This window comes from Hyalella azteca, unplaced genomic scaffold (assembly GCF_000764305.2).
Source record: "Hyalella azteca isolate HAZT.00-mixed unplaced genomic scaffold, Hazt_2.0.2 contig5529, whole genome shotgun sequence".
Taxonomy (NCBI): Eukaryota; Metazoa; Arthropoda; class Malacostraca; order Amphipoda; family Hyalellidae; genus Hyalella; species Hyalella azteca.
In genome coordinates, this window is record NW_025935717.1 from 470,862 (window position 1) to 530,665 (window position 59,804).

General features: G+C 34.4%; 5 protein-coding genes across 5 annotated transcripts; 1 reads left to right on the top strand and 4 right to left on the bottom strand.

Moving 5' to 3' along the window:
• The first annotated feature begins 5,246 nt into the window (after window positions 1-5,246).
• Window positions 5,247-9,847, top strand: LOC108677587. The gene is made up of 5 exons (XM_018165833.2): window positions 5,247-5,738; window positions 5,991-7,068; window positions 7,571-7,704; window positions 8,462-8,605; window positions 9,118-9,847. The coding sequence occupies exons 1-5, from the start codon at window positions 5,727-5,729 to the stop codon at window positions 9,268-9,270; spliced, it is 1,521 nt and encodes a 506-aa protein (XP_018021322.1). The 5' UTR covers window positions 5,247-5,726; the 3' UTR covers window positions 9,271-9,847.
• Window positions 9,848-9,890: 43 nt separating this feature from the next.
• Window positions 9,891-15,184, bottom strand: LOC108677588 (dentin sialophosphoprotein). The gene is made up of 6 exons (XM_018165834.2): window positions 14,974-15,184; window positions 13,755-14,427; window positions 13,037-13,302; window positions 12,368-12,511; window positions 11,539-11,691; window positions 9,891-11,089 (listed from the first exon to the last, which is right to left on the bottom strand). The coding sequence occupies exons 1-6, from the start codon at window positions 14,977-14,979 to the stop codon at window positions 10,595-10,597; spliced, it is 1,737 nt and encodes a 578-aa protein (XP_018021323.1). The 5' UTR covers window positions 14,980-15,184; the 3' UTR covers window positions 9,891-10,594.
• A 7,794-nt stretch (window positions 15,185-22,978) lies between these two features.
• On the bottom strand, window positions 22,979-38,032 carry LOC108677566 (hornerin). Its single transcript, XM_047880539.1, has 12 exons — window positions 37,956-38,032; window positions 36,475-36,730; window positions 35,722-35,763; window positions 35,552-35,691; window positions 35,165-35,308; window positions 33,822-33,974; window positions 32,929-33,096; window positions 27,867-28,002; window positions 26,237-26,400; window positions 25,307-25,450; window positions 24,584-24,736; window positions 22,979-24,261 (listed from the first exon to the last, which is right to left on the bottom strand). Exons 1-12 carry the CDS (start codon window positions 37,977-37,979, stop codon window positions 23,722-23,724), a joined length of 2,064 nt encoding a protein of 687 aa, XP_047736495.1. The 5' UTR covers window positions 37,980-38,032; the 3' UTR covers window positions 22,979-23,721.
• A 2,916-nt stretch (window positions 38,033-40,948) lies between these two features.
• LOC108677594 (keratin, type I cytoskeletal 9-like) lies at window positions 40,949-44,539 on the bottom strand. Its single transcript, XM_018165840.2, has 6 exons — window positions 44,391-44,539; window positions 43,554-43,770; window positions 42,842-42,978; window positions 42,405-42,548; window positions 41,915-42,067; window positions 40,949-41,707 (listed from the first exon to the last, which is right to left on the bottom strand). The coding sequence occupies exons 1-6, from the start codon at window positions 44,412-44,414 to the stop codon at window positions 41,537-41,539; spliced, it is 846 nt and encodes a 281-aa protein (XP_018021329.1). The 5' UTR covers window positions 44,415-44,539; the 3' UTR covers window positions 40,949-41,536.
• Window positions 44,540-52,129: 7,590 nt separating this feature from the next.
• Window positions 52,130-55,130, bottom strand: LOC108677595 (oleosin-B4). Its single transcript, XM_018165841.1, has 6 exons — window positions 54,998-55,130; window positions 54,235-54,436; window positions 53,727-53,857; window positions 53,338-53,481; window positions 52,859-53,011; window positions 52,130-52,441 (listed from the first exon to the last, which is right to left on the bottom strand). The coding sequence occupies exons 1-6, from the start codon at window positions 55,013-55,015 to the stop codon at window positions 52,271-52,273; spliced, it is 819 nt and encodes a 272-aa protein (XP_018021330.1). The 5' UTR covers window positions 55,016-55,130; the 3' UTR covers window positions 52,130-52,270.
• Window positions 55,131-59,804: the final 4,674 nt, after the last annotated feature.

Consider the following 59,804-nt stretch of genomic DNA (forward strand, 5'->3'; position numbering starts at 1 on the left):
TGTAGATTATTCAAATTCAATGTATATATTCAGTCCCAATTTAATCAAAGCCAAAATTTCTTGCTCAGCGTTTGGTGAAAGGCGTCATGAAGATATTTTCCGTGCTTCTATATAAGCATATCATGATAATATGACTCTTATCATTTCCACTACATTTAATTTTAAACGCAGGCCATATTTCTTGACTTTAATACCAAATGATAAATGGGAAGTATCTAATCTTCAGGGCTTAGTCTCACCAAAGGAGGACGTTGAATATAGGGCTCCTCAGGGTACACGGTTTATGTACTTATATGTACAAATAGCGCGCTGATTTGTCTCCATCCAGTTTGAATAATTGTAAATGGGTGCAATAAAAAGAGAGAAGGATATAGTAGATGAAATTAATGGCAGAGGGGTAGAAAGGGCTTTGGAAATTGATGGTAGTATTAGCTCTAGCAAAATATTTCGCATGACTTGCAGAGGTAAATTTCATGTTCAATTAATTTACGTCTTTCAAAATATAATTAAAAATTTTATAACAAATTAATTATTAATAACTATATCCATCTTATTGACTAAAGATCATGTTTGAAATTATTATTATTGAAATAAAGTTAGTGAGAAGACATCACCAGCTTGATCGAGCTTTACTTGTCATTCTTCATGCGTTGCTTATTTATTGAGTTAATCGATAAGAATGCGAAGAGAAGAAATAAAGAGGAAAGCGTGATGAAGGAGGGAGACAATGGGAATAGTGGGAGGAGTAGCAGGTTACAGCCACCACAGAAAATTGAGATAAAGTGTAGCAGTGCGAATAAGGAAGACTAAAGTGGAAGAGTAATGAAGCGTAACAAGCAAGAATGGCCCGGATGGAATAGCGCCTGGATGAAAAAATTGATGAAAAAACTAATAAAAGATAATACTGGAAAGGTAGAAACAGTGTATACACTATACAACAATACATGTATAAATCCAGCGAAATGAGGAAAAGCAAGATCTAACCGTGGATAGAAACAAGAGAAGATAAAGTCATAGCTTCAGCTAAAGAATAAAAGTGAAAGACAAGGAGAAAGGAAGAGCAGCCATAGGAAATATAAAAACTACCATCGAGGGTTGAGGAGAAAACAAGCACAATCATAAGAAATCTGCGATTAGAATTGTTCACATTCAGAAGAAACATGGGATTAGGATTGTCCACATCTAGAAGAAACCTACGATTGGGATTGTTCACATTCAAAGAAACCTGCAATTAGAATTGATCACATTCAGAAGAAACATGCGACTAAAATTGTTCACATTCAGAAGAAACATGCGACTAGAATTATTCACATTCAGAAGAAACCTACGATTGGGATTGTTTACATTCAAAGGAAACCTGCAATTAGAATTGTTCACATTCAGAGAAAACCTGCGATTAGATTGTTCACTTGTAATCAATGGACATTCGACACTTTATAACGAATGAAATATATGAATGAACTCATGAATAAAATACTTAAAAATACTTTTTAAAAAACCACGTTTTTCTTGTGGACTAAAAAGTAGAAAATAAATTATGGCTCGCCCTAAAAAACGTGGGTCGGGCTGTACGTTCACCATCAAATTTCCAAAATTAACAGCTACCAGAAATATTCTTTTCCCTATTCCATTTAATGGGTTATTGCAACTTAACAATTACAAGTGATAGATCCCGCACAGTTTATATGTCGTTCATATGGGCACATAATTTCATTTAAAGGCATATTTTATTTACTAAATATTCGTAGTAGAGTTTACCAGATTTTACAAAATATTGCTATATTACGTTCATAATTTCCAAGGAATTTAAAAGCAAATAAAACGCCAAGTAAATTTAACTATCGATATTGAAAACGTTTCGTAGTCCAGCTACATCATCTGTTCGACAATCTAAAAATGAATAATATCATTTTATAAGTCAAAATTCTGAGACAGACATAAAAGAAAAACAAGACCTAACATCATATCGAAAAGCACAATTCGATCGGAACAACTTAGTCCTATGGGTCACAAAAAGAATAAAACTTAAGAAAAAATACTTAAAAATACTTTTTAAAAAAACACGTTTTTCTTGTAGACTAAAAAGTAGAAAATAAATTATGGTTCGCCCCAAAAAACGTGGGTCGGGCTGATCGTTCAACATCAAATTTCCAAAATTCGTGTGTTGTGTGCTTTTCGCTTCAATCATAACTCTACCCGACACACGTTTTTTGGGGCGAGCCAAAATTTATTTTCTACTTTTTAGTCTACAAGAAAAACGTGTTTTTTAAAAAAGTATTTTTAAGTATTTTATTTTCTCCTTTTTAGTCCGTTGCTGCACGGACTAAAAAGCATGACTTGACGTACGTATCGATGATACGCAGCGTCAGCGCCTGCTCGTCTATAACGTCAGCACCCGCTCGTCATACTATATATATACTATATATATATATATACTTTACTCGATTAAGCTAATTTAGGTCTCTAATTGCAAGTTTTTATGATTGCATCTGAAATTGTTAGGCGAAAATAGCCTGCATGCCGAATTTCAGATCTCTAGAACAATCAGAAGTGGGCTAATTTTCGTTGTCAATGTTAACAACAAACAAACAAACGCGAAGCTAAGCTAAGAATAAAATACTTAAAAAAAACTTTTTAAAAAAACCACGTTTTTCTTGTGGACTAAAAAATAGAAAATAAATTAGGGCTCGCCCCAAAAAACGTGTGTCGGGCAGATTTATGATTAAAGCGAAAAGCACACAACACACGAATTTTGGAAATTTGATGGTGAACGTACAGCCCGACCCACGTTTTTTGGGGAGAGCCCTAATTTATTTTCTATTTTTTAGTCCACAAGAAAAACGTGGTTTTTTTAAAAAGTTTTTTTTAAGTATTTTATTTTCTCCTTTTTAGTCCGTTGCTACACATGAAAAACGTTGTTGCGAGCCAATTTACTAGCCTTGACGTACGTATCGATGATACGCAGCGTCAGCGCCCGCACGTCATACTATATATATATACATACTATATACCTATATATATACTTCACTCAATTAAGCTAATTTAGGTCTCTAATTGCTAGTTTTTATAATTGTATCTGAAATTGTTAGGCGAAAATAGCCTGCATGCCGAATTTCAGGTCTCTAGAGCAATCAGAAGTGGGCTAATTTTCGTTGTCAATGTTAACAACAAACAAACAAACAAACAAACAAACAAACAAACAAACAAACAAACGCGAAGCTAAGCTAAGAAAAACGTGTTAAAAACGTTTTAAAAATGCGATACAAAGGCTGCAGAAAATTTTTGTGCGAAATTATTTGGAAGAGTGTTTCATGAATATATGAATACTTACTATAAAATAATACTATAATAATACTATACTAATACTAATACTATGAATATACTTCGAGGTTCAATAAAAAGAAATTACTTAATGTATATCACTCGCCCACCAAGCGATGGCAACGGGACGACTGTACTTCTTTCTTTCAATTAAAAAAACTGTTTTAGTTTAGTAACACTTATAAAAACACTTCTCAAATTACTGTGACATACATAGAAACACTTCCCGAGTTACTGTATCATATATTTAAAACCTTCCCAAATTTAGTTTACGAATTAAACTGCGAGGAATAGTAAGTTTCAGCATTTTTTTATGTTCCAATTAAAATAAATATCACAGTTCAGCCGCTGCATCATTTATTATAGTACCGTGTCGATAGCTACGCGTTAATTAGTTAAGCACATATAATAAAGTAATTTATTAAAACTCAGGAAGTAGCAAAAAGAATTGTGAATGACTCCACATTCCAGTGGGAGAATTTTTTGAAATGGAATTTCATTTGTTTCGAGCTGGGACTCGTAATACTGGATTACAAGTCTGTGATTTGCAAGATTTGTTCAAATTTATTTACTCAACTGACGCTTTTAAATTGACGAGATTTTTTTATACGTCTTATACTGCATCCTACGTTGAATTTCAGCATGGGCGAACAAAGGCTTTAGGCGAACAAAGAATCAAAACCGCATGAGGCTCTTCAACATTGTCGCCGATCAAATCTTCTCTTTGCAACGTCAAGAATTTCACCTGAGAGTAATACCTTCCAATTTTGTGACGGACCTAATTGAAAATGATTAAGGAAATTAATATAATTTTGCACAATCTATTGTAAGGCTCTGCTAGGATAGTATGAAATTTTCAATAGGGGCGATAAAAAGTGCCACCTAAGTATTGCCTGCGCAGGATAATGCCGGTTCTTTTTGACGTCACTGAGAGGAGAAAAAAGACACAAGATAAAAGAAGCGAAATTATAGGCATTATATCACAGAAGGTGAAGTCTGAGATATGTATACTCGTACAAGTAGCTGCCTTCGATTGACATGCAGGCTAATGAAAAATTCAGTTTTCTTCAGGAGACAAAATGCATATACCTAACTTCTGAAAAGAAAACGAATGAAGTACAGTTTCCAATTATTAAATCACGATTATTTACAATTAATGAATAATTTCACATGTGAACGTCAGTCAGGTATTATAGTAAGTAATTTTTGTAGTTCAGAATATTATTATTTTAGTCAATAATAATAATGATATTATTATTTTAGTGACATTATTATTTTACTTTAGTTTAGTCTCACATGGAAAGACCATAATATTCATTAGGATTAATACTGCGTTATGCTAAACGTGTGTTTCGAGAGAATAATTGGATAGCTTCTGGAAAATTCAATGAACTCAAACATCAAATTTAAATAAAATTGACTTTAAAAATTCAAATTAACTCGAACTAAAACTCAAACTGCATTAATTCAACTCACGGTCCATCGCATTGCTCTTCCTTCCGTTTACAATGGAATTCAGCGGAAGAAATAGAGCGTGGATCTTCGCACGATCCATCGAGTGACACAGCAAAGAAGGATCAGTGCTGTATTGGGGTAACAATGCCTGTCAGTGTGCAGTATTATTGAAGGAAACAATACGAGTGTAACTCTATAAACCGCTTCACGAGTCTACATTGTTCCACTCGTCGCCTTGCGATCACAACGATCGAACGCCTCTCCCGTGCACGCCGACTTCAACTTCCGCGATCTAGAATTTTAACGGAAATAAATCTGCACTCCTCGATTATAACGGAAATTAATAAGTCTTCCGCAAAATATAACGGAAAAAATAAGTCTTCCATTAATTATTTCGGAAACTAATCTGCTTCGACTTCAACTTCCGCGATTAAGAATTGTAACGGAAATAAATCTGCACTTCTCGATTATAACGGAAATTAATAAGTCTTCCGTGAAATATGACGGAAGCATATAAGTTTTTCACTAATTATTCATCTGCCTTCGAAGAAATATAACGGGAAAAATACGCTTTCCACGGACTATAACGAAAACAAATTCGCTTTCCACGAAATTTAACGAAAACATATATGCCTTCCATCCACGAATTATAACGACATCAGTTTAAACATTGAAACGGAAATTAACATATTTCAGCAGAGACAGCTGATTAAAATTCATTAAGAGTTGATGTTTAGAAATAAATTAGTGCATTATTGGAGTGCCAGTTGAGTATTATGGTGTCACGAAGCGGAAATTTGATTCAGTGAAACTTGACACAATGATTAAATAAATGTGATTACAGCTTGTAAATTTAAACATTTCGGACATATTACCTTTCGATTCGTCGAAAAACATAAAGATTTTTTAAGAAAAGCATGTGATTGAATAAGAGCAAAAACTGGAAGAAAATGGATTTTTCCGTGAGTATATTAGGATTATATTGGTATATATGGTGTAACTAATTATAATTGTTATTATGCGATAAGCATTGCTAATTTGACTATGTTCAGTTACTTGAATTTACTTGAATTTATTTTTGTTCTAATAATATTTCATTTCAATAGGTTTAATTTCAATTTATTCAGCAAAACGTGTACCTGCATTCGATGTTCAATGCAAATAATTATTTAATGATTTTATAATTTATACTTTCCGTTACTACTTTGTTGCAGTTAATGATGATTGCAGTTGCAGTTTACGCCAATCTTCAACACTCAACAATTTCGGCATCGAGTTCACATCTTCATCCATTGATATATGCGGACAAAAATGTTATGAATTTCGTAGCGGCTAAGATTGAAAAGCTGCCTCCATTTTCCAGGAATGCGAGATCACTTTCATCGTTCGATGAAACAATTTCGAGGGAAGAAGATATATTTAATGATAATTTCCAGAAGTCATCCAAGGAGTTTGATCAAACTCGTGATGTAATTTTACCCTCAAAATCAAAAGTTGAACCCAATAAAAATTTCGAAATTCTTATTAAAAATAACTCGCAATCAGAAAAACCGAACGGAGTAATGAAAAATGACAACACGGATAAAAATTCAACAAAAACAGAGAAAGGAGTCCAAGGCAGGGCTGTGGGTGATGGAAAAAAAGATGGGACAAAATTAATGAGTGTAACTCTTAAGAACTCGCCTGCAAACGAAAGCACATCTAATGTCCATATTGATAAAATTCCCTTGACAAAGAAATTCCACAAAAATGAATTCAGTGCCACAGTATCAGCGCGCACTGAAGATATTGGTGTTCCCGGAGAGTCAGAAACAGAAACAACATATAAAGATTTTAAATCCAATGGAAACATCAGAAGATTTAAGCCAGTGACTTCAGAAGAAGGAAATAAGGACACAGAAAAGCTATTTTATGATGAATCTTATTCCTCACCTAAATCCCATTCTAATGTTGAACCAACTTATTTAGACGCAGAAATTGCAGTTTCTCGAATTGCTGTAAATGAAAAACCAGACAATCACAAAACACAACGAAATCATATACGCGAAAAGAACACCGAGCAAGCAAAAACATCCCCTATAAAAACTGAGATGAAAGCCACCGACAAAACTGAACTGGAGAAGCCACGAGAAAATTATAGATCAACAGGGACCAGAGATCAACACAAGCCTATTACCCTGGCGATGGAAATAAGCGTTGGTCCCGTTGCTATTGGCAACGGCACAAGCAAGAAACTGCCGACAAAACTGCAATATTCTAGAGTGGTGCAACATGAACTGCTTCCAGCTGCAGGTAAATCTTGTGAAAAATGTTGGTCGGTGTAGGCGATGAGTGATAAAAGACGAAATAGAATAATGCAGGAAACTTCGATATCGTGATCGTTCATATTTATTTAAAAAAATTTTGGTTAATAACTCTTGGAATTTCGGGATCGTTCATATTTATTTTGAAACAAAATTTTGATGAATAACTCTTGGAATTTGTTTCTAAAATAATTGAAAGTTGTATTCAACTCAAAAATGGAGTTGCGTTACTTACATTGAGTATATGAGTTTAAAAAGATTTGTGTATCGGAGAATATTGAATTAGGTTTGGATAAATGACTTCGTTCATATAAAAAAGATTTTAAAACCTTGTTACTACGAATATTCAGCTTTATTGATTACTTAAACTTGCAAAAAATTTCTTGTTAAAAATTTTTTTAGTCGTCATTCCACTTTTGCATTCCCAATCCGTTTCTGGCTTATTAATAATTTTTCGCACTATGATTAATAGCAAATTATTTCCTTACCAGGAGGCCACAGCAAGAAGAAGTCTTTCAGCAAGAGCCTTGACGAGAAACTGGGCAGTAAAGGCCACAAAGGCCACACCAGCAAAAAAGGCCACAACGCTCATAAAAAGGCCAATAAATCTAAATTCGGCAAAGGCGTGAGTCTGCAATATATATTGTACATCCAGCTTATAACTTATTTCCCAATGAATTTTGAAAGATTTTTCATCAGCCTTTTGTATCCTAATTTTTTTTTCAGATAAAACGAGGGAAGAGTTAGTTCAGTAAGACGAACCAGCTTTAATTTTTACAACACTTCTCTTTAACTTCACTTCTTGTTTGTCTGTCTGTTTGTCTGTCTGTCTGCTACAAATCTTGTAATCAAAATTTAATACACTTCTACTTATCCTATCGATCTGAAATTTTGCCAACTTGTGTAAAGTTGGAGACAATGCATGAATCAAATGTCAAAATAAATGATTTTAGAAATTAAAAAAAATTTTTTTTTTCAATATAGAGAAATTCATTGTACATCTGTAAGATTGGAGATACTGGATTCTTAGGAAGTGTTGTCTTTAAAAAGTAATTTTTAAACGTATATTATTAATTACTATTTTAATATCAGTTTTTTTTTATTTAAATTCATTTTTTGCTATGTTAATTATGTATACATTTCATCAAATGTATCAAATTACTGATACAGTTAGTATCAGGAAAAATTTTATCCTAGCAGAGTATTCTGTCCGTAAAAACTCTGCTTTGAATCAAAGCTCCTTTGGCCAGCGGCTATTAATTACATGGTCATGTATCCAGATTTTCCTCCTAGAATTTCTGCAACTGACAACCAATTTGCAAACTTTTGGGCTTGTTTATGAGTGGTAATAATGGTAACTTGATAAGTTGTTTCTTTTGCAGGGATTTTTTGAAAAAGACGGAGAATTTAGTAAGGGCAAAAAGTTTTACGAAGACTTTCATGGTCACTACAAGAAGGCGGAAAAGGCATCAAAAGGCTTTAAAAAAGGTTTCAAGAAGGAACACCGAAAAGGACACCGGGATAAGGTTCGTGAATTTTTTTAACACTGTTTTAGTAATGATTGTATTTATGTCATATTAATAATAATTTGATTCATCAATATATATTTGTACTCGAAAATAGGCCCCTTGACCTGGTCAGATGATGACACGAAATTCTCATTCTTTATATACTAATAAATGAATTTAAAGTAAATGACACTTAAGTCACCGAAGAACTTTTGCTGCCTTCAGTAGAAACGACTTGTTTTATTATGCAAACTGAACAGAACTTTTCAGAGCGATTTAAATCGTAATTCTGACCAATATTATACGGTTTTTATCAGTGCAGTATCAGTTGAGTAGCGACTCATTGGTCATTGGCAGTAGATATCTGTCTTCCCCAAGTATATTTTGTCAAATGTCTAGTAATTGAAAAACACATTTGATTCATTAATTATCACGATTATTATTGCTGGGTTCAATTTCTCAGAAAAACTAAAAACCTAATGTCTGCCGATGTCTGCTATTAATATATTAAGGTAATGCAATTTCCACAGACATTCAGTGACAAGAAACATCACAAGGCCTTCGGCTTCAAGAAGAAATTCGACGACGAGAACGCCTACAAGAAACATTTTTCTGATCGCGGACTTATTGATGCTGGGAAATCTTTCGGGGGCGGAAAATCGTTCAAGTCTTTCAAGTTTTAATATCACGGCAGAAGTAATAAGTGTTTTTATATAATTAATGTTATCGTTATAAAAAGATAACATTCAATAAAAATATTCTTCATCAATATCGATCCATTAAGATTTAAGATTGCCTGAGAAGTTCCATGAAGTGAACCAAAATACGACAGATTCATGGGCTTAATTATTTCAATTAATAGAACAGAAGAAGAATTATAAGTAAATTTCCATTGAATTCCGTAGGAAAATTTTCGACACTGTATTTCGTCATAGTTTAATTATGATGAATTTAAAAGGCTTCGTGAATTTAAATTTTGTTTATGTTCATATATTAAGATCCTATGTAGGTAGGTGTCGTTTGATGTCCTTCAATATAGTTTAGACTTGATAACACTACTAAAAAGGCGATTTTTTATGAAAGTAAGCAAAATTAATTAAAAATTTAATATAATTTTTATGCACGAGACGAAGATGTGATGTGTAAAATTACATATTTTCTGTATAGAAGTAATTTTTACTACGAGATTTACAAAGTATAATAATGAGAGTTAATTCGAGAGTATTTTAAACAATTTTCTAGTGAAATCAGTGCTAATGAACAACAAAAATTGTGAAGTAAAATACTGAAATTTATTTGGGCCAAATTTTCTGTTTAGAAAGCTTAATTATTTTGAATACAGCAATAACTTGTTTGTAGATTAGTTTATTATTTATCTGTTGATTTATTTCATATAATATCGAATTAAATTGATGATAACATTTATTTCTATGTATGGAAATGACACAGTTCCTGAAAGCTTTTATACCTCTTTTTCTTGATAATATGAAGAAAATTAATTAATGCGTATAATAATTAAATTCACATTAATAATTAAAACCTGTGTCCTAACCTAAACACAAACAATGTTCATCGATTTTTGTTTATTTTGAATATACTGCGAGAAATTTTCTCTTTAATTTAACTTTTATTCAGTCCACGACGTCGAATGTTCAACCTTTTATAGCCAATTAATTAATCATTACAATCTTTTCTAATAATATTAATAAACTAAAAAATTCCCTATTATTTCGCTTTTTTAATGTAGGTGAGATGTATAAGTGCTATTATTATTTATATAAAATATATGAAAATATAATAATTTTTAGAATTCGCGCTGATTTAGACTAATTCGATGTTAGCACGGCATCAGACGTGTAGAACATCCAGACGTTTCAAAATTTCATATGTTTCAAATATTCTGCTGCTCGAAAACATTTTTAAGACTTGAGTTTGAATCTGCTTTCTGGTAACAGCAACAATATAATAAACAGAAAACATTTAGTTTATATGAAGGGGATGGAACATTCATCCGAGATCTCCCCTGAACAACGGAGAATCATATTGATTGTCCGGTCCGTAATTCACATCTGAGTTGTAGTGTTGAATCCCGCCGTTTGGAGCAAAATTCAAGCCAGATTGGAAACCTTTGTCGACTGATGCAAACACACGCGAGTGCGGAAAATCCAAAGACTGTTCGCGATTTCCGTATTGATTTCCGTAAGATTTATCATGGAGTTTGAAGGCATCCGGATTTTTCAAACCACCGTGGATTACGTGGGGATTAAGATGGCTACCTCCATGGGATTCTAGACGGTCATCGTGGGTACTATCGATATAATGGCGACGGGATCCAAATTTATCAAAATGGCTGCCATGAGTGCCGTGATCAGTGTCATGAGAATCATGTTTGCCAAAATAATCGTCTTCGGCAAATGATGCTTTGATTCTTTCAAAATTTTCTTCAAAATCAGACTTGTCTAAACTTCCTGCTTCCCCGTGAACATCGTGGGAGTGTTGGTCCTGAATCCGAAAAAAGTTATAACAATTGCTTAATTTAGCGACGTAAATAATTGCAGAGTTGTGTAAAATAAAGTGAGTTGTGATTAAAATTCTTATGGTACTCCTTAGAAACATTCTTTGATTTTTAATGATATAAAATAAATTAAGTAAAGTAAGGCCCCGGAAATCTTTCTTTTTAAGGGCTTTTTTTGACTCTACGATAACATTTACATTTTGCTTTATCAACGTCAACGCCACATTATTATTACAAGGCTTGCCGACACCTCTAAATTTATGACATTTTAAATTGAAATTGGTAACGAATAAACGAAACAAGTTAATATTGAAAACTAAAACAAATTAATTTTCAGTTTAACCTCATTAGCTGCGGTTGAAAATTAGGCATATTGTTTAAAGATTTACTTAAAGTGATATAATGACATAAATAACAGCGCTAGTTTTTTAATCACCTGCACATTTCCCTCTTCGTAAGCTCCTTCTTCTCCGATGTCATGGAAAGAATCACTCAAGTCGTGGTCGCTGTCGTGAGATTCAAACTCGTCCTCGTCGCCGAACGTCTCCGAATAACCGTACTCGACTTTACGATGTACGTTGTCGAAGCCCTGGAGTACGTCGTTCGTGTTATACGTTAAAAGTCATTATAAAAAATATATTTATATTGCTACATTGTAGTCGCCAGTGATTAGTTGAATATTAAATAAGATGTTACACATTTGTAGTCTTTGATTGGTTGAATATTGTTTTTCTTGTTATACGGTATTGATTATCATTCAATATTATTATTGAGTCGTCCTAGAATATTATTTGAAGAAAAGTTCCGTTGGCAAAAAGGAATTATTGGTTAGAATAATTGATAAATTAATATAGACTTAGTGATCAGCCAGAAGGGAATTTTCGTTTTCTGATCATCATTGTAATAGTTTTTTATGTTTATTTGAATGTTTATAATAAGTAAAAATTTTCTGTTGGGATATCTGGTAATTGCTTACGCTGACATTTAAAGTTATTTGTCATCAGTAGGACTTTATTTTAGCCTGATGTTATGGTACGGTTAAAGATTCTCTTTAAGTGCCAGAATTCATTCAAGTGACACATTCGTGTTAAATCGCCTGGGAATTAAATACTGTGACTGCTTTTTTCACCATTTGAAGGTAAAATGAATTTTCTTGGCGTTTTATTTACTTCTAAATTCATGGTTAACTTGCAATTTAAGCAAACTAAGGATATAAGTGCCTAATTCATGATTTAATTACGTAATTTTCTATGAGAAGCACCCACCTCTTCAGCGTGTCCTTTAGAAACATATCCTTTTTCTCCGTGATCGTGGCCAGCCTCGCCTACTTCACTGGTGACAGATCCCTCTCTGTACCCTGCGTCGTCTATGTGGGAGGAGACAGATTCTCCCCCAGCACTTTGATCCCCCTGTGGGCATAGTTAATATATAATTAGAACAAAAAATTCAGTCATAACACACATAAAAAAACATAGGGATGATAACATAGGGTCATAAAACATAGGGATGAATTTAGGTAGTAGGTACTCGATGGAAAAAGGTCAATCCAAGGTAAATATTGATGTTACATAAAGAAAAATGTTAATGTTATATAAGGAACAATAATGTATTAGGGGAAGACGGATTGTTTAAAATTTATGAAAGGTGAGTCGGCTTGTATAAATCTGTTCCTTATCGGCATCGAAATTTACTTCTAGCGTGATGTTATCTCAACGTATTTATTCTCAGAATCATGATTTGGAATCATATACTGATCGATTTTACGCTTTACTGGACAATGAAAAACGAAGTTATGTAAGGCACAGGAGAATTCCTTCAATACGAAAGTTTTTTTTACCTTAAAAATATCGTACAACTTTTCACTAACTATCTACACACGTCAGGGAAAAAATATATTTTCACTGTTAATAATAAAATTGAAGTAACAAAATCACCTGCACGGCTGCAGTGTCAGAATGTCCGTACTGGTCGTCCACAAAACCTGCTGTCCCATCATATGTTTCACGGCCGTCATGTCCATGTTCACTGACATGACCGTTGTTATGTTTGCTTTCGTAGCCGTTATGCGACCTGTGACCGTTAGTGAATGGAGGACGGTCGTGGCCGTGGCCGTGTTTATCGATTCCATCGTGATCGTCGGGATGAGATTTGTGCAGCGGATCGTAGTTATCGTGATCGTAGATGGGCCGATAATAATAACCTGTCGATATAATTTTTTTACTTTTTTTTCCAAATGAAGACATTTATAGTAAAAAATATTTTGGAGCGCAAAATAATAATATTTATCAAAGGGTTTATTAAATTAATTTTTTTAACAAGTTCTCCGTAGGATTTTCTTGCATCTCCTTAGAAACGATGTTTTTCAGAACTTATTTGGCTTCAGAGCAAAAATGCGAGGCCGTCTACCCTTAGGGCAAGCTAATTATGTGGCGTGGCGCAGCAGGAACCTAACAATAACTAGTCCTAGGTCTGCGTACATAAATAATTAATTCAATTTCAATTTTAATCCTCATTATTTTGCAACATATTTAATGCGATTCGAATAAATTTACCAGTATTTGATGACACTATTAAAGATTTATTGAATATTTGATACGAAGCTGAATTTTTTGTCCGGTCAAGATTTATAATAATTTATTGTGAATGACTTACTTGATGGGGAGGCCAGAAGTTGCTTAGTTTTCATACCGAGAGGAACTGTACCGGACGCTGTGAGGTCACTCGTCACAGACGATTTCCCATCATTTCCATTGGATTCGGTCAAACTAAAATATCTAGTAACAATTTTAGGTTTTATAAACGTAGGTATAGGAGCACTGCCTACGGCAACGCTATCTGAAACTGAATGAACGTGTTTTCTAAAAGTTGACATTTTCGAGTCCTTTGTTTTTGGAGGAATGAGGCGATGCAATTTCGGCTTTCGATCAACTGAAGTATGATTGCTGGTTGAACTTGTGTATTCTTCATTGATATGCGTTTTTTTCTCGGTAATTTTTTTATTGGCGGAAGATGGCGCATTGAGATGTTTTATAATACCGGATTTTCCTTTGTTGTGCGCGTTGAATATTTTTTCTTCAGTTTCTGGTGAAGAGATTCCATCAAAATTGAACTTAATTTTTCTGTTTGATGAAAAAGTTGCGTCTTCGCTAGTTACTTTAGACGAGTTTCCATTTTCCATTGCAGAAATGACCGACAACGTATTTTTCCCAGTTTGGTTTTGAAAATTTTCAGAAATATTTGTAGCATTGGGGATGGAAGCCGGCGACGCTTCAATGAGATGACCGTCAGAGAGGACCAGCAAGAGAAGCACATAGACGCAGTTCCACTGAAATTAAAAATTTAGCTATTGTTTATGTGACAGCAATAATTAGTCATTAAGATTATTATTGTTATTGTTAAAGGAAGAGATGCAAGAAAGAATATTAATGGCTGTTCGGAGAAGACAAATTTACGAAAAACTAATTTACGAAACTTTACATAAAACTAATTAAACGTTTTTACGACATAATAATTATTAAATTTAGCTCTTTTCTTCATTTACATATAAAAAATTATGTTATGTCCATTTCTTGAAAATTTAATTGAATACCGACTTGTATTGTTTAAAAAATTTGTCCCTTTCAACGTGAAGGCATACATTTAGGCAAAAAACTTGATTAAAATTACCAATAAAGATCAAACAAGTTAATAAAAACGAGGAAGTTTTCGAGTTAGCCTCATATGATTATCCTGATCAGTATACAAACAATTTAATGACATTGTTCAGCACCTACAGTGGTACATCATTATTAAAATATTAGAAATATAAATAAAATAACGTTAAATATTCATCAACTATATTATATAACTAACTACAATATTTCAGACTCACCGTCATCTTGAGCGTGGGGCCAATATATTGAAATGACTTCTTACAGAATATGGTTCCGTTAGGTTCTCTGAATTGTAATACTCTTTTTGTTCGTTTACAAACCACTGAGTGACGCTGACCGACTTAAACTTAAAATATTCACGAGTGGCAGAAACGTTTGGAATCTTTCTGAAATTTTGATGCACACACACGTTTATAAAAAGTTATTGTGCATACATTTTTTAGGGGAGCTTGGAATAAACCCGGATAGAATTTAATTGAGTGAATTGTAATTTGGCATATTTTTAAAGTTTGTGTTCAAACCTTAGTGCTGCAAAAATAGGGCTGTTCGGGCCCGTATCCACGATAATTATCCTGACGGAAATTACCTTAAAATTTACTTTTATTCGCTGAAGTATGTAACATTGAAAAAATTGATGGGGAGGTTTGAATTTGGATGAATGGATGGGGAGATTATACATGTATACACTTTATTCAAAACGTAAAAGGTTCAATTCTCCACAGAATTTAAAAACAGAATTTGATGCGGGATATGGTTTTGGATAGGTAATTCGCTTATTTAGTTCAAATACGGCGCTTCTCTGTAAAATTATTAAATAGATTGGGATTAGGGATGGCTGTATCTGGGATGCATGGATTTGTAATAAAGGGTTTCTGAAATTGCCTGGATTCCAAATCCGAGGCAATGCCGGCTAGCCTACTAGTATTATAAGCTCTGAACGTGTTTCATAACATTAAAACCTCAAATAGTTATCACTTTAGACAGCATAAATTATTTAGTATAATAAAATAAAACCAATAACAGGAAATATACGATGCAAATTGCCGATTTTGTTCAATATTGATGTTCAGCGACATTGCAGAATTTCTGAAACATGTCCGTAAGCGCGGCGATAAGCACTTTCAAATAATTCCAAATTCACGATGATATAAATAAAATTTTCTAATACAGCACTGATGCAAAATGACGTCAATCATTGACAGGAAATACATTAGTCGAAAAAAATAATGATCTAGTTTTATTTGTTAAGTTAATGGCTTTCCAGGAAGTAATTAAACGATTGCAGCAATATTACCTTGGATGAACTGTAATTCGTTAATATTTAGTGTTAAACTAGGTACTGAAAAATTAATTTTGAAAGTTTATTTTTACTACTCACGACGCATTGTTTATTGCAAGAACATTTATTTTGAAATTTAGGTTAATTTAATCAATTGAATAACTTTCTTCACAACTAAATAGCAAATTGGAAGAACTGCTTATTTCTTATTATAATATTCTATTGGTAAAGTGAAAGTTTGTTTTCCCATTATCAAATTCCACTATAATAATGAAATCAAAGTTTATAGCCAAACTAACTTCGAATAATAAACGAATTATTTAAGAGTATTTTGATAAGTTACAAGCTTGCTTATTGAATACTAATTATAAAGAATATGGCTCTTTGTTCGGGGGATTGTTCGGAATGAAAACTCGTTGTTGATTGTAACGGTTTCTGAAAACAAAGAATGAACATTTTGAACACAAAGTTGAGTTTAGTCAAAATTATAAACAATATAGAGAAAATAATCGAGGTAAACAAACAATAAAATGGTCATAACGTACGTAGATAATAACGTACCAAATTGTTGAACAATCTAGGGCAAGATTGGTTAAAACTGAACTTTGCCTGAGCTCATCGACTCTGGTCCTACCTAAATGGACCCAACCTTATGTAAACGGGAGAAGTACGTTCAGTAAAAATTCTTTTCACTAATAATAAAAAAAAACATTGAAATTGATTTGAAAACTGGGAAATCTTTCATTCAAGAAAATTATGTAGAAGAGTTCCTGGAGCTAAGCTGCCTCTATGGCAGCCTGAAGTGATCTAAGTTCGCGGAAGCAAGTCAGGTTTTATATTTGCAGGAGCGTCGGTAACAGCGACAGTGAAACTCTATTGCCCAACTCGTGCCACGGGGCAGACGGTGACATCGCATGATTGCAACACGTCGAAAACTTGTGGTGTAAGAGACACCTACCAGCCTGATCTCTGTCAAGGGACTTGTGGTGTAAGAGACACCTACCAGCCTGGTCTCTGTCATGGGACTAGTGGTGTAAGAGACACCTACCAGCCTGGTCTCTGTCATGGGACTAGTGGTGTAAGAGACACCTACCAGCCTAGTCTCTGTCAAGGGACTTGTGGTAGCCTGGTCTCTGTCAAGGGACTTGTGGTGTAAGAGACACCTACCGGCCTGGTCTCTGTCAAGGGACATGTGGTGTAAGAGACACCTACCAGCCTGGTCTCTGTCAAGGGACTTGTGGTGTTGATGTTGCGTCATGAGCCCTCATGTCAACTAGGACGGGTACTAATAAAACTAAATTGCAATACTTTTCTCGACGATTGAAATTTGTTGCATTTTTTCATGAGTATTTAAGAGAGAAAACGATATTTTTTAAGCGAAAATGATGCCTGTTACGCCACAAAGCAGTCAAATTTTATTTTATATGTATTAAAGAAAATAATAGACTAGAACATCATAGAAATATATTTTTAGGCAAAAATAATTTTTTTAATAGAAGTAATCAAATTAAAGATGAGTTTAGAGTATTTGTTTATGTGCATTGCGTAAATGTAAAGCGGTTTTAATATCGACCATTGGTATCAGTCAAGAGTATTGGTTTTATAACGCGCGTTTATGCGTTTAAACACATAGTCAACAAGACTATCTTAAAGAACGGAACTAATTATATTTATATGAATATTCAAAAATCAATAATAGTGAAGCTAAAATAATCTCTTAGCTTTTACCAGGCATTGATTTCCCCAAAAAGATTTTGTTATATGTCAGTTAAACATTTTTAAAAAAGTGTGTAAAAAGCAAAATTATAGATAAAAATATTCAACAATCATGATACTGCTAACGAAAAAAAAATAAATTATTTCGTTATTTTTCAATTTGTTACCTTCCGCGTCGTAATTGTAGCGCAAGAAATTGAACTTTCAATTTTTTATGGACTAGGACTTACTTGAGACGCAGACTTTCTGAGATGCGGACCGACAGGCATTACCGGCACCATGACTTGCAACTTTCTCTCGCTGCTCCGAATTTTCTTTCGATGTCGCAAGTTTCCACGGAAGAATTTCCGGTTACGCAACCGGGCAACCGCGAAATCGAACATCGCGAACGTGATCCAATGAACACGATGATTGATATATACTTCGTATATACTATAATATAACCGATTCATAATTGATAATAATATAGTCGAAATTATCATTTAAAAATTCCTACACAACGCAACTTATGTTAGAAATGCACGATCAAATTCCTTTCTAATCGTTATTAAGCTGAATATCGCTTTATTACGGCGTAATATTGTTCGGAATCCGCCGACAATTTTGAAGAACATGCGGCCCAATCAGAAGTTCAAGTTATAGGCGATCAGATTGATATTTTCTTTGATATATGTATTTCTTATTGAATTAACTATTAACTCAAGAATTCAATATTTCTTAAATTAATTAAATTAATGTAATTAACGTATTACTTCAAGAAATACATAGTGTTTAGATTTCCACCAAATTTGAAAACACGTGCGCAAATTAGCTAAAAATTTGCGGAAAATAATTGACCGTTGCATACAAGCTAGTAATAATTTTTTATTAGATGACAGGGGAAATAAATATTCTTTCCAGAAGTAAAACATTGTTCAAACAATGATAGAAGATAACTATTCATTACTGAATACAATTGATATCTACGAATAAAATTATCTTGATTGAATAATGATCTTAATAACACGTCACACGAACATTTCAGCTAAAAATTGTTAATAAGTCGCTGATAGGCAAATATAACACAATATCGTGATAGGCAAATATAACACAGAAGTTTACACAATGGTGATAAGGAGAATCCTAAGGTGATAGTGACTAGAAGAGCCCTAATTTAATGGTGACTAGGAAAACCCTAAGGTAATGGTGACTAAAGGAACCCAAGTTAATGGTGACTATAAAAACCCAAATTTAATGGTGACTAGGAAAACCCTAAGGCAGTGGTTTCCAAACTTTTTCAGGCTGGCTTCCCATTTGGCTCCCCAGTGAATCTCTAGCGCCCCCCCCCCGACAGACACATATAATAACAAACGCCTCTTTCTTGATATTTAGTATGCTGCAATTTTAAAAGAGAAAGGTTAAGCACAAATGTGTATATCACAAATAGAACCCCATTTAGTAAAACATATATTTTTTTACAGTCAGCACTAGAAATTCAAGGCCGCTCGGACAAATTTACGGCCGGACTCGTGGCCGGTCTCGTGGCCGGCCTCGTGGCCGGTCTCGCAGCCGGTCTCACGTCAATCTCAAAATTCAGTGACCGAGGAATATCTCCCAAACTAATGATCGAGCGCAGCTCGATGAAACTTGGAACACGTATTCATTAGAACCTAACGGTGATGTCCAACTCGTGAATAAATTTTAAATTTCACCTCCATTCGGGAGTTATATGGCGATAAGGGTCGAAATTCGCACAAATCAAATAATTTTTTCCAAACTACTGAACGGATTCGAACGAAATTTTGAATATAAATTCCCAACTACCAAACGGTGATTTTTAGCTCGTGAAAATTTATTCGATTCGGAGTCATGTTCTGCATTTGATGAGTACAAATCGGCAAACAAACGTACGAACTTCTGACTTCGACTTCGCGGACTGCCGCCCCCCCTACTGCCCCTTTCTTCCTCATCGCTCTCCCACATCTTTCCCCCGCCCCCAGGGGGGCGATATCGCCCACTTTGGAAAACATTGCCCTAAGCCTAAGGTAATGGTGACTAGAGGAACCCTAAGTTAATGGCGACTAGGAGAGCCCTAAGGTAATTAGAACATCGATAATGGCATCCTCTTCCCTTTAGTTCCTTTACTTCTTGAAGCCTCTACTGCCTTTGTTTCAAAGAGCCTCTGATAAGGGCCCCTTTGAAGTAGCTGTTGTAATCATCGGCCTTGTTCGTGAAAGGCAGGCACCTTTATCGGAAAATTACGCCTTTATCGGAAAATTTACGAGGCAATCAAAAATTTCGCCGCAAAGATCCTCAATATTTATGAAGCTGCATAAATAAATTGGGAACAATCACATCAGTTCCTCAAGCTCCCTGATAAGATCGGGAACAATAGGTGTAACCTATTATTGTAAAGCATTCTATGCAAGTTGGAATAATGAGTCCATCATGAGGAATGCAAAATTATGAACTGAAATTCATTGTTCTTTTTGAGTTTAAAAACTTTCATATTTTAAGTTTCGCTAGTATCTGACCGACTCCTACATTTATAAGATCAATTGAACATGTAAAAAATCAGGGAATTTTTCAAATCTTTGAGTTCTCACTATTATATTGCTTTGCTACCTCACAGTAGCGCCCTTGCGTAACTTTACTGCCTGCACAGCAGCGTACCCGTGTAACTTTACTACCTCACAGTATAGTACCCGTGTAACTTTACTACCTCACAGTATAGTACCCGTGTAACTTTACTACCTCAGAGTATAGTACCTGTGTAACTTTACTACTTCACAGCAGCGAACCTGTGTAACTTTACTACCTCACAGCAGCGTACCTGCCTAACTTTACTACCTCACAGCAGCGTACCTGAGTAACTTTACTACCTCACAGCAGCGTACCTGAGTAACTTTACTACCTCACAGCAGCGTACCTGCGTAACTTTACTACCTCACAGCAGCGTACCTGTGTAACTTTACTACCTCACAGTATAGTACCTGTGTAACTTTACTACCTCGCAGTAGCGTACCTGAGTAACTTTACTACCTCACAGTATAGTACCTGTGTCTCTTTACTACCTCACAGCAGCGTACCGGCGTAACTTTACTACCTCACAGTATAGTACCTGTGTAACTTTACTACCTCGCAGTAGCGTACCTGAGTAACTTTACTACCTCACAGTAGATTACCTGTGTAACTTTACTACCTCACAGCAGCGTACCGGCGTAACTTTACTACCTCACAGTATAGTACCTGTGTAACTTTACTACCTCGCAGTAGCGTACCTGAGTAACTTTACTACCTCACAGTAGATTACCTGTGTAACTTTACTACCTCACAGCAGCGTACCGGCGTAACTTTACTACCTCACAGTATAGTACCTGTGTAACTTTACTACCTCGCAGTAGCGTACCTGAGTAACTTTACTACCTCACAGTAGATTACCTGAGTAACTTTACTGCTTCACAGTAGTTTACCTGAGTAACTTTACTACCTCACAGTAGATTACCTGAGTAACTTTACTACCTCACAGTAGATTACCTGCGTAACTTTACTACCTCACAGTAGATTACCTGCGTAACTTTACTACCTCACAGTAGATTACCTGCGTAACTTTACTACCTCACAGTAGATTACCTGCGTAACTTTACTACCTCACAGTAGATTACCTGCGTAACTTTACTACCTCACAGTAGATTACATGTCACTGAGGCTTGCGTTATCTTAACGTGCGATGTTCCCTGACATGAGTTAATAGAAATGCTATGGCCTGACAACACAAATGATTTAACTAACATATGATGATAAATTAATTCATACCGAAACTGCACAGTTGAAAAGCGAAAGAAATTCTCGAGTGAAGTGATTTTCACTGTTGAATCATTTTAGTTATGATCGCAAAGCGCATATTGGATGCAGCTGAACTGGCATATATTGAATTAATGATGCCCCAGCACGGTTAGGAATAGAAATGATTCATCGAGTTAGGTGACATTCGGTGTTAAATCATTGTAGTTATTATGAACCGGAAAATGTAATGAGGAATTGGTTCAACTGACATATGTAGCAGCAACAACAACAGCAGTTTCAAGTTGAAAATCAACAGCAGTTTCAAGTTGAAAATCAACAGCATTTACAAGTTGATAATCAACAGCAGTTTCAAGGAGAGAATCAATTTCAGTTTTAAGGGGAGAATCAACAGCAGTTTCAAGTTGAGATTACCGGTAATAAATTCAAGGATTCAATGACTGCATAAATATAATAAATGACAGTTCAGCTAATCCAGAATATTGTATTCGGCAAAAGTTTTCATCAATACTTGCATCCATAAATATCACAGATATCTGTTAGGCCATATCAAAATTAGGTTTGCCAATTTTCTGAGATATCAATCAGTTCAGCCGATTCAGAATTATATTTTCGGTAAAAATTTTCATGATATGAATTTTCATTTAGCTCAATAAATTCATTTGTATTTCAGCGGCTCAAACGGCCTAAAAGTTTTTCAGGAAACAGTTCAACGGTTTCGAAATCGGTTTTCCAATAAGAATTCGCATGATTCAACACCAAATGTCACATGAAAAGAAGAAAAAATTTACGGACAAACTGCCCAACAGCTGCATGAATTTTAAGGATGATATTTTTGCCATTACAGAATAAGGTTCTTTGTTTATAAATATCAAGGTTCAAAGCTGAATAAACCGAGACTTGAGGAATTCATTCATTTCCTAACTGCGCATTGGCTGCATTAATGGCATTGATGTCAGTGTGGCCGTTCGAAAAAATAGGTCCTCCAATTATAATAAGAGTCAATTCAGCCGTTTCAAAATGGCATTTTCGGTGATAATTTCCGTGAATAAAAAACAGTTTTAAAACTAATGCGGCCAGTGTGCCGTTAGAAAGTTATTGATTAATCGAGTTTCGTGATATTCGATGTTGAATCTTTGTAGTCCCTATCGGAAAACACAAATTCTAAAACGGTTTAACTAACATCTATGAAATTCATGCAGCCAATGCAAAAATCTGAAGCGCATGAAATGATATGGGTTCGACCATTAGTGTTATTAGCAAAAAACGCATTTTGGAAACGATTGAACTGAAATATGTAGAATTAAGGCAGCCAGTGAAATCAAAATCAATTTAATATATCGCTGGCTACTTAATGAATAAATGAAGTAATTACAACTTTGGACAAATATTAAGACTCGTTCCGAGATGTAAAGATAATGAGAAAAAATAAATTACCCCAAAAATTTTTTCATGAAACTTTTTTATTGAATAATATTCGTAATCGGTCAGTTCCTCCAGAGTGAACATCCTTCCAGGTCATAATTATTCGTGTCAAGAGATTTTATAAAATCTATTTATTTGTTATTAGTGGTAGATTTTTGGAACAAAGAAAATTTCAACACTCACTTTGGTTTTCAGTCTAAAATGAAGAGGCTGAAGTTCATTCACCTCGATACGAATAACCAGAGCTGGCATTAAAAAAATTATTTAACAATTTATCACAAGGATTTCTTTAAAGTTTTCACAGTGATCCATGAGAATAACATTGTGGAGCTATTGAAAAATATTTCGTTCGTTTCAATTTCAGTCACAGATATGAATAATTTATGTTGAAATTGTGATTCATATTTAGCTTTTGTTGCGCGTACTACCAAATGGGGGCGAAATCTGGATTTAATTATTGGACTGAAAAGATGTAGAGGGGAATAGGCATAGATGTAGAGGGGAAAAATTATTCAGTATAAATATTCAAGAGTTCAACACGGGAAAATCATTCAATGGATGATTTTATTCGCACTAAGAAAAATGAACGGATCATATTGTATAAATAGTGAGACACTTTCTGCACGTAACACTGATACGCCATTTTACCAGGACAAATTGGATCAAGATTACCAATACAATGACAAAATGTGCAAAGCTATTTGGACAAAGTCTCAGTCATTTCTCTCAGTGTGCGGTTCATCCAAAGGCAAGGGCCGTACGGTTAGTGACCGTAACTGTTAGTGAAGGAAATTCCGTGTCCATGTCCACCAAAACCGAGTCCGCTGCCGTGCCCCAAACGGTGGGCGCTGCCGTAGCCAAATCCAGGGCGGCCGTACAAAAATCCACCGTGGCCGCCGCCGTGACCGTCAACGTCCACGAAGTTCGATCCGTGACCATACCCAGACCCGTGACCGCCAAATCCGAGAGCATGTCCGCCGAATCCATGACCATGACCGCCATATCCGAGACCATGTCCGCCAAATCCATGTCCACCAAATCCGTGACCGTGTCCGCCGAAACCAATACCGCGTCCACCGAATCCATGTCCGTGTCCACCAAATCCGAGACCACCAAAGCCGTGTCCGTGATGGCCATAACCATGCCCATGGCCGTGTCCATGTCCACCGAGTTGGCCATAAGAGGACTTGTGTCCGTATTGACTGTCGTGACCGTGGATGCCTTTGTTGCCTTTAAAGTCGTCGTGGAAGTGACCGTGCGCGTCGTGGCCTTTGGACCCGAACTTGTTGTGGTGCTTGTCATCCTGTGGTCGTAAAACGTAAAATGTGTTTCAACTAAAGACAATTTGATTTATATATGTTTATCAAACTAATATTTTTCCTGTTCCGTTAAAAAATTATTACAGATAATTCAGTGTTCAGGTGAACACTTTTCTAATTTCATTAAAACCCCCTTAAACCTATAATAAATCTGCATTTTCTGTTCATAAACCTTGCACAAATTCGATCAACAGATACATTAAAAATTAAAGGACCTATCAAGCCTTTATTCTAAAATCACATGAATGCCTATAATTTCAAATATATTCGTTGCATATATTATCATAGTTCCCGAAGATGACTCACAATGAATTTTCCTCCCTTGAAACCTCCTGCCTTGTGGGACTTGTGGAATCTATCTGCATCGTCGTAGTTCGAGTGGAACAAGTTTTTGTTTGCATCGTCTTCAAAGACCTTGGAGAAGCCATGTTCCTCCTTGTGGTACACGTTCTTGAAGCCCTGCAAGAGTGAGTAGCAAACGTGTTGCAGATTGAACAATACGTCCCGGTAGAATCGGGGTGATTTTACCCGGATAAAATCGGAGTGATTTTATCCGGGTAGAATCGGGGTGATTTTACCCGGGTAGAATCGGAGTGATTTTACCCGGGGAGAATCGGGGTGATTTTACCCGGGTAGAATCGGAGTGATTTTACCCGGGGAGAATCGGAGTGATTTTGCCCGGCTAGAATCGGATTGATTTTACTCGGGTAGAATCGGGTAAGGTCGAAACAGATCGTGAGGTTGGGAAAGACAGCCAAGTTATTTTTTTCAATGAAAAAATAAAAGTCAGCTAACATATCTGTTAGTACAATTATAGTGATCCAGTCTTATTTGTGGAGAGACGTTACTGATCTCCTTCTTGCGGTGATCGTTCATAATGCCCTGGATAGTGTGATTTTATAATATAATAAAATGTATATTTTTCCTTCTCATTCATGAGTAAGGGGAGCCGTCTTCTATTTATTGAAATAAATGTACCATGAAATTCCATTTGTTCCGATCGGTTTAAACGAATGGACGACAACAAACCTTATCTTTGTGTCCTTTGTTGACGTGGCCTTTGGATCCGGCAAGATGGCCTTTGCTTCCATGAGCTCCGGATACGTGTCCGCCTTTGAGGTGGCTCTGGTGGTCGTCGCCTTTGTACAGAGATGCGCCTTTGTCGTAAAATCCCTGAGGTAATGAAAGAGTTGAGTTTTAAGATTCACTTCAAATAATAGCGGCATATCATACAAAAATTTGAACATTTGTGAACTCATCCTACCCATTGATAAATTTGGTGCAGATTTATACTTTTCTACACTTTAACTTTCTCAAAAAAATTTACACAATTTTTTGCCCTATCGCCGGCTTAGATTATAAACAACTACATTGAATAATGTAGATAATGTCAATGATGTTCTAATAATAAGTATAATGTCTACTTGAATAATGTTTTTGTAGAATATATAAGTATTTATTTGCAATTAGATAAAATGTAGATGCTACCCTCTAACTGACATTTGGGCTTGTCGAAGTCGTGAGTCATATTTCATATCACCTATGAATTCACCATTTAATAAATAATAGTTCATCTGCAGTGTAGCAAGATAACAGCAGCACATCTTGTGCGTTATAAAAGTTTGTAAAAAATAGCACATTTTCGCGGACGTATTCTTGCTTGTGACAAATTTCTACAGTATATTTCAACAGTATATAAAAAATATTCAGATGCAGCTCTCTGTTCTTTTACTTTTATTCGGCTAAAATCTAGTCACTCATTGATTTTTAAGTAAAGTAAATTATTATTCTAAAATTTTAAGTTAACCATCCATATGCCTTCTCTAAGTAAGGTTAATCGTTTAAATGCTTTATTTAAGTAAATTTAATAATTCATATGATTTATGCAGTATTAATCACACTTGCCTTCTTCAGGTTATTTAATAATTGGAAAATTATTTAACCATCTTATCATCTCACCAGATCCTGGCCTTTGCCGAAGCTACCGTAGCCGTGACCGTGTTTGCCATCGATGCCTTTGTAGCCGTGCGTGCCTTTGTAGCCGATGTTGTTGTGGTAACCGTCGTGGTGGTCGTTAGAGTAGCCGTGATGGTCGTGGTGGTCGTGAGAAGGGTGATAGTAACCTGCGACATGGGACCGTATGCTAAATAGGGCACTAGCACTACGAAGTAGCACTATGCACTACGAAGTGTCCTGTTGGTATGCTAAATACGTCACAGACACTAAGCACTCCGAAGTAGCTCTACAATGTTTAGTGTCGCTTAGTGTCGCACTACTGGTTCGTATGCAGAAAGACTTTGAAGTGCTACTTCGTTGTTAGAGTACTTTATAGTGCCGCACTACGCTATCAGTCTATTGAAGAATGGTAGTTAAGTGCTCAAATAATTAATTATTCCCCAAATAATTCTCATTCTTTGTAGAAGATTGATGTAAAATGTCTAATTGTGATGGTATATAACGGTACTAGTGAAAATTGTGATGGTGAGCTGAAATTCGCAATGCGTCTGCGCACCTTTCCCATCATACTGTATATTCAAAGTCCACGCTTCCCAAAGACATCGAACAAAAGAGAGAAGCATGGAAAGTTCTTGCAGAAGAATTCAAAATGACTCAAAAGAAAAAAAAAATTCAAAACATGGTATCAAAAACAAGAAAAGTATTTTCTATTTCTACGCTGTTCATCTGTTTCGCCAAGGAAAATGTCAGCCATAAGTATTCATGGCATGTAGTTCCTGAGGCTTTTACGCGATGATGCCTTTGCTGTAAGCCAAACAGATCCATAGCTGACGAAGTAAACAAGGTGAAATATACCGTACTGTCGTCGTGAAGTGCGGTGTGTAGGACACTTCAGATTTTTGTAGTGCGCGTTATGCTTTTAGCCCTATTTAGCATACAAACCGTAGTGTTCCATGCCGCACTATGGCTTGTAGTGCGTAGTGCTACTTCATAGTGCTAGTGCCCTATTTAGCATGCCAACCGTAGTGTTCCATGCCGCACTATGGCTTGTAGTGCGTAGTGCTACTTCATAGTGCTAGTGCCCTATTTAGCATACGGGCCATGGACATTCTTCGTGCTGAAAATCACCGCTAGGATACGCTGGATACTTTTCTCTTGGCAATATTAAAATAAATTTGTTGGACACCAATGTATATAATTTCATTCTTAATTGCAAAGATTTACAAGGACCATTAAATTTTATGGCAACGTGCAGAATGATCAGTCATTTTCGTATAGACATTTGAAAGCGAGAGAACGTGTAATGATTTATTATCGAGGTTTATCAACAAGAATTAAGTTATAAAAATAAATCATTAATGAATTGTACGCTGATGAACTACTTCAGTTAATAATATTTAATACTAATATTATATAAGATCAATGAATGATAGCAATATTAATAATACTAATATACTAATATAACTAAAAAGTACTAATAAAAATAAAATACTAAATACTAATATATTATTAGTATTATAATAATAATAACACGCCCTATCCACAAATAGTCTTCGGAATGACTAACTGAAACTCCATGAGTTTGGAAATGTGCAGACTAGCGTATTAGTTATCAAGTGGGGAACACACGCACCAGTCGCTGCAGTCTGCAAGTCATAAGTCTTGACGACTTTCACTCCGCTGCCAGAAGTCTGCAAGTCTGCCACAGGCACGTCTGTTGCTGCAGCTGCTGCCACTACCAACAGCCCAAATGCAGCAACCACTGAAAACTGATGAAAAAAATACGCAAGTTTATAATAATTTTTACGAATAAAAACTATTCACTCCAGGGCAAAAAGTATAGACTAGATAATTAAATTAAAAAGTATTAAAAATATAACTTAGCACTCACTACAGTGAGTGACAGAGAGCGCATTTTCTCGTCCGTCTCTGACGTGAAGTCACGGACAGACGGACATGACGAGCACAATAGCGCATTTTTTTCCATAAATGAGAAAATGCGCTGAAAATACTCAATATTATAATAATTTGTATGAATAAAAACTATTCACTCCAGGGCAAAAAAGGAGAAAGTAGAAAATTAAAGTAATGAGTATAAAATAGAGATTAAAATATTCAGGTAAGACCCTCAAATGCTCCAAGATTAAAATATATTGAGTTTCCGTTCTAATTTTTGAACGAGCGAAATGGCTTCTGGTTTCTTTGCATTACTTTTAATAGCTTACGAAAAAATATGAAGCGTTACCTTTTAATGTTTTCATGTAAGTATTATAGAGCGCACTATGTGTGATCCTATGTGTGTGTTATATTGTCACTAGCACTTAACAACAAAACATGTTTATGCAGTCATTGAATTTAGATACCAGACATTTATTTGCGGTATATATATAAATAATTTAAAATATATATACTATATATATATATATTTTAAAAATATATGCAGACTCATGAGATCAAATGAAATTTAAATTGAAGCCATCATAATAATATTTTCATTTGGTTAATTTATTGATTCTTCCATTTGAAATATATATCGTTAAAACAACCACTGTGATTTAGGAGAGTAATTTAGGTAAGCAGTAATTCTAAGACAAAATGCGCCCAAAAAAGTGGTGAATGAAACATTAAAATTATCGTGCAAATGTGGGGATTCATTTATGAAAATATAATTCAGATCCCCACCCTCATGTATAAATCATTTCCGCTTACTTAAACTACTAATAGAATTAATCATTAAATTCGGCATGTTCAAGTATCGAATTCTCGATTAATGCTTTTAAAAAATACACTTCTTTTGTCATATAGTTATTTTTATACTTAAATCTGTAATTTACTTACCTTTGTCATCGTTAACTAAGCTTTTTAGGGTAAACTTTCGATTCCAAATTTGCAGACTTCGGTACTCGGAGTCCAACTCTGCACTTGACCAGCGCACGGCTACTCTGTGACGCAGTGAACTACCCGCACGCTTTTATACAGCACCAGCCAACGCCCTCTGATCGTTTCAAAATCAATTGGTAGCTGTTCAGCCAAAAAGGAAATGCTTCTAGCAATAATTATCAGAGACACTGAGTTTCCTATGAATCCGTGACTGAATTTTCTAATGTGTGACTCAGCACACTGGGTTCCTGTTCGGGAGATACGTGAGTCTGGATTAAGCCACACCCACATAATACTTTCAGTTTCTACGAACTCTCAGCCTTAGCTCAGCTATGTGAGTTAGTGAATAGATTTGTTGAGAATTATAAAGCTTAGAGAAATTGATTTGAACGGCTGATAGTTTTGATGGTGAGGTTCATCTTTGATTCGAATTAGTTTGCAGTGAAACCGGCTCTTTATACAGTTTTACCGATAATGGTTGACATATAATATATTATATTATAAATAATATAATTAAGTTTGACCGAATATCTATATGTAAAAAACGTACAAATTACTGGAAATCTCATTAAAAAATGAATCGCTGACAAGATGACCGCTGCTAATTTTTCAATTAAAAACACAAATGAAAATTTTGTGGAGCTCCTCATTTTTTGGGTGCTACCAAATGTAAATCTTTTGGCTAAGATTCTAATGATATTTCTTCACAGAATTTTGCAGCATAAAATATGCAATAGGTAGTAGAAATGAGTGAAAGATTTCACAAATTTCGATGCACTTTTGGCTCATGTGTGAGTCATGCTAACCCACTTTGCCCTGACAAAAGGCCGTATCAGTTATACGTATGGCAGGTATGTCACACTTTATATAATATGGCCAATTAATTTTTTTTACTGTAAAGGCAATTAACGTGCATGCATGAAGAGGGGCGTAACTCGCAAGCCCGAGAAAATAAGACTAGACTTACGTGTCAATATTGCCTAACACTTTTCAATGGTTTAAAAGCCTTTAATACACGGAGTAAGTATTGCATAACGTCGTTTTGCCATGTTATAAGTAACGCCTGCGAAACACGTGAGAATAATAACATACATGTACACAGACAAATGAATGGGTATTTGTCTAAATAACGATGCATTTTTAGCGCATTTTCTCATTTATAGAAAAATTGCACTATTGTGCTTGTCCCGTCCGTCTGTCCGTCCGTGACTTCACGTTTTCGTCGACGAGAAAATGCGCTCTCTGTCACTCACTGCAGTGAGTACTGATTTATTTTTTGCCTCTGTGTGGCTCAACCTGACTCAGTTTGGCCTGGCATAAACTATAAAGGCGTATCAGTGCAACGTCTGCATTTTGTTAGTAATGTGGGTTAGAAAGTGTATTACTATTTGGACAATAATGCTAATATTGGCTGCTGTAACAAGTAGCTAATATTGGCAGCCAAAATTAGCTGCTGTTATGAGCAGGTAATATTGGCTGCTCATAATAAGCTCTAGCGATTTCAGAGAATACGCAAATTTTTAAAGATATAATGTTGAAATCTTAACCATATTATTTTCCACCTACAGCATTTTTCCAATGTTCTCTTATTATAATTATGAGAACAGGTACTATTAAGCAAAACACTAGAGTCATTTCCATTTTACTGAATTAAAAGAGCGACAGCCATTTTAAATTTCACAACGAGTACAGATATTTTCGCTGTAAAAAAATTACGTCCTTTCTTTGTAACAGATCCATACAATATATTTTTATTATCAAATAATTACACTTTCATCCATTTAAAAATTTATAATAAGACTAGCATATTTTTACATTGATTAACTTTTTACATAAAATAGGTCAGATCTAATACTAAACTTTGGTTCACCGAGAAAGTACTTTTGCAATGTACAAAACAAAGTTGAAAAATTAGATTTATGTTCATCATAGGTATGAAACAAATTCTAATAGAATTTAGCAAGAGAATCCATTGATGCTTTACAAAATAGAAAATCGTTGAATTGAAGATCGTCAACGTTTTTTTCTTTCAACAACGATACAATCGGCCAGCGTTCAAATGACGGGCGTAAATTGCTTGTGTTTTCTTCTCGAAATAAGTCTTCCAGGACCAAGATATTAGGTTTGTTATTGAATAATAATATAATGCAACTTTGAATAATTGATCAAAATAAATTATAGGTCCATAACACAAGGAAACTTTAGGAAATCGAAGCACAGCAGTGTAATTATGTGTACACTCGAGGTTTTCCCTGAAAATGGAGAGATGTTTTTTTAACATAAGATAACTTGAGAAAGAAACCTTATAACGTAACTTAGTTAAGGTCCGTAGTCAAGTTACGAGCATTAAAATTTAACCGAATTTTGCCCTTTTTGGAAGCCTGATCATCAGATTTATTTGTATTTTACAAAAACATTGGGTCGTGTGCGTAGAAATTAAAGTTTGATATAAATTCGAAATTTGAATCAGCTTAAAAGGAGAAAAGTATCACCAAATATATCTCGCGTAAATTGTGCATTTTCAAGCACAAAGCGTTGCTCATTAAGAAATTATTTGTTTCATTTCAACATTCAAAGAATTTTTAATGCTTGAAGTTTTTAGCGATAATATGAAAATAAAACCATGAAAATGGATTGATTCTTTGAAGCATTTATGTTCCTTTATTCTTCGGTGGGTGATAAGCAACCGAATCAGTTGCTCATTTAACTTTTAAGGATCAGCTACTTGAAGATTAAATATTTCATAAATATGCCGGAAAACTCGAAACGAAAAGTAAATTTTTTCACCTCTGATATACAATTTTTTTCACCGACATCTTGCAATAATTTGCAGTGGATGCTGATTTCGTTGAGTACAAATTCATTGAATAACTTCAATGATTTAAGTCTATAAATCCAACAGATAATTCCAATTACCTAAAAATAAATAAATAGGACAGAAAAAAGTAAAAAAGTTTTCATTTATTTATTTCGTGAAGAGCTTCAGCACAATTAACGAAGTCCTTTCGATACATTCGTTCGTTCGTTATTTTCGTAAGTCGAACTGGGTTCTCATTGAAACTCGTAAAATAATACTGGTGTTCAAATAATTTTCCTGTATGCGATACATTTTAAAATAAGTATGTCAAGGTTTATCCTGATATAGAAGAATTATTTATATTTTATGAAATGTTAAATATTAAGATTATATTAAGAAATGTAATATTAAGAAGAAATTAAAATATTAAGAAATTTTATATTTTTAAAATTCCCAGTGAAAACTGCATGATTTCAAAATGGTTTCATCAACTGATTTGAATTATGAAACTTGAAGCAGAAATTTAATGACACACAAGATCAAGAAATTAATAACACCTTTTTTTACTATCGTAAAAAACAATCCGGAATGATAACAAAATTTTACTATCGAAATAATTAAATTTGGCACCATGAAACATTCAATTTTATTTGAATTATATGAGTATAATTATGAGTCATATGAAGCTCATACGGTCCTAAAATTAACTTTCATGCCACGCATTTTCCTAAACTGAATAGATGTATCTAATTAGATGTATATAAAGCTGTATCTAAGTAGATGTATAGCTGTATCTATGTAGATGTATCTAATTCGTATAGCTGTTAGAATATTGTATTATTATGTTTTGGGATTAGTGAGATGAAGCAAAAGCGGATGAATGTAGAATGAAGCAAAGAAGAATAAATGTAAAGGGAGTGAGAAAGGAACGAAAAAAGATGTTACACGACTATCCCTGTAGGATATTTGCAAGGAATTAAATATGAATTGAAAAATCATGTTATTTTTGTTCTCGTTAGTGCTTACTACTCTTGCCACTCTTATGACCGCCACTCTTTCCATGAGAACTCTTGTGTCCGTGGTGGCCTTTGTGCCCATGTCCACTCTTGTGTCCGCTTTTGTGTCCTTCCTTGTGGCCTTTTTCAAAGAAGCCTTTTTTGCCGTGACCGTCATGCTTCTTATGGCCCTGAAAAATATCAAAGAATTCATGTCAGTATTGTACATATTTGTTAATAATTTTACAATAGTATCAGAGAGGAACGTTTATGAACAGAAAGCAGGAAACAAATCTCTTCATTAATCTACATGGTATCAAAGATAATGCTTAACATAATCAACAACATACTATATATGCATCACAAGAAGTAGCCCAACGTTCTAAAAAATTGTTCTGCGTTGATCCTCCGCACATAAATATCAAATCTATTTTCATTTAGAAAATCACTATGTCATTGATTTGAAAAAAATAGGTTGAAGTGTCACTCTATTATTTAATTCACTTGACATGTGTTCATCCTTGAGAACAAATCTACAAGGATCTAAATATATCCGTGTTAAATACATTCTAACTCACATTAACCTACTTACAAACATTTATTAATTCGTTAGCTTAGCAACACGACGTTAACAATTTTTGTTAAATAGTTGTTATTAGGCGTCTGGCAAGCACGATAATCTTTCGCTTATGGTGAAGAATCGAAAATTGCCATCTAATTGTCACTCCTTAATTGAGAGACGTGACGCATAACAATAAAATATAAATAAGTGAACACCATAAAATACCTGAAAATTTATCATCTAATTTCCTACAGAGATTTGATGCATTAATATTAAAAAAAACTTTGTATTCCAAAAAATACATTAAAGCAATGAATAGTAATAAAAATTTTTTTTTAAGAAAGTGACACTCACTCCGAATTTGCCGGACTTGTGTCCACCGCCTTTGGCGCTCTTGAAGAACGAGTCGAAGTGGTCGTGGCCGCCGTGAAAGCCTTTCTTGTCGCCGTGGTCGTGGAACTTCTTCTTTACGCCAGACTCGCTCTTGTGGCTCTCGTGCTTGAAGCCCTGAAGTTTAAAAATGAAGATTTTATTAAATTGTCAATAAAAATAATGTTAATTTTTTTATTATCATTAAAATACTATTAGATTATCAATATTCAATTATTATTAGATTATTTTATAATAAAAAATGGTTATTATTTTTATTAAATGGAACATTGACACTTAAAACACTTGCTATTCTTCCCTTGACTTTGTAATTGATGAAGGTATCTGAAATTAATGATAAAGGGTTCTCTAGAATACCTACCGAGAGGGTACTTTAATCCATTGACCTCAAAATCGAAAATTGAATTAAATGGAGACAAACAACTCATGAATTAATGATGGAAGGTGATTTAAAACACCTGCTTTGTAGGAAGTTGATTTATAATTTCTTCAAGTTTTGAAGTAAATATACCAGGGAATTAGTCATTACATGTGCTTGAAATACTTTTTGACCGGTTTGAAGAATTGTAATTTAGAATCGCACATAAACTTGTGTATATTTAAGACGAAATACAACTTTGAAATATCTTCTGTGCCTACGTCTAAGGCCCGTATGCTTACTGAAGGATTAGGACATTTATGTTTTTTCTGTAATTAAGGACAATTTTTAGAAACTCAGTAAAATTGCCCATAAAATTATGCTTTAAATGGATTTTCATGTGAAAAAATACTTCCAGTGGTGCAGATACCATCTCAGGAGTTGAATGAAATTAATTAAATATGAAGGTAAAAACAAAATGTGGAGACATGAGTTTCCTGCCGTAGATAGATCAACGTGAAATTTCGTTATAAGGCTTAATTATTGCGTACGTATTTCAGTAGCTTTTTTATCAATACTGTGATTAATGTAAAATACTGACTTGATGGATAAGTGTAAAGAAATAAGATGAGCTTCATCTATTACTGTGATTTTTTCGGGTGTGCAGAAAACACAAGTGAAACAAAAAAACTAATGCTAAACTGTTAATAATGTTTTATTTCATCATTCGTGGAGGCTAGAATATATTTCGAAATTTCATGTATAACATTTGGACTCACGTCACGTCAATTTTGATGAAATCGTAATATATAAAGTGTCAATAGTTCTTCGGAATTGGAATTTTGCATTGCATTTTCTGTGACTATATATATAAACCAGAGGCTAATTACTGTATTATCTGATTAGAACTTGATTATCAACTCATTCGCTAACTTCAAATCTCATATACCTTTTTACTGTGACCCTTTCCGAAATGTCCCTTGTGGCCTTTTTTGTGACCTTTGCCTCCTTTCTTCCCGCTTTTGTGATGGCCTTTGGAGTGTTTCTTGTGATGATCGCCTTTCTTGTCGTGATGGCCTTTGTCGAAATGGCCCTGAGAAAGTTTTCACTTATAGAAATCCAATAATAAATTTATACTTTCTGTTAATAAAAATTAACAAGAAAACTCTAAAACAAATCCGAAAAAGTGCAATCGACTAGAACCGGTGCAAGTTATATTGAAAAGATAACTTTAAAAATATAGGTAACAATATTTTGATACGTTTCATCATCTGTGTAAAGCGAGAATCTTACAAAACATTTCAGTTAATTCATCTGCAAACTTTCGAATCGTCACCTTTTTACCGCCTTTGCCGTGCCCTGCTTTGTGCCCAGATTTGTGACCTTTGTCGCTTTTGAAGCCTTTGCCGCTCTTGTGTCCAGCTGACTTGTCGTGTCCGGATTTGTGACTCTTGGAAAATCCTTTTCCCCCACCACCTTTTCCTCCGCCGCCTTTTCCTCCTCCGCCTTTGCCTTTTCCACCCTTACCTCCATCGCCTTTTCCGTGACCTTTAGTAGAAAATTTTCAGAGTGATTGCCTGATTTTACTCAAAATTATAACAAGCGGTAAATAGATTATTATTAGAATTGTAATCCGGTTATTATGCTGTATCCAATTTATATCCATGTTATATTATTAGGTTAGATTATTATTGTAACAGGTTATTTATAGGTTAAATTTGGGATCTGTATTATTTTTATTTACGGCGTTAACCATCAAGAAAACATTATTTCCCCCGTCGTTGACTCAAGTACTTCTATCTATCACGTTAAGCAACGAAAATTATCACAATATAATAGTAGGTTATTGATTGAATATTTCTACACAGCACGGTGGTGTTATTTAGAAATATTAAATACTCGCTGTATTATTTGACGTAAGTAAAAATCGTATAACAACTAATATGTTTGTTTTTTCTTTCTTTTCAAGAACAAATTTAACAAATTACTGGAATTGCATGAAGTGTGCATTGCAGGTAAGAAAATAAAGCATACGGCTTTTGTGATTTTCGCGATCAATTTGAGTCTCCAAAAGTATTCTCATTAGGAAGGCTTCTCATTTTTCATGGCATTATTGGGATATTTTTAATCTATTTTTAATAAGTAATATGAGTAATTAAACGACCCTAATATAGGGTTATTTTAGTAATAATTTGTAATTTAAATATAAATTAATCTACTTAAATCGTTATTTTAAACAATACTTATATTATTTCTCACCACCAGCAGCCACTTGTAATTCATGATCAGCCACGTGGCTGATCTGCTGGCTAGCCTCAGGTATCAGATCTCCTCGTCTGCCGCGACCGCTCGTTTCAAGAGCGGCTCGAATTACGCGGTTGAGAATTGACTTGTCGGGAAAGTCGATGCGTCTTTGCACGTCATCATTGGAATTACTTAGACGGTTTTCTTCGTCGTCAAGTCGTGACTGTCGTGCTTGTGAGGTCCCAATCACGATCGCAACTAATACGATCGTCTGGAAAGAGAAAAGTTATAATTGAGAATAATTTTAGAAGAGATTTTGCTTTAGAAACCACGCCTTGCGAACGGTAGACAGATATTCTAGGGCAATATTCGCTCGCAGAAAAGTATGTCAAAAACAGATCGGGATTCGGGACTATTTTTATGCATCTATAATTTGTATCGTTTGAGTTCACTTCAATGAAAAATCCTCCCAGAAATTCGAATACAAATCTTTAACTGAGGGAGGGAAGGGGGGTGTAGCTCAATAAAAATAAATGGTTACCGTCTAACAAATCCTTACAATTACTGGATGAATGTTTACTTTTTTAAAGCAGGAAATAAATTTTATGATGATTTTGGTAGGCGTGTATACTGAAAGAGCCGAGTTCTTAAACATATTTTCTTATCTTAACATCTTTATCTTATCCTAACATCTTAAACATATTTTAACAAAACGTAAACATCATCTCTTGTGAATCAAAATCACAAGAGATCTCACACATATGCCGATTTGATCTTAAACCACTAACTGTCTATGAAATGCACAATTTACAATCGTTATGACAACTTTTCCTAACCGTCAGTATCCAAGTGGTAAATGAATATTTCTTAAGGGACCCTAAAGACACACACACCAGTTTAACGTTTTGTCAATCGTGATTCATTTTTAGTTCAAACTGTTCTAAAGCTTTTTTCATTAAATATATGCGATACTCACAAAGTTAACCACCTGATTGTGATTAAATTCGACACCCCTGACTCCCATGTTTTTATCCAACACTCACCAGTTTAACACCTCCGGACTCCCATGTGTCTGTCTAACACTCACCAGTTGACACCGCCGACTTCCATGTTTCCGTCCAAAATTCATCCGTTTGACACACCAGACTCCCATGTTTCTGTTCAACACTCACCAGTTTGACACCCCCAACTCCCATGTCTGTATCCAAAACTTACCAGCTTGACACTCCAGACTCCCTTGTTTGCGTCCAACACTCACCAGTTTGACACCCCCGACTCTCATGTTTCTGTCCAACACTCACCAGTTTAAAACCCCCAACTCCCATTTTTCTGTCCAACACTTACCAGTTTGACACTCCAGACTCCCATGTTTCTGACCAACACTCACCAGTTTAAAACCCCCAAACTCACCAGTTTGACACTCCAGACTACCATGTTTCTGTCCAACACTCACCAGCTTGACACCCCCGACTCTCATGTTTCTGTCCAACACTTACCAGTTTCACACTCCAGCCTCTCATGTTTGTCAATTGTAAACGTCGGAAGAGTCTGACAGAAGACACCTGCCTCAATCCAAGAGGAACCCAGTGTGACTTCTAACGAGATTTTGGCTGCTCTTATATCGCCGCTTTGTTTGCTCTGTCCAATCATGCATTTTTTGCTGGCCATTCAAGAAACAAGGCATGTTTTACTCGAACTTTGGTAACAAAAAAATTCTATTCAATGCCTTTCATCTGCGTTTTCAGGTCACATGAGATTCTGCTATTATTTGCCATAAGAAGATAATTTCGCATCAACTACCTTCTATATAAATTTATTAGACTGAAATTTTTAATCTTGTCCCAAGAAATTCAAGTCAACTGATTTCAATTGAGCTTCATATTCCTGTAAAAATAAATAAGATTACCAGCACAAATGAATACATTATTTTACTAATATATTTTAATAAAGATTGAGTAATTTATATATTTATTAAAACCTCTAATTTACCTACTCTTATCAAGTCAAATTGGACGATTTGCCATTTATTTTTCAAGTTAATGTATAGTTTGATCATTGCATTATGTTGAATTGGAAGAATCTTTTTCTGCATTTGAGATTAAACATTAATATTTTTCTAATTTCTATATTTTAATGTCTTGCATATTTTTGAGGAATTTTTACTTGTTTATTTATCTATTTATTTGTATGTAATTTTCATTATTTTTCGATTCTTGCAGCACAGCTGACTTCAAATATCCTCTGCAAAGGAGGTTGTCTTAGCTGGCTGTAAAATCTCTAGAAATGGGGTTAAAAAATAACGTTGGTGTAAATTTATTCACACAAATTCCGAAATATTTCTCATCTAATTGTATCTGTTAATGCTTTTGAAGCAAAATTACAACCGTGTGCATAAATATGGAAATTAAATTAACCAATGGTTAATTTAATTATTTTAATTAATTTATATATTCTTCTGGCAATGCCAGAAGAATAATTATCGCTGAAAATCGGCACCAAAATCAGTCAATCAAACGTTAATAACCATTTACCCACTCATCTTCAATCTGATTATGAATTGGGGTATTAATTTAAATTACATAAAATTGCAGAAAATTCCGTTCTAATATATTTCTTACAAAACGGTCAAACCCTTTTTCATAAACGGTCAAACCCATGAAAAGAAATGAACGCTCAAGCTGAAATAGATCCTGCAACGTCAATCCACGAAAAATGTATATGCATGCAAGAAGAAAATATCTATTTAATATTAATAAAAATTCAAAGTTCCGTGCATTACAATAAGCATTTATTTATAGCGTATGTGCGTTATGGCTAGCATAAACAATTGTTTCTATTATTTCTTATTTAATGTAATTACTGTATTTTATTTTATTTTCTAAATGTAAGTATTGTAGTGTTCACCCCACAATCATGGTATGTTATCTAGAAAACCATTCTCCTAAACTTAGAAATTCTTTATTTGAGAGAATTCCAACAGAGAAACGCATTCCAACAAACATTCACCATTCGTTTGTTCATAATTTATCTTATAATGTTTTCTTAATCCTGTCTATTTTTTCTTTCTAAATCATAGAAGACATTTTGTAAAGATTTTTTCGTTAGATTGAGCTCATTTCTAGTTCAAAAATTCAATTGCTCATTATTGTAAAAGTTACAAACTGTTATAATTACGTAAAATTCTACTGGGTTATATATAAGTTAGCAAGCGTTAGTTTCAGTAAGAAGCCTTAAAGTGTATTGCAATTGCATTGTTCAACCTCTTGGCAGCACCATGCTTGAAACATGAAGATTTCGAAACTAAACAATGAAGCTCTATTCATCCTCCAGTTTCGCCATGAGGTCTAACGAGTGACTAACTTCATCATCAAGCTCAATGGACGGTGAAGTCTTCTTTTTAGTTGTTTTTTCTTGTTAAAACTTCTTGTCGCGACCGTAAAACGATTTACAAGCCGTTCACACTTACGATCGGTAACGAGTACCAAACATCTCTTTCATGTTTTTCGAGTTTTAATTTCTCTTAAGAATTCTAATTAGGATTCGATTTATTCTAAGTTCTTACTTCCATGCAAAATTGTCACCAAAAATTATGTTGCTTTATATTTTTAATTATATTAAAGCCAATATTTTATATTATAATGTCCAATATATTTTATTTATTGCGCAAATTCTCACGATACATCATTTCAACTTTTAATCGCTATCTCTGCCAGTATCGTAAACTGCAAGAACAATTCAGTGGCATAAAATGAGAACTTTGATCGCATTGTAAAATATACATAGTGTATAAATGTATAAATAATTTTCCAAAACTGTGATGTTTTCTCCTTCTTCAAGCCTTTTTACAAATGTGAACTAAAAATAGTATACAGGTTGAAAGCTAGATGTGGGATTACTGGGCAAGTGTAATAAAGTAATAAAATATAATTTATCCACTTGATCACTTTATTCTTTCTATTATTTCTATTATTTATTATTATCTCTTTTGTATACAGAAATAATTTTTGTTTCAAAATTGGCCCAAAAGTTTCGTAGTTGATATCTCAGTTATACCTGGGATTGCCATTTAATACGAGTATTTATTTCACATTTAGTCAAACGCTCTATAAATGGATTGTATAAAAAGCCATGTGATTGAGATCCTGGAAATGATTCCTAAAGATTCTTGACCGTAGCACGCTGAATTAACTAACAACCTCGATTCAAGACCTTGCGTTAGTTTGTTTATTTGCTTTGCTTTTGTCTAGAGAAAGTCTCAATATTTATTTTCAAATTTTCATGATCAAAGGATCATAGTTGTCATTTTTGTTTGATTTCAGTTTATCAATTACAAACAGGCTAATATTTATGCTAATAATTCCGAAGATATGAATAATGATACAAAAATTTTCCAACTTCTAATTCTGGAAAAAATTCTAAAATCTAGGATTTTTAGAATAATGGAATCTTGAATTCCTAATACGATTATAAGGTATAAAAAAGAAAGTCATCAGCGAGAATGTTTATATCTCGGTCGTTCGCATGGAATAATTTTAAAAAGTTCGGATAAAATCGTTATCATTATCATTAAATAAAGTCGTTGTCATTAATTTACTAAATGACAGTTTGGAGAGCGGGAACTGACTGACTACTGGAAGTCAATAATAGTGAAATTTAAGAAGTTATATCATTAGTAGAAGTTTCACGTGTGTCTATTGATCATTTAGAAATTTTACATCAAGCATCTGAATTTTTTTTCACTCCCAAATCATTATCGCATATTAAGGTTGAATTTATTTAAATTTATTAATTTAGTGATATTTTTTAAAATGTGAAAGTATGCAATGGCTGGAATTTGGCGTGATATCAATTACGATCTAAATAAAATTTTATCCATGTATGAAGTTTGAGAAAAAATTGCTAGAAAATACTTGCTCTGGTTTGTTCTGTCCGTGTAAGGTCTCCAGGTCCAATATAATTTAGCCCATATTTATAGTTTGAGTAAAGATTACAAGAAAATAAATAATTTGAATTGTTTTCTCTATGTAGGGTCGCCATGTCGGGATTAAACGCGATGCCGTCGCTGTTATTGCGGCTGTTAATGTTTGCTGCTCTTGCTGCTCTTGTGTCCACCGCTCTTGCCATGAGAGCTTTTGTGTCCGTGGCTGCCTTTGGAGCCAAACTTGCCACTGTGTCCACTCTTGCTGCCTTTGCTGCTGCCTTCGTCGAAGAATCCTTTGCTGCCCTTGCCGCTGTGCTTCTTGCTTCCCTATGAGATAATCAAAATTTATAGCAAATGTAAATGATTCGGCGGCATGAGAATATATCGAGATTGGAAAAATATTGAAAAATAAAATTTTTGCTTGAGCACTGAAATTTTAGTTTTGTCAAATCGCTCTGAAAAATTAATTTAGCAATAAGATTTCGCAAACAAGACCAAAAAATATGAATATGTCTTATATTCAAAACTTTTTACCCCGAATTTTCCGCCTTCAAAGCTGCCGCCTTTGCCGCTCTTGAAGTGCGAGTCGAAGGACTTGTGGTCGCTGTCGTGTCCAGACTTGCCGCCTTTGTCGTGGAAGTTCGAAGAGAAGCCTTTTTCTGACTTGCTGTGAGCGTTCTTAAAGCCCTGTACGGAAAAAGTGAACATACATTGTCAACATCCCTGTACATCACATTGTCAACAATATTATTGTCATTACCATCAGGATGGAAATTCATTAACTTATTTTAGTTATTTATTAAAGAAGCACGGCGGAAATATAATGAATGAACTAAATACGTTCTAAGTAAATCCAATAATGCACGATTATATCGTAGACTGTTCAGTTATATTCGTCTGGTTTCCTTGCATCATATCGTATATCAATTCGAACAAGATTAATAATAGTTTTAGAAATTTTGATTGCTATGTTGCTATTTAAACTTTAAATCGTCATTATATTAATCATTGATTCTCGCCTTACCTTCTTAGAGTGACCCTTGCCAAAGGAGCCTTTGGAACCTTTCTTGTGTCCCTTGCCTCCTTTCTCGCCTTTCTTGAAGCTGCCGTGTTTGCTACTCTTGTGGTGGTCTCCTTTGGAGCTCTTGCCGCCTTTGTCAAAGAAGCCCTGAGAATATTCAAAGCAAAAGATTACATTAAAAAAAGGATTAAAACATTATCTTATGTTATTTCAACTTGTAAGTTAGTTAATTAGTTAATTTTTGAACAGAAATGGAAAAGAGAATTTATTTTTCCAATGTGTTTAAGTTATTTTCGATCTCACTGCCGGAAGAAGGTGCCCTTACACAGAACTAATGGTTTTGCCCAACAAGCGCATGTACTTTTTATGTACAATATGTGTGCATGTACATTGATAAAATGTTTTCATTGCACAATGCACAATACTCGAGTATCACTCACGGCTTTGCCACTCTTGCCAAAGCTGCCCTTCTCGCCGCCGTCGAAGCCTTTCTCGCTCTTGAAGCCTTTGCCGCTCTTGTGTCCTGATGCCTTCTTTGACCCGCTGCTATGGCTGCTCTTGTGGCCTTTGCCGTGGCCTGCGAGTTTATAAGTACAATCCCAACCATTATTCCCAGCGCCTTTTGTTCATTTCATTATAAGAATCGCTACCAATATTTTAGCGATTTCTTTATATTTTATTATGAGAATCAAAATAATTATTTTAGTAATTTATTTGCATTTTGTTATAAGAATCAAAACCATTATTTTAATAATTTCTTTGTATTTTATTATGAGAATCACAACAATTATTTTAGCGGTTAATATGTATTTTGTTATAAGAATCATAACCAATATTTGAGCAATTTCTTTGTATTTTGTTATAAATATTACAACCATTATTTCAGCGATGTCAGTATATTTTATAATAAGAATCGCGACAATTATTCTACTGATGTCTGCGTACTTTATAATACCAGCGAGCGAATATTATAACTTTCCTATTATTATTAGTTAATGTTCAAGATCCTCATGATTCTGCTGTTAACGATATTAAGCCATTTCTTCACAGTAATTACGTTCATCGTACCATTTTCTGGCTAGATGACAAATCTCATATTGAAATTATCGTCCAATTTTTTTGCCTTTTTTTGAAAAGTTTATGTAAACTTACCTCCAGCAGCCGTCTGTAGATCAGCCGAGGTGATGACAGAGAACTGCTGGCTGGGTGATGCTGCAAGGTCTTCATCACCACCATCATCCCCCATCACACTCCTCTCGTGCCTCACCACACCGGCATCACCAGTGTCGCCAGAAGACCTGGCGACTCTCGTCGGAGTTTGGCGTCCGTGAACGCCTGAGAGAAGACCGAGCAAGACAGCCGCTAGCACCTGTAAAACACAATAAAAAAAATAACTCAGTACTCACTGCAGTGAGTGACAGACAGCGCATTTTCTCGTCAACGAAAACTTGAGGTCACGGACGGACGGACAGACGGACAGACAGACAGACAGACTGACAGACTGACAGACTGACAGACAGACAGACAGACAGACAGACAGACAGACAGACACAGACAGACGGACTTGGCGAGCACGATAGTGCATTTTTTCCATAAATGAGGCTAAAAAGTAAAATCCAACAATTATACGGCCTAGAAGACAAATAAGATTGCATTTTTTGAAAAATGATAAGTGTATAGATAACAAAAATTGCATCTACAACGTCAGTTCGTGGAATGATGAGTTACAAATATTCAGTTCTGAATGACAAATTTTCAAAATTTCAAAGTGTACGAGAAGAAAATGATGGCGGGTTTGCAGAGCAGGGTTTGCCATAAAGTGACGTGTCGTGGATTCAGTAATAAGATCTCTGTTCAACTGAAAGAACATCTGTAGGTTGATATCGATCAAAATTGAACCGAGTTAATGTCCGTTAAAAAATGGGATAAAAATGCAAATGACATAAAAATTGAATCTTAACCTGTTTACGAATTCAATAATAAACTCACCAAATTGAAAATTGCCACCTTCATTTTTTTTGGTAGTGGTTCGTTGATGTTGAAAGTCGATCGATTTAACTTATTAACTATTAAGATTAATCTAGATTAAGCTTAGTCGAATAATTCCTAGAGTGGGAAGTGTCTACAATTCCCAACTACTCCGCACTGTCTGGTTAAGCACAGGCTAAACCAATGCTTTTATACGAGACCGTTTGGTGCTTGTAACCGCAAACCTGTCACTCTGGCGACCACTACAATACCTGATGCTCTTGCACTTCTCTGCTAAATCAGTTCCAAAAAATCTGATTTTTACTGTCTGGAAATTCAATGGTAGTCGTTGAAGAAATACGTTTGGAAATGAATCACAAGTGAGTTGCTGTGGCATACGAAGGGTTCGCATATTTTGGAAGTTCGCCACTCACTAGATGGCGCTGAATTTTCAATGAATATTTTCAGTATAATAAATAGTTTTAAACGATTTTGCATTTATGGCTTTTTACATACATAAAATATTGAGGGAATATTAGAAACATAGAATGCAAGAGTATTATGCAAGAAAGAAAGTAGCACTAAAATTATGAAATGACATATAAATTCATGTGACACTATATATCTTATGACACTTTAAATGTCATGTGACATATAAAGTGTGTAATCGCAATTTTTCACATGTACGCTTCACGTAATCTTTCTGTTTAGACCTTCAGTCATCCGACCGAAGTTTACCTGTAGATAAATTGTCATTCGTAGTTCAAACCTCTTTAGTGGCGAAACACTTTGGTGAGTTTAGTCCTGCAATTTATTAGTTCTGCATTAATGATTCTGATATATTTTTTTTGTTCACTTGGATTTAATTTTGCTTATATTTGTTTATCTTGTATATTAGATAGCTAATATTTCTTGTCATACTTGCAGAAACTATGTTTTCAAGATTACCAAAATAAAACTTCTTGAAACCTGAGTGTCGAAATTTCGCCTAAGCCACTAGGGCTTAACAAAGTGATTAACCAAGATTAAAGCAATAAATTTGTAAGTGAAAATGTGATAATACTTCTTGAACTTCGATTCCAATAAAATTTTTAATTATTTCTCCCGCACTTTTGAAATGTACGAACCTTTTCGACACTTAGCATCGTTATATTTAGGTAATGCGCTCGCAATATTTAGGTAATACATTTTTATATCCTGTTCTGACATGTTATATTTGTCCATTTTAACTTGAATAATATCTTGGTATATATGAAATAATCGGTAAATTTTTCAATGAATCTTGTTCATACGGATACGTTGTTCTACCTAATATCATCAATCGTGTCGAAATAATTTAATTTTTGGAACACCGATGTTGAAAACCAACGACAATCACTTATAACGCTAAGTGTTGTAACAGTAAGTTCACCAAGTGAAAGTTCTAGCATATATCAATATATATTACAGAAAGACTGAAAACAAAAATATGACATTAACAATTAATAATTTATATTAATAATTATTATAAATGAATGAATAATAAATTAAAAAGAATAAACACAAAGTTCCCAACCTTGAAATATTAATTGAATTCGTTGAAATTTACGCTACAGATTCCAATCATTAGGGAACCACTATTGCCTATTTAATGCGCTAGTTTTGTTTAACATTTTTTCATTTTGCTGTTTTTATTCGAGAACGATTACACCACTGACTTTCATTCCAACGAATATTGTTGATTTGGATTTGAATTGGAGAATGTTCAAGTTCAAAAGTTGCAGGCCCGATTTAAACAGGAGAAATATAGATTTCAATTTTAATCTAGAATTATTGATAATTATTATTCAAAACAGTATTTTAGTAGTAGCTTCTATAATTGTTCAAGTTAGTGAATGCAGCCTATTCGATGTTCAACTCTAAATCTATGAATAAACGAATGAGCTTCTAATATTTCAATTGCCAATCAAATGACGTCTGAATTCTTATAAGTTCGCAATCTTCATCAAAAGCTCAAAAGCTAATTGCATCGCATAAAAATCAATCAAATCATTTTGATATTGTCTCTAGCGCACATGTTTAATTGAAACTTCCTGTATTTATGTACCTACTCGTCCTTTTTCTATTCATACCCTCCGCATACCTATCCAATTTTTAATTGACGCATTCTCCTATTTACGTATTCCATAGCTTTAAATTTTAATTTTTTAGGTAATAAATGCTTTTTACATTTCTCTTCCTTAATCGCACTTAAACGATCTTAATCACATAAGATGATATTTAAGTTCATTCAAAGAACCTAGAGAACTAAATTTGCATTTAAATATTGATTGAATGCATACAGTCTGCTGAACTTCATTAAAATGTAGTCTACGCACGGAACCGACGGGATCACTACTTGTGTGGCGTTGCAGTTCCCAGCACTAAAGTCTTACAGAGAGAAATATTTGCTCGTAGATTTTAATTTTTATTGTGCGGTAAAAATAAATTAAGGATGAATAAGTGAAGCGAAACCATATGCCTGGTAATATGTTTTCTTTGTGGCCAGTATTGAAATTGTTATCCTGCTGAAAATAGAAAGTGATCCTAAAAAGACATTAGTCAAATATCCAATTATGGCATGCTTGAAAAGCACGAACTGTTTAAGAAATGGATTAATAATAAAAAGAATTTGGAGTGCCTAAATTTGATTCTCCACTCATAACATTATCAATAAAGTTAAATTGCTATAACGACCGATAATCTAATGCAATTTAAACTTCGGTTGTACTGAAAAAATATTCATTATGAAGTAAATGATGCTTGCTACTTTGTTTATTGTTATATAATGCTCCAGCTAATGAGATGAGACCTAAGAATTAATTCGTTTTGGCATGTAAATTTTGAATGTTTAAAAAAAGAAAATTATGACCTTGATAAGCTCCTCAATACTTCTACAGCTAGAACTACATACTTCTTTTCGTCCATTTTCGTTTTAAATTAATAATTCTTAATCTTCTGAGTCTCCGAATAGCATTGCAATCTTTTCATTGCCAGTTATGCAGTGCTTCCTTCATTTGTTCAACAGCGTAGGTATCCTAACTTAAGGCTTTGAATGAAAATATTAGGTCTGTGGTTGTTGAAACATTAATGAGTTATCGAGAGCCCTTTATAGGCACGAACTGTTTAAGAAATCAATATATTATTAATTTTGGTCAGCATCATCTAAATTCGTTTTCAAAGAATTGCATGGGCCTGTCGAAACAGCAATGGTCTTTTTCGCCACCGCTTGGGTCCTGGCACAGTTTTGCACGCAAATGGACTTTTAAGTACTCAAAGGAACTTTGGGGTAACTCGAAAATGTCAAAGGTTGATACTGTTAGCTTTTGGTATATCGGTATTAAAAATTCAATTTCAGAAGAATGTAACCAATTAATATGCTAACTTGTTAATTAACTGTTGATATCAAATGCTGGTTTAAAAACAGTGAAATTTCAGCTTTTTAGAATATAATAAATCAATATACATTTTTGAACGTATGCTCGAGAGATTGTTAAAGGTTATCCATGATGCGCTCTCAATGTTTACAGAATCATATTCAGATTGAACGAATTTTAAGGACTAGAGAGGCAATTCATTAAAATTAGATACACTTAGTTCTTTGGTAATTTCTATGATGAATAAAAATAATAGTGTATTATATCTGCTTCTCTGCCTATGGGGCAATTCGCCATTTATTAATTTTTTTGGCAGCTGGTTGGACAACGACCAGAGAAACGTTAGCTCATGATTGAATAATATGCGTTTAAAAATTACTTTTTAAAGACAACACTTCTAAAAAATCCAGTGTCACTGATGTTATACATGTGTAATGAATTTCTAATTTTATTATGATATTAAAAAAAATTAAATTTTATTTATAAAATTAAAGAAAAAATTTTCAAAATTATTTATTCTGTCAATTGAATCATGCATTGTCTGATTTGTCTCCAATTTTACGCAAGTGTGCAAAATTTCATATCGTGTGGGAAATTTCCCACCGTTGCTCAATTTTGTGCATTATACTTACGTTGTTTCGCTAGAATAAGAGTTAGTTTTAGTTCAATCTAGGGTAAGTTTAATATTAGGGTAGATTAAGTCAGAACCGGGTCTCCGGAATCAGAGAGTTCGCACTGATACACCGCACTCGAAAGGCATGAATTTGTGATCTCCAGCCAACCTGATGTTCGCCGCCGCTACGGCACCAACATTCAAACCCTAAGTCTAAATTTCTTCGCAAGTTCTGCGATTTATCTATTCCTTGGTTTGAGTGCCCGATTTTCTATCGTTTTGTTAAATTCGCTCAAATCTATGCTTAATTATCGTGCGCGACGCTTCAGACTTCAATTCATTTGTTCTAAATGTAAACCTCAACTATTCAAATTTAAGTGGATGTGGCTCTAACTAATGCTCTATTTAAGAGTTCACGCCAAATCCCTCAAACTTTGACCTTACTTCAAACGAATCAATTCTTCAACTATTCCTACTTTACTTCCGTCTGAAGCGTCCATCTTCAACTGATTTCTTTTTCTTCAAATTCAATTCTTCCTGAAAGTGCGTTATAGAACACTGAGGCAATTAAATCTCGGGTGAATATTATTTATTTACTTTACCTCAATTGGATTTATAACTCTGATTTACCGCATTTACTGTTATTTCTATAGTCCATTTATGCAATTTATTCATTTTTTGCAGTATGAAAAACCTGGTACGTAGCTGGTGGCGACGCTGACCCTTCAAATTACCTGCTGCCGCTGTACATTGACGCGGTTACAGACTTATTCTGCTCTGCCGGTGCATTTACTCAGTCCCGACTCCAAGAATACCTTAGTATCCTTAGTATCCTTAGTATTTGATTGGGACGTAGCAGTCCCAGGCCACGATGGATCGCCGCCTCTGATTATCGTTCATCCGCCCTCATTTGGGCCACCTGATGCACGATGCTGTTGCTTGCTTCTCGCCACTGGTAGTGTTGCAGGGGAGGTACGCATTATATAATAAATAAAGTTACGCATTAAATATCTATCAAGATTGCAAATCCAGCTTCATTCATTCACTGCTAGTCTCAATAAAATTTTTGAACCTTTGAAATTTGATCATTATCTTTAAGGCACGATTGTATGTAATTATTCATAATCAATTGGATAGGTAGAAGTGTGTTAAATATCGATCATGAGATATGTAGCAGACAAAATTATTTTTTCAATTTTTTCGGATTAAAAAAATTTAATTTTTAATTGTTAATTCTGTCAATTGTTTCATGCACTGTCTCCAAGTTTACGCAAGTGTGCAAAATTTTATATCGATTGGACAGGTAGAAGTGTGTCAAATATCGATTATAAGATTTGTAGCAGAAAGACAAACAAACAAACAAACAAACAAGAAGTGAAGTTAAAGAGAAGTGTTGTAAAAATTAATTTCGTTATGAAATTTTGAATATGAAAATACACAAAATAAGTTTATTGGTGACTGAACAATTCTCTCGTATTGAATGAAATGCTTCATGTTGGCGAAGTCCAATGCTCGGTCCTCTCGAGCATCGCATGTTTGGGTGATACGCATCACATCGCGCAATAAAAACATATCATAATCGCCTGTGGAAATAATATACGTAAGCTAAAAATAATATGCGTTTAAAAATTATTTTTTAAAGACAACACTCCTAAAGAATTCAGTGACTGCGATGTTACAAATTTAAATTTAGTATCAAATATTAAAAAAAGTAGTTTCTAAATTTTATTTTTAAAATTTAAAAAAGTCAAATTTTCTAAAATTATTTATTCCGTCAATCGAATCATGCATTGTCTCCGACTTTACGCAAGTGTGCAGGATTTCAGATCAATTGGACTGGTAGAAAAGTGTTAAATAGCCATTGTAAGATATGTAGTAGACAAAATTATTTTTTTTTCAAAATTTTTAATAATAAAAAATTACTTTCAAAATTATTTATTCTGTCAATTGAATCATGCATTGTCTAAAACTTCACTCAAGTGTGCCAAATTTCAGATCGATTGGAGAGGTAAAAGTGTGTTAAATATCGATTATAAGATTTGTAGCAGGCAGACAACAAGAAGTGAAGTTAGAGGGAATTGTTGTAATTACAGATAACGCCAATAATTTACATACATGCCTAAAATTACAAATATTTTAAATCACGTTTTTAGTGCCCCAAATATAACAGAAGTCAATAAAATCTAATCTGGAAGACGTTGTTCGTGGCTTTTTATCATTTGGTCAGCAATATTTCGCTTTTTATACTTCAGCAAATCCCATTCAAGGTAAAACAAATATTACTATCAATTATACAGTAGAAGTAAAATTAATTTAGCTATCGAACTAGTAAATTCAAATATTTTAATTTTCAGAAGGAATATTTGAGGATTTTAAACGTCTAAGCTTTTTGGAAATGTTTTTAAAATTTAATTACAAGTCAACTTAATAAAAATAAAATGCATTTTGAATGTAGGGCGAGTTTAAATCATCGAAGTCAATCCATTTGTCTCACCGAAATTAAATTTTCTTAAAGTAATACTGAGAAAAAAGCAGGCATTGAAAGTTCAATCCTTAAGAGAGCCTACAGCGCCAAGCTTGAAAACTCTTTTGAGACAGGGTTTATAGAAATGGTTGTTACAAAAAAATAATTATAATTCAATACTGTTGGTGGTAATTAGTTACAATAGTAAATAATAATAAACCTCGACAATTAATATTTGTCTATCTCGCAGCAAAGATCACTAGACATTCGTTTCTTGCCAGCTGAATAACTTATACTTTACGCCTTCTGTTTCTATAGACCTCGTGTTAACTCGTTCAAATAATTATTAAATGCATTGCAATATGATCTTTTGATCAACACGGCAAGCGGGCATGATATTTCAGTATTAAATTATGAAGGAATGGTCCCCTTGCAGGAAAAGTATGAAAAATTCTTCCGACTCGCCAAGTCTCGTTTCGATGTTTTATTAGCAAATAACGAAACGTTTGTTACTCCGTTAATACAGGGAGTCGTGCGTACAGCACTCTCAAGATTTTTGTTGTATGGAATTTCATGTGAGTGAAAAATCCAAACTCAAAATTATACGAAGTGCAATTTATCTAAACCAATTTGCTACAGTATTATGATTTCCAGTTATCATGGACTGTTGAACATAACTCCGTGAGCCTCAAGGTGGGCAAATATGTCCTAAAATGACACTGAAGGCTAAAACTGCAGAAAAATTTTGTTAACACTAATAAATCATTATTGGATCTGAAATACTAGATATTAAATGAAAAAAAAAATTAAAAACAAAATTTTTACAAAATCAATAGGCAAATCTTATTTTGATTTCAAAAGGCCAACATTAATGTAATTTGGCTCAATGTTTTTTTTCATTTACAACATTTATTTTCTTTCAATTGTACAACTTTTCTATCTTAAAAAAAGACAGAACATGTACACTAATGGAAAATATTTCGGTCTCATTTTTTATAAATCAATTTTAGCCATTTATTATAAATATCGTACGCTATATGTTACCGATAGAAATTTAAAACTGTTATGAAAAAGATTCAAAAAATATCAGCGAGCACGTATCGTTTGTTCGCTGGAAAAAATGCGCCACATTTAATCTTTTGACTGGAAGAAACTCACCGCTTTTAAATAATTCTTAAGCACTTTTAAAAATTGTAGTAACTTGAAGTAAATTTAATCACTTCACCTGGTTCTTTAATTTACACGTGTAGATTAACACTTGAACGTAAGGTATAAATAGAAATTAAAGTAAAATGGTTGACTTTTATTGGTTCGTTTCGATCGTCGTATGTTTTGTATGGATTTTTGAAGGTATGATTGGAATGGATTTTCAAGTAACAACAGAAGGAGCAACAAGCTTCGTAAATCAAATTCGGTAAATGATAAATTCTTAATGATGATCTTTGTGGCTGGACTTGTGCCCGCTCGACTTGCCATGGGAACTTTTGTGTCCATGGTGGCCTTTGTGTCCATGATCGCTGTGGTGTCCACTCTTGTGGCCTTTCTTGTGGCCTTTGTCGAAGAAGCCTTTCTTGCCGTGCTTGTCGTGCTTCTTGTGGCCCTGGGAGACAAGGAGAAATAATTAATTGTCATGTTATTGCATTTGTCTTGACAATTGGCAAGTAATTGACATGTAATTGGCAAGTAATTTGCAAGTAATTGGTGAGGAATTGGTCACGTAATTGGCCAGTATATATCAATTAAGAAGCAAGTAATTGACAAAGATTTGCCAATGTGTTAAGCTGGTCTTTGATATTTGGAAATCTTTAATTTCATTTTCTTAAATTTTAAGTTGTACGTTAAAATTTAAGTCAAATGAATCGCCCAAAGTTTACCAATGTGTTTTCAAAGTTCAAACACACTCTAATGATAAAGGCGAAATCTTCGTAATTTCGCGTTCTCAAATCAAGACGAGCAATCAGTTAACCTATAAATTATTATTTCTATTGATTTTGAGGGAATTAAGTAAAGTACGTACTCCGAATTTGCCTCCTTTGAAGTCGCCGCCTTTGCCGCTCTTGAAGTGTTTGTCGAAGTGCTTGTGGTCGCTGTGGTGGCCTTTCTTGCCGCCTTTGTCATGGAAGTGTTTCTTGAAGCCAGACTCCTTGATGCTATGCTTGTGTTTGAAGCCCTGGCAATCACGGGGAAATATAGTATGGTCGGATTTATACCTTGATGCAGGATGTCTAACTTTTCTATTAAAATGTAATTTTGTAGTAAACATCTAAAGTTTCATATTTACAAGGACTTCACAGGTAAGTCAGCAAAAGTATTCGTAGACAGCCAAACAAACAGTAGAACTTTCGAATATATTAGTGAATATTAATTGAAAACAATCTTCACTCAGTGGATAAACAGAGATGAAAGCAGCATTCAGGCCCTTCTAATGGAAGAAATTTATAAAAAAGGATTTTAAAACTTCATATTTTCCAGTATTAATCGCAGTTATCAATCTACCTTCTTAGAGTGGCCTTTGCCAAAGGAGCCTTTGGAGCCTTTCTTGTGTCCCTTGCCTCCTTTCTCGCCTTTCTTGAAGCTGCCGTGTTTGTGACTCTTGTGGTGGTCTCCTTTGGAGCTTTTGCCGCCTTTGTCAAAGAAGCCCTGGAAGATTTAAGCGTCAGTTGCAGCACTTAATGATATAGAATGACGATAAACAACATTCGCTTCTGCGACGTATACTAAAAATAAAATCATGGAAGAAGTATTAGTCAATAATATAAGTCATATGAGTTAGAAGTCTTATATTAACTTTAGTGAATCATGTTCAGAAATCATATATAACTACTATTTCTTATGAAGTTTTTTTCTTCAAAAAATTTGTTCGTGCAGTAAAACATGTTTTTAACCTTTTTCCCGTGTTTGCCGAATGAACCCTTCTTTCCGCCTTTGAAGCCTTTACTGCTCTTGAAGCCTTTGCCGCTCTTGTGTCCATCGGCCTTTTTGTGTCCGCTCTTGTGACTGCTCTTGTGCCCGTGCCCTTAAAGAAAAATTTTCTCGATTTCGAATTGAAGAGAATGGAAATAAGTTCATTTTAGATCTTAAAGAAAGTTTTTTTTCACAAAATTGAATATTACCTTTCCTTACTATCACTACGTCAACTATGCTCAATGCTTTAACTAAAATAAGCATTAACCTTGATTATCATGGTAGGCAGAAGATAATAACTTTTCTATGAATATCATGCTGTGATCCAATATTCATATAAATAGAAATATAACATTAAGAGAATTATCCCATAGTCTGTATGCTTATCCTCAACATATTTTGTGCAAAATTTTGATTACTTCCGGAGAGGTAAGTTGTTCAGTTGTTGGTAAACTTCCTGAAATGATAAGGTGTTCAGCTCCGCCTCACCTCCAGCTGCGGCAACGAGATCATGCGTGGCGACGGCGCTGAACTGCTGACTTTCGGCAGCCACCAGATCGTCGTCCTCTGCCTCTGCGGTGATCACCGCCGCGTCGCTGCCGGCCACAGCCGTGGACGCGGCCGCTCGACGGGACGTGAAGCTCGTCTCCCGAGCGACAGCCACCGCCACGCACAACACCGTGCATATTGACTGTAACGAATGGTTTTCATCATCATGAGGAAAATTTTATATTTTTATATTTTATAAGTATTTTATATTTTTCTGATTATCAATTTATTTAATGTTTTTTTTTTCAGGGATTTTTCGTTAATATTCTACTTTTCATTGCTACTTATTAGGAAACGGATTTATTAGTATTTTAGTTGTTTGAGGAAGAGAAAAGGAATAAAGAGCAAAGTTCGATCAAAAAACAAATTGCATTGCGCGAGAATAATGATTCGATAGCCATATAATGAAGAGCACTGTTAACCCAAACTTGATTAATTCATCTGCAATTTCATAGCAAATAAAACTCAAAGACAATCCTGTGAATTTTATTAATGCCCTTTAATGCATTAAGTTCCCAGACAGTTAGTTTAAGATATAATTTAACTAATTTAAACACTCGATAATCTCGAGTCTTGATTTAGTGCGAGTGATAAATGACGAATGATTGATGGAATTGCCTCAAAAAAGTCATGATACTTGATTTTTGGGGAAATATTAAGCAATTTTTCAAATTTTGAAGAAGGAAACGAAGTCAATTCTCACCAGCAAACACAATCTCATTTCGCAGCTACGATGTCTCAGGGAGACCCTCCGTTGGCAGAAAAGTTTTGGTATTCGTAAAGATGAACAAGTTTTCCTTCGTGTGTTGTGATCGTACCTCCACTCTGCAGTGGGTCGAGATCGAGACTGTGACTGTCGAACAACAAGACCAGTTTATAAACTGTCGTATTCGCTGTAGTCTAACCCAAGGCTTGTGTAAAACCCGCAGACAAAGAACAAGGCAATCGGCAGCGTAGCCACCGATATCGAAATCTCGGCATGGCTTTTCGCGATGATGAAAATCGCTTTGAAGACAATGAGAATAGCATCAGAATTACTTAACCGGTGGTGAACTTTTTCAGGAGCTGAAATTGTCTCAGAATTTCTAACTGTTTCTCACACCTTGAAACTCAATGTAATTTTTTTGCCCCACATTCGAACTGATCCTAAAAATCGAGAATACATACGAATGATTCACTCACATTCAGTCATATTTTATTAATAAATTTTATTTAGTATGTTCATTATTTATTTGATAAATATTAGATCAAAATAATTAAACTGCAGTGCCTCACACAATTCGGACAAAGTTTTTGGCAGGTAATTAATTTTCGGGAAATTGTCACCGATTTTATTGCTTCAGATTTTGGATATATTATTCACTAAATTAAAAAAAAATTTTTGCAGTGCATCAAAAAATGCAATACGTAATTTGTATAGCATTTCAGCAATCACAATTTTTAATTTCATAGTGCTGTCATTTAAAAAATTATTATAATTATTCCCGTCCGAAATCATAATAATTTCAAAATAATATTTAGAGTTGAAAACGAAATGCATGCGCTCTTCTCGAAGTCGCAAAAAGATTTTAAATTGTTAATATATATTTTATCTAGTAAATTTTATTCAAACTTTTAATCGAAACTGGCCAAATGCATTAAAAACGTACGAAATTATTAAAATTATTATTATTAAAAATATCGTTTCAAAAGAGTTTTCCTCGATCATCGGTTGACGTTAATTTCAGGATTAGATAGGATTATCGTAAATTTCGTAATCTAAACTGAACTCTTTTAATTCCTATTTATTTCTTACTTGCGAGATAAACTATTTACCGTGAAGGAAAATTTGTGTTGTGTAACAATTACAGCCAAAAACTTTCGTAAATAACTAAAGAAAGCGAGTGACTCCATTGATTTTCAGTATAATTTTAATATGTGTATTATAACAAATGTGAATAAAATAAAAGTAGTTTAGGGGATTAATTGGTTAGTTTCGTGGATTGAAAAGTCAGTTTCGGTTACCTCAATAATATAAGATAATGGTAATGCACCTATAAAAAAAAACTAGCATATCGCAAATACAATGTTCTCCTAACTGGATTTAGTTCACATAAATAACATGTTTTAACGAAATAAATGTTGAATGATCATGGATAATATAGATATTCAGCGATAAAGTGACTTACACCATTTTATTAATTAATTACTTATTTAATTAATTTTAGTAATCTCACCTTACGATTGGCTGTAATAACGCACATTAACTGTCAATCTGTGGTAAAAATCGTTTGGTGTTTCTAGCTCGACGCTATTATTTGTAATACTGTATAATAACTAATTACGGTAAGAAATACTGTATAATTACTGTATAAATATGATTATTGATTATATATACTGCATAATAAATAATATCTTCCCCTGACTGCAGTACCAGGAAACACCACCGCGAAGTCGAAATGATTATGGGTAGCGTGTCGACTTGACGGTGACTTGAGTATTGGTTTGAACACAAGGGCTAAAGAGTCGCTCTAAATTCCCTTGCGTTGGAGAGAGGAGGAATGAACACGAGGAACTTTTCGTTTTTATTGTTGATCTTCGGGCGATACACAATTCCACTGTACAAGACACACATTTTATTAGGTCCAAAAGCTCCGGGAAACAGGGTCTCAGCCTCAGGGATACAACGTCGAGGAATCCTAATCAACTACTGAGGACCACAAAAGCGGACGGCAAGGATACGGGTACGAGCCGCACCACAAAACTGACAACCTTACAGGAGTGGACAGCAAGGATACGGGTACGAGTCGCACCACAAAACTGACAACCTACAAGGGTACGGGTACGAGCCGCACCACAAAACTGACAACCTTACAGGAGTGGACAGCAAGGATACGGGTACGAGCCGTATCACAAAACTGACGACCTTACAGGGGTGGACAGCAAGGGTACGGGTACGAGCCGCACCACAAAACTGACAACCTTACAGGAGTGGACAGCAAGGGTACGGGTACGAGCCGCACCACAAAACTGACAACCTTACAGGAGTGGACAGCAAGGATACGAGTACGAGCGTGCTCCACAATGCCGACAACCAACGCAATGATCAGGTGTTCGAGCCCTAATGCACTGCCAAAAACACAGAACCGGTTACGCATCAAAAGCACGACTATTGAAGGGTACGAGGCCTTCAATAAGCCGCTGACAATTTACTCGAGCGCAGAGCTTTTTAGCCTCTACGACACGAGGGTGCGAATGGAACGGCTGTTAACCGCCCAACGCAGCCAAAATCCGGAACTATCCAAGAACTCCACCAATTCCGTTATTAGTCCGTTAGTGGAACTCATTAAAAGTTATGTCCAGAACTACGGTGGAGTTTATTCTTTTAAGCCCGAATTCGGCTCTGCCTATTTCTCACCCCACCGTGCCACCGTGTCATTTGTCACCCCACCGTGTCACCCCAACCCAGTAACACTGAGCACACACAACTTCTCCGCGATGGGTAACTCAGCCAAAATGAGCTTACCTCAACATCTCGTTTACAATGTACAAAACAGACCGTAAACACTTTCTAAGTGCAAAAAAGTAGATAATAAAATACAATACAACAAAGTCATCATATTTTTAATCATTTGGCAAACTAATCACAGTTAAAAGTCGAATAATCCTAAACTAATTCCGAAGTGACCAAACTTTCCATCGTTCATGACTATCTAGCGCGCACCGTCACCAGGCCAGGAGCAGCTCAACCAATCACGTTGGAGCTACACATTCAGTCTCTTCCCGAGACACTAACAACTAAATCCTACAAATATCACAGCTAGACGAGATTCCATATTGCAGTCATGAAATAAATATTTGTTTACGCATCGCTTAGTCATACATAAATTAAACCCTTGAGTTAACAAAATAATATCACAATTAAATGAGATTCCATATTGAAGTCATAAAATAAATGTTACCAACAATTGACTAGTCTCTAATCTAAGCATAAGATTAATAGAGCGTACAGTAGAACCAATACTTACTAGAAATAAAAAAATATATACCACGAAATAAGCATCCCGTCATACAGTATAATTTACATAATATACAGTACACTGCAGTACCAGACTTTAGTACCAATTATATTTTTGAAAGTTGAACTTTTCGAAAATGAAAATGTTAGCTATATATTTTTGAGCAGTTCCATGTTGCGAAGAAGAAGTGCAAGCTATCAATGTACATTGTAAACAATTTTTTTTTCATTCGCTTTTGTTTTTAATTTTGAGTTGTCAATCCCTCAAACGTTGCAAGTAATTTGTTGTAAAATACGTTGAAGGTGGAGGAGGCCTAGTTAAATTTACTTTTTTCCAGCACTGGTAATTGCGTCAACAAAAAATACAATATATGATCTAAATTCATGAGCAACTAAAAAATTTTATACATTCAATGTAATTTTGCATTTGATTGAAATATAGTTGAGATATTTTACGATCTCCCGCAATAACGTTGCATCGTTTAGTCGTTGACTTCAAAAATTTTGTTAACGAGTAAAAATTGAATGAATTTCCTAGTACGTGTGGAGGAGATTTTTAGGCCTATAAGTCAAATTAATTAGCTGCCAGTCCTCGAAAACTCCGTTCGATTTCACTTAATGACGTTTGCTTTTGAAGATATCCCAGAAAACTGATGCTAGCATTAACCTGAGATTCATGTTTTAACGATTCAAAAATTTGGGTTAGGAGATTTTAACTGTTGCGCAGGAATTTTTTAATTATTTTTTTAATCATCATTATACATGAAATGCTTGGGCTGTGTTTGCATCACATAACGTTCACATTAGCACAAATGCAAGCTTCAGTATTTAGACTGAAATACGATAATTGAACCTTCGTTGCGATCTCAACGGTGCCATTACACGCAGATGTCACGGATTTGTTTTGTTTAAAGAAGAAAACGCTATTCTTTTATTATTACTATTGAGTGAGGAGTATATGTGTGCTCTGTGAAGATTATTATACACTTTCAATAATCAATTGAGATTATCTTAATTTTTATATTTCAAAGATTATTCTACACTTCTATAATCATATGAGAGCGTCTTAATTTTTACGTTTAAAGCTTATTCTAAACTTCCGGTATTCAGTTGTGAGTATCTTAATTTTTCATTTCTCAAGAAACTTGTTATTAAAGTTCTACCTTTTTTATTCTCTCGTGCAAATGGATATTCCTACAGGGTAAAAATTCGATTTGTCTTCAGAATTTAATTAATAGAATTTAATATTCTGGTCACGATCAACTCTCAAGATTGATTTTTTCCGGCCTGATTTTTAATTGCGCATTGCTTGGTCTCTCTGAACAGTTTTTAAAATGTTTTTTTCAACAGAATGTTTAAAATTCTCTAATTAATTCGGTGGCGTGGGTTTTTTAGTTATTGCTGCCGTGCTATTTTTTGTGGATTTCTAATTGCTTTTTGTACCATTGTTCAAAACTTGTTCTCTGGCTTTTAAATTTTCATATGTTTAAATTTGTATCAAAATCTTGAAAAT

What these genes read in the sequence shown, in the direction of transcription:
- LOC108677587 (XM_018165833.2), top strand. An exon ending in TGAACTGCTTCCAGCTGCAG is followed by an intron (nt 7,069 to 7,570) that starts GTAAATCTTGTG and finishes TTTCCTTACCAG; the next exon opens with GAGGCCACAGCAAGAAGAAG. An exon ending in GAAAAGGACACCGGGATAAG is followed by an intron (nt 8,606 to 9,117) that starts GTTCGTGAATTT and finishes CAATTTCCACAG; the next exon opens with ACATTCAGTGACAAGAAACA.
- LOC108677588 (XM_018165834.2), bottom strand. An exon ending in ACTTCTGGCCTCCCCATCAA is followed by an intron (nt 13,303 to 13,754) that starts GTAAGTCATTCA and finishes TTATATCGACAG; the next exon opens with GTTATTATTATCGGCCCATC. An exon ending in CTGACACTGCAGCCGTGCAG is followed by an intron (nt 12,512 to 13,036) that starts GTGATTTTGTTA and finishes CTATGCCCACAG; the next exon opens with GGGGATCAAAGTGCTGGGGG.
- LOC108677566 (XM_047880539.1), bottom strand. Translation starts at nt 37,979, where the DNA reads ATGAGAGGCTGGAGTGTGAAACTG. An exon ending in ATTACAAGTGGCTGCTGGTG is followed by an intron (nt 35,764 to 36,474) that starts GTGAGAAATAAT and finishes TTTCTACTAAAG; the next exon opens with GTCACGGAAAAGGCGATGGA. An exon ending in ACGGCAAAGGCGGTAAAAAG is followed by an intron (nt 35,309 to 35,551) that starts GTGACGATTCGA and finishes AAACTTTCTCAG; the next exon opens with GGCCATTTCGACAAAGGCCA.
- LOC108677594 (XM_018165840.2), bottom strand. Translation starts at nt 44,414, where the DNA reads ATGAAGGTGGCAATTTTCAATTTG. An exon ending in TCTACAGACGGCTGCTGGAG is followed by an intron (nt 42,979 to 43,553) that starts GTAAGTTTACAT and finishes ATAAACTCGCAG; the next exon opens with GCCACGGCAAAGGCCACAAG. An exon ending in TTGGCAAGAGTGGCAAAGCC is followed by an intron (nt 42,549 to 42,841) that starts GTGAGTGATACT and finishes GAATATTCTCAG; the next exon opens with GGCTTCTTTGACAAAGGCGG.
- LOC108677595 (XM_018165841.1), bottom strand. An exon ending in TCTCGTTGCCGCAGCTGGAG is followed by an intron (nt 53,858 to 54,234) that starts GTGAGGCGGAGC and finishes TTTTTCTTTAAG; the next exon opens with GGCACGGGCACAAGAGCAGT. An exon ending in TCGGCAAACACGGGAAAAAG is followed by an intron (nt 53,482 to 53,726) that starts GTTAAAAACATG and finishes TAAATCTTCCAG; the next exon opens with GGCTTCTTTGACAAAGGCGG.